Source organism: Coenobita brevimanus, chromosome 64 (assembly GCF_032717465.1).
Source record: "Coenobita brevimanus isolate Jiangsu-jjx chromosome 64, ASM3271746v2, whole genome shotgun sequence".
Classification (NCBI taxonomy): domain Eukaryota; kingdom Metazoa; phylum Arthropoda; class Malacostraca; order Decapoda; family Coenobitidae; genus Coenobita; species Coenobita brevimanus.
The window spans coordinates 635,850-693,349 of record NC_137017.1 but is presented as its reverse complement, the minus strand read 5'-3'; the positions used below and the strand labels follow the sequence as shown (position 1 = coordinate 693,349).

The 57,500-nt window shown below is 42.8% G+C and overlaps 2 protein-coding genes across 2 annotated transcripts; both read right to left on the bottom strand.

Annotated features, from left to right (window-relative positions):
* Positions 1–17,510: 17,510 nt before the first annotated feature.
* LOC145404606 (hepatic lectin-like) lies at positions 17,511–26,532 on the bottom strand. The gene is made up of 7 exons (XM_080276124.1): positions 26,516–26,532; positions 25,930–25,963; positions 24,657–24,756; positions 21,930–21,956; positions 20,537–20,729; positions 20,067–20,129; positions 17,511–17,676 (listed from the first exon to the last, which is right to left on the bottom strand). Exons 1-7 carry the CDS (start codon positions 26,530–26,532, stop codon positions 17,511–17,513), a joined length of 600 nt encoding a protein of 199 aa, XP_080132250.1.
* Positions 26,533–26,703: 171 nt separating this feature from the next.
* LOC145404605 (C-type lectin mosGCTL-7-like) lies at positions 26,704–42,357 on the bottom strand. Its single transcript, XM_080276123.1, has 5 exons — positions 42,315–42,357; positions 41,841–41,867; positions 40,493–40,690; positions 29,298–29,352; positions 26,704–26,869 (listed from the first exon to the last, which is right to left on the bottom strand). The coding sequence occupies exons 1-5, from the start codon at positions 42,355–42,357 to the stop codon at positions 26,704–26,706; spliced, it is 489 nt and encodes a 162-aa protein (XP_080132249.1).
* Between the last annotated feature and the right edge of the window lie 15,143 nt (positions 42,358–57,500).

Here is a 57,500-nt window from a genome sequence, read left to right as displayed (position 1 = left end):
TCAATATTACTAAATTTGTTGTTGTTGTTTATGTGTGTGTGTGTGTGTGTGTGTGTGTGTGTGTGTGTGTGTGTGTGTGTGTGTGTGTGTGTGTGTAAACTTGTCATCGTCCTATTTCTGAGACAGACTACACAGGATGAGGCTGTGGGTTGGGCAGGTGGATAACAGACCCTTGTGGAATAAGGCCATGGGGGGAATAGATCCAGGTGAGGATTCGGTGTTTTCCCATGTAAGGAAAGTACAAGGTCCAAGAGGGAAGATACGGCCAGGGGGAAAACAGGTTCGTGGGGAAAATAGGTACGAGGAAGAAAATCCAGTAAGTTGAGTGAAAAGAGTTCCAAAGGGGAAAATGGGTCCAATAGTAGTTATAATGGGAAAAACTGGTCCATGTGGTAAATATGTCCATGAGTGAAATTATGTACATGAGGATATTTAGTCCATAAGGAAAAAGAGGTCCATAGGGAGAATAGGTCCATTGGGGTGCAGTCCCTTGGAGAAAATAGGCGAGTGAGGGGTTGACACGTAGGGCATGTAGCCGGAGACAGGTTTATGTGCTAGTATAAACAGCACAAATACCTGCAGAACACACAGTAATTATAAACAGTATAGTGTACCTACAGTACTGGTAAATCCCCTTTGTTGGCGAGGTACGAGCTAGGCCATTTAAATCCGAAAGCATTGAAATGTCACCTTACACCCCGAGGATGCCTAAAGTATACTGGTGGCTATCTACCTGCCAAGCTTCATGCCTTTTCGACAAACTGTCTGGCCTCTGGGCCCTCTTTTGAAGTGTTTCGACATGCTGCACTTGGCGCATGTCACGTGCCACGTGCACCGCTGGGGTATGATGAAACCTATCAAAAACAAATCTTAAAGAATTGGGCTATCATATGGTGTAAACCACGCAGTGATTGGCCCTGTGGTTGCTGAGATATAAGCTTCTCAAAAGCGTTACGGTTGGGCCGGGTTGGGCCTCTCGTATGTGAGAAAATGCCGCTACTTGACGAGACTTGCGAGCGCTTCGCCCTCGCTCGTAATAAAGACGTCATCGTACCCAGGGCCGTATTGTAGGTGGCATTGGCCGCTTCGTAGCACTTTTTTCTTGGCTACTTATTTTTGTACACACCTTAACATTCTCTTGTACGTTCTGTTTTTGTTTGTTTGTTTGTCCACATATCTCCAAAATTTCTCAATGAATTTCAATGAAACTTTGTGGAATGGTGGGCCATGGGCCAAGAAATAATTAAATAAATTTTGAGGCGGATCCGGATCCAATAAATCCCGCTTCCAAAAGTTTTCAATGAATTTCAACGAAATTTTGTGGAAGTTTGGGCCATGGGCCAAGGAAGAATTGATTCAGTTTTGGGACGGATCCTAATCCGGATTCTGATCCTGTATATCTCGCACAATATCTCCAAAAGTTCTCAATGAATTTCAATGAAATATTGTGGAAGGTGGGCCTTGGACCAAGAAAGAATTGATTAAATTTTGGGGTGGATCCGGATCCTACGTATTCCACACAATATCTCCACGGATCCTGATACGGATCCTTTTTAAAGGCAATGGCATTGGCGGATGTATGCGCTCTCTGAGTGCTTTCTTGTTTAGATGACTATTTGTTTGGCGTTAGATGGAATAAAATGTTAAGAAAAATGATAAAGGGTTATGAAAGCATAATGCCCTTACCTCGTCACACACAAACACACACACACACACACACACACACACACACACACACACACACACACAGGCCCCTTCCTCGACACACATCGCTCTCCTCAAACGGGTACAGCCAACCAAAGAAGAATCTGTAGGATGACATTACCTGCCAGAATATGAGACAAAACGAGCGCAGCCTTCATGGTCAATGACAACCCGCTTGGTGTTGCTGCCTGACTACTGTGCGTTCCTGTGTGCTGTGCTGCCGCTGTCGATCTACTGTGTGCTGTGCTGAGTGAGGCCCCTTAACCAACCCTTTCTCTCTCCTGATAACAGAATGTGGTATCTATGAACTCGCCTAAGCTTAACACTCTCAGGCTCTTGTAACAAACTCTCAGTACAATAAAATCATATGGTGTTAGCCACTTCACAAGTGTGGAACGTGTCTGAGCGAACTTTTTTTTTGTTACACTTTTTTTATTACTTGTACCACTAGAGGACGCTTCTGGTGAAAGCTTAAAAAAAAGGTACGGCATAGCGTGATTGGCCTGATAACTGAGAAGAAAAGTTTTGGTGTTCTGTTCTTGCCTAGTGGATTTTTTTAGCGTTCTATTCTTGCCTAGTGGATGTTTTGGCGTTCTGCTCTTGCTTAGCGGATGTGTTTTGGCGTTCTGTTCTTGTCTAGAGGATATGTTTTGACGTTCTATTCTTGCCTAGCGGATATGTTTCGGCGTTCTATTCTCTTCTAGCGGATATGTTTTGGCTTTCTATTCTCTCCTAGCGGATATGTTTTGGCTTTCTTCAGCTATATTTGGCTATTTGGGTGGGTAAAGTCTAGTATATACCACAGAAAGGCAATTTTCATGACAGTTTCCAGATTGTATGAAAGGCACCAACCAGTTGGTTCAGTAACTGGGAAAAAGACAAGGTTTTCGTGTTCCTGAGGCAGAGAAATTTTACAAAGCCATATGGGGGAAGAATTCTGCATGCCAAACTTCGGCTGGAAAATGGTGATCTCGACTACTTTTCTCATTCAAACAAATATTAACTCTTCGTCTTCTTTTCTTCTTCTTCTTCTTTTCTTTCTTTCTTTTTCTTTTCTTTTTTTTTCTGTCTGTGCAGTGCTTGGTCGCTGTACGAGTGAGATAAAACAATGAACCAGCAATCCTATACACTACTTACCCCTAAGAAAGTTTACGTATCTTTAAGTGCAAGCAAGGCAAGCAATCATGACGCATATTATTTTTCAGAAGTTGTTTTGCTTTGTCGTAATTTTTCACCTAAATTTTCACTCACGATTTTGCTGTCAAGTCAAACCTCTACAATCCGGTGACGTATTTTTGTATTTCATTCTCTCCCCCTAAGGACGATTTTTTTTCACGCTAGGAGACTCTTTTAGAACTGGAGGGGTTGGGTGTCGCCTCCATTAACCCTCTTCAGTAGGTGCTGGATAGAGACGCCTTCATGTGGTGGCACCGACATAACCAGGCGGCTCAACTGCCTGTTATACTATCGTCCCTCAAGCACTTCCTTCTCCCGTGAAAGTCGGATGGTGGGCTACAGGAGAAGGGGAACTTAGGACTGCAATCCACTGGGTTCACGTTTCAGATAAGCCGGGTACCAAAACAACAACAACTATTACAACAATAACAATAATAACAGCAACAACGAGAAGTCTTCCATTGGCGAATATAATCGTCTGGTGGTAAGATGGTTTTAAAAAATCGTCGAGCTGAAGGGGTTAAATTATAAGAAAAAAAAATCGTATAAACAGCTTAAGCTTAACCCGTTCAGTGCGATGAAGCGCCACATAAATCCATTCATGCTACCTCCAGACGATTTTTTTCAGCTCAGAGGACACTTTCCGAACTGAAGGGGTTGCATACAACCATCAGCAACCCCCCTTCACTACTGGGGAGGGGGGCAAGGGGCTTTGCTGAGTTGAGTCAAATCGTCTGACAGTAGCAAGAACAAAATCTTAAAAGTTGGTCGTTGGACTGAAGGATTAAGTACCTGTAAGTGTCGTATTCTCGCTCTGGCGGCTTCGTAGCACTTCCTCCTTGGCGATTTATTCCGCACATTAAACCTCATCCTTGGCGATTTATTCCGCACATTACACCTCCTCCCTGCCGATTTATTCCGCACATTACACCTCCTCGTTGGCAATTTATTTCGCACATTACACCTCCTCCTCGGCGATTTATTCCGCACTTTACACCTCCTTGGCGATTAATTCCGCACATTACACGTCGGTATTCTCTTGAACGTAATTAGCAACATACAAGAGAATGAAGAATAAGTCGCTGGTGATGTGGTGTTATGCAGCCTCTGATACCACTTGGAATACGGAAATCTTATCAGTCCTGTTCCTTATCTATGGGTTCGAGTTTGGGTACAGGCTAGATAGTTCGTTCCCTGAGGCGCGGCCGTCTTCTTGCACGCATCTGATGGTGGCAATGATAACAGTGGTGGTGGTGATGATGATGATGATGATGATGATGATGATGATAATAATATCAATCATCATCATCATCATCATCATCATCATCAACCGGACCTCCTTTCCCACCCTGGGGTATGGCGAGGAGTAGGAACGTCCAGACAGCCTAAGTTGCCCAATCCAATGGACCACGCATCCATTCACTCATCATTCAAGCCCCCGGAATCCTGGCTCTATCTGATACGCGAAAAACTTTCACTACATTCTGTAGCTTCACATATACGTATTCGACTGAGTCAGTCCCGACGTTGTAACGTTACAAAAGGGGTGCCAATTCCCTGATCATGCACTTCTTCTCACAACATACATCCAACCAGCTCGATCTATTGTCAGTTCCCTAGCCTCACCGACTTCACTACCTCTCTTCCTCACACGCTCATCCACCATATCCCTCCACCTTCATCTTGGCCTACCTCGGCTCCTCCCTCCTTCAAATTTGCTCAGATATGCCTTTTTCATCACTCTATTGTTATCCATTCTTTCCACATGACCATACCATCTCGGTACACTCTCTTCGATTCTGGTGTCCACAGACTTCCTCACTCTGCATCTTTCACGAACCACATTATTTCGTATTCTATCCACTCTCTGTACTCCACATACATTCCTCAGCAGTCCCATCTCCACTGCTCTTACTCCTGACTTTTCATTTTCATGCCACACCATAGTCTCACATCCATATGTTAAAGTTGGCACTAACACTTCATGTATACCTCGTACAGCTCCAACACTCAAGCCGCTGCTACTTATCAGGGCCTTCATAACACCACCTACTTTCCTTCCTTGTGTCACTCTACTGTCCACTTAATAAAACTGATAACTATAACGATAACGAGGACGAAGCTAATTATGATAACGATGATGATGATGATGATGAGGCTGCCGTTGATAATAAAGATGATGAACAATAATGATGACGATGACAGACGCTGATGATGAGATAAAGATGATAATAATGTTGATAAAGGCCTTAGCAACACACACGATCCCTCTTCAATAACCAGCAACAAAACTACAGTACCTGCCTGCCTAAACAAGCTATATATATATATATTTTTTGCCGATACAGCGAATAAAAAGAAGAAAAAGAAAATAAGAGCAGAAGCAAGTGACGCTCTGGATATTGTTTTTTCCTTCTTTTTTATGTCTTATGGGTTTTTCTTGTGTGTGTGTGTGTGTGTGTGTGTGTGTGTGTGTGTGTGTGTGTGTGTGTGTGTGTGGTGAAGGAAATAATAGTGTTTACAAATTCCAGTGAAAATGGAGACAGTGTAGGGCTTACTATTGACTAAGTGTATACGACAGTCGCTATCACAATACGTCTTTCACCCGCTAAGGCCCAGTATCTTGAACAGAGGAGGATGGTGAGCATTTTCCAAACATGATTAACGAGGGAACCCCAAAGCCTGAATCCACTAGCTCCGCGACTATTAGCAGGTAGGCGAAGAGCGGTACGCTGTGCACCCTTCCAGCAAAATCCCCCACACAGTAACCCTGAGCAGTAATGGGTTAATGGCCTCTTCACACGAGCATTTGGGAGGATAATATCGAGTTAATTAGTCAGGATAAAGACCTAATTAAGGGTGCCATAGGAGGCTTCGTGGTAGTTCCTTTGCAATTTATTTTGCATTTTACACCTTAACATTCTCTTGCATGCTTTATATATATTACATGAACATCGACAAATATGTATCAATAACGTACTCGCACAAGAGGATACTGATGTTTAATGTGTAGAGTAAATCGCTAAGGAAAAAGTGTTGCGAAGTCACCAAAGCCACATTGAATACCCCCTTAAGGCCAACGCTCGTCAGTCGTGTGTGTCCACTCAGCCAGGCGGTATCAGCAACTATACTCTTTTTACCTTAACACGGCCAAGATTTTCGTCCTTTTGCAGCTTAATTCACGGTGTTCAGCGTCAGAGTAAGACAATGCTACGGCTCTACATCTTTTCCAGAGCTCTTCTTCGTGACTAGCATAACATTCAAGTGTTACTCTATTGTCACAGCTCAACATTTAAGTTGGAGAGAGGGCAATTTTAGGTCGTCAAATTAAAAACCATATAACAGCTTCCTATTACCCATTAGTGACAGGAGACCGTATTCTCGTCCGTTAAGGTAGCTTCCTAACACCTTTTCCTTATCGATTTATTTTGTTTATTACACCTCGCTGTCCTCTTCTGTGTTAAGTAAATTCTTCTAATATCGCCTCTTTTTACGTACATAACATGCAAAAAGGATAGTAACCAGCCATACCTAAAAATAAATCGCTAAGGAAGCGGTGATAGGGACGGTGTAGATCGCCATGCGGCCCCTCCATTACCCACTGACAATACTGTTTTTACTCTAACTTGGCCTAAATTTGCCGTCTCGCCATCTTCAGTGCTGAGTTGTAAAAACAGAAAAACATGATAATATGACGTCAGTCACGAAGTGCTATGGAAAGGATGTGGAGCCGTAGTATTGTCTTTTCTCTCCACTGCTTTCCGTGAAATAAACTGCTGAGGGATGAAAATCTGAATCAGGTTATGGAAAAATAGAGTTTAGTGTAAGCATGAATCCTTTACGATTCAGACACAAAAATTCAAGTCTTTTCCTGCAGTATTTAAGGACTCACACTCCTTTATATCTGTTACAGCTTGTGAGGCCAGGACCTGATGCGACAGACTAACGGTGTAACAGAATGTCATAGAAATCTCGCTGTCTCGCCACATTGGGCTACGTCGTGCCCTGGTGCGGCTACTTTGGGCAAAAATCGGTCATTTTCAACTCATGTTTGTTTATAATTAGACAAAAAATAAAAGAAAAAGCACATGCATCAGAAATCGACACCTTTCTGCTTACCTATGAGTGTGTTTGTGAAGAGGTTGAGCTGTTTACGGCGTCGTGGGAACAGGTTGAAGAGAGGTCATTTTTGGCCGTTTTTTCGGGTCACTGAGTCCGCGGCTGCTCTGCCACTCACCCCGCTCGGTGGTCGCTCACCACCAGCACCAGCCCGGGGAAGCTGAGTGTCTCAGAAAACCACTGTGTGGCAATCCTGTGCTTGAGAGGACCGATACGTACCGCATTTCCGCCGAAATCAAAGGTGCAAAATTTGAATTCAAAGGGCTCCTTCTGAGAGAGCTGTAGCAGGCTATAGATGGGCCCGCCTCAGGAGCTCTTAGCAGCCCAGGGGTTCATCCATATGGTAGGGAAATAGGAATCGCCCCTAACCGTCCGTTTGTCTGTCCATCTTTCTGTCCGGGGCTGTATCTGGGAAACTACCAGGTGGATTGGCTTCATATCACACAGAAAGATAAAGTATATGTCGTAGCTGATGCCATCTCATAATGTAAAATTGCCATATTGTCTGTACTTTATGAACTATGACCAAATATGGAAAAATCTGTCTTGCGTTATATTTTGGAAACTTCTTGCCGGATTCTATTCATATCTTACAGAAAGACAAAGTATGAATCCTAGTTTAGGTCCTTATAAATGAAACTGCCACATTGTAAGTACTATGCGAGTTATTTCCATATAAGGAAACATATCTGTAAATAGCTGTCTCTTGGAAACTACTTGCTGGTCATCTTCACTTCATAAAGAAGGTGTACGAGTCCTAGTTTATGCCCTTATATATGAAACTGCCATACTTATTAATGCATATCTATGTACTCTTTACCATTGGTGGGAATACGTTTTTGTTAAAGGTTTGGTATTATTATCATTTATACTGTACTCTTTTCACCTCAGTGACATAAAAAGACAGTCCTGCAGTCCTATAGCCTTACCCACAGCACGGCTTTATGACTAGCATCATTTTCTAGTGTTGATTTATTTTTACAACTCAGCAGTTAAAATGGAGAAATGACAATTTTAGGCCAAGTTAGGGTAAAATGAGCATAAGAATTTCAGTTTAGAACCCCAAAGTTAGTCATTTAGCAGGTGATGGCGGGGAGCAAAGGTGACTCAGTGGCAGGGCATTTGTAAATCGATCTGTATGTGTTGGTGGTGTGAGCGAGAGGTAAGGTGGTGGAGATGGTGGTGGTAGACATGACGGTGTGATAGTGGTGACTAGGAGGTGTTAGTGGTGTAACTGGGAGGTAAAATGATGGTGATAGTCGTGATGATTATGGTGGTGGCAATGGTGATGAATGTCGTGGAAATGGTGGTAATGGTGGTGACAGGGAGGTGATAGTGGTCTGCTCGAGAGGTATAGTGATGATGGTGACGATAGTGTTAATGATAATGATGCTAGTCATAGCGGTGATGGTAACGATAGGGAGGTGTGTTGGTGGGGCTAATGAGAGGCAAGGTGGTGATCATCAGTGAAAGTTGTGATGATGATGATAGGGAGGTGATAATGGCGTGAGTATGAGGCAAAGTTGTAATGATGGTGATAGCGATAAAGGGACAGTATTTAGATGATGAAGATGACGATGATGATGATGATGACGATGGTAGTGATGTTACTGATGAGGGTGGTAGTGGTGATTGGGTGGTGTGAGTGAGCGGTATGGCGGTGTTAATACAGGGTGGGGCAAGCATTACGACCGATAACGATGGGAGATGCGACAGACCTTCTTACATAACAAAAAAAGGGCGCTTGTACAGATGCTGGTAGGTGGACATAAGTTGTGCTTGCCCAGCTGTCTCGTGTCACCATGGATACAGCAGCTGCATTACCATAAATCAGCTAAACACACACACACACACACACACTTTACATCAACGCTATCAAAACAAAGATCAGAGAACTAGATCACTTTACGCACACACACAACCACATTCCAACACACACACACACACACACACACACACACACACACACACACACACACACACACACACACACACACACACACACACACACACACACACACACTTAAGAAAATTGTTGCGGACACGAATAATAAAAGACGTCATCGCACCGAAGGGGTTAATGCTAGTTATTCCCTCGTGTGAACCAAGACAGAGGACCGTGATGTATGCGATAACATACACACACACACACACACACACACACACACACACACACACACACACACACACACACACACACACACACACACACACACACACACACACACACACACACACACACACACACACACACACATCGAGCTTGAGTCAATTTTTTCCTGGATTTGTTGATGTAGCTTTTGTTATCAGTTATTGTTGTTGTCATCATCACCATCATCATAATCATCATCATATCGTCATCGCCCTCTTCCCATCTACTAATGATGAAATGATATTTTTTTGTATAAGGATAATATAACGGGAGTTATTTTTATCATTATTATTATTATTATCATTATTATTATTATTATTATTATTATTATTGTTATTATTATTATTATTATTATCATTATTAGTATTAGTATTATTATTATTACTATTATTATTATTATTATTGTTATTATTATTATTATTATTCATACTGTTATCCTTCTCCTTCTTCTTCTTCTTATTATTATTATTATTATTATCCATCCATCCATCATCCAATCCTCCCTTGTCCCATGAAGAGCGTAGGAGCCAGGAGCTAAGCAAGCTTGTTTTGACATTTAAGATGAGGGTGAAGACATTTAAGATTATTATTATTATTATTATTATTATTATTATCAAAAGATACACTGACCATTATCATTGTCGTCTCATCACAGCTCTTCATCTTCGAAGCCGAGTTGTTGACAATAGATAAACCCTAGAGACTGATGCTACTCACGAGGAAGTGCTCTTGGAAGGATACGGAGCCATAGTTGTGTTTTCTTACCAATTAACCTACGTGAAATAAGCTGCAAAAGGACTAACACCAGGGTTGCCAGATCTTTCAGAGCAAAAAGGGGATTTTTTTTTTTTCCCCAAACAAGAGCCAAATTGCTCTGAATGGGGCCAGACTTTTTTTGCTACCGTAATTCCATCTCAGAATTCAGCCTAACCACAAATAATTTACATTTACACATGGAACAACTTACAAATCGGCGGACATCGAAACGAATGAACTACGGTGGATCAACACGCGAGTAATTAGTGCGAAAGCAACACCAACGGTATAACAATTATAACTCTTGACCGACTGTTCTCCTAACACCAGAATCATATATTGAACTCACCAGTGACCACACAGGCTGGCGCAGCAGGATTAGCCGGTATACCGGTTCATGCACAGGTAGTCGTCCCGGAAACTTAGCCACAGCACATCACAAGCGATTCCCGTCAGCTGGATTACAAATATTAATTTTGAAAATTACCAACAGATGGCGACTGGGCTTGGCGGAGAATTTAACTCTCTCTCTCTCTCTCTCTCTCTCTCTCTCGATGGGTATGCCACAAAAAAGAACAGCTGCTGCAACATAAAAAAAAAATAAACGTTTCTATTCAATTAGTCACGGGAGAGTTTCATTTCAGAAAAATGTTTTATAGTTCAGCGAAACAAACAGAGGCCAACAAAGAAGCCAAATACACAAAAGAGCCAAGCTAATTTTCTTAGGGCATAACAGGGGAAAAGAAAAAAAGGGAGGGGGGGGGGAAGATTTCAGGGGTTTGACTTCCAATAGGCCAACCTGGCAACCCTGACTAACACTAGAAATTGCTGCTATAGTCACGAAGAAGTGCTATGGGAAGGATATAGAGCCTTAGTACCATCGTTTTTTGCCACTGACCTTTGTGAAATAAGCTACTAAAAACCTGGGTCAGGTTGAGTTGAAAAGCAGTATATTCTAGTTTATACATCACTAATATTTATGAATGATAAAATACAACTGATATATATAATTTCAAGTTTCTACATTAACTGCAACATATCTAAATAAAACAAATTGCATATTTTATTTTTCTTCTTCGTTTTCTTCTTTTTCTTCTTCTTCTTCTTCTTCTTCTTCTTATTATTATTATTCAGGGATGAGTGAGGCTGGTCAATGGTCACTCTCATCTTAAATGCCAGGACCAACTTGCCTAGCCTCGGGCTCCTACGCTCCTAATGGGGCAACGTAGGATTGGATGATGAATGAATGAATGAATTATTATTATTATTATTATTATTATTATTAGTATTAGTATTAGTAGTAGTAGTAGTAGTAACAGTAGTAGTAGTAAAGCTTCTTACATCCCTGTGGGAAGTTTTAATATTCTTGTCAATATTATTATCATTCATACTTAATTTTAAGTTGCCATATTTCAAAGGCTATTATTTTTGGCCTAGCGCCTTCAAACTCGGTCAACTTAGTCTCACAACTGTCCACTTATTTTGGCCAAATATGGTGGCAATCCGTCAACTGGATCTCCGGATATTATCCGAAACACAGAAGATTAAGTTAGCAACGCTATCTCAAGAACCACTTAAGCTGGGAAGCTGAAATTTTAGTACAATATAGCCATAAGGAGGACACAGTGCGGAAAGGAGTATGGTTCTGCTCAGTTGATTATTCTCTGAGATCACCTGAGGTACAAGTTGGAACTTTTCCGGATATTTCGGATGGCACTTAAGTTTTCAGGAAAGATTAAAGCTAGAGCCACCAGATTTGGTGGCTTTATAGACTGTGATGACCTAAGGCGATAATCACAGGATCAGTGACCTTGACCTCATGGTCCCTTAATAGCCCGGCTTCTAGTGGGGCTACAGGCCTGGGCAATAGCTGTGGGAAGTTTTTCGTCAAAATTGTCCTTGGACAGTTTTTTTTTTTTTTTCCAGTTAATATCATTATTAAGCTTCGCAATATACATGTCGAAGCTTATTGTTTAGGTGAGTATTATTATTATTTTTCTTCGCACGTTTTTTCTTAGATATTGATGATATTATACAGGAAGGTACCCTAAGGTAACCCAAGTACTTCTGCGAAAGATGAATGACCGTGACCTATGTTTGAAGGTCATATACCCTTTTTCGATGCAAAAAAACTGCATATTTGAAATTGATATATCTCAGAAACTAATTGAGATACAACTATTGGGTTGAAAATCCTATGATATAAAAGTCTGCTGAGAATTTTGGCTGAATATTTTGCATTTAGCCAAGTGGAAAGCATCGAATTCAAATCTGTTCTGTGTTTTCTTTGTAACACGTTTTAGAGTAAAACACTAAAGCTGTAAAGCTGTAACTTTACAGAAACACAGCTGTGATCCCTCTCATTATCTGAAAGGAATATGATTACAGTTAAGCAAACAGTTAACCAGTCATTGAGACAACTGTAAAATTTACCCATGCTTACAAAGACAATCAATACCATAAATAGTTACGGCGAAGCTTCCTTATTGTGGCAATGCAGTAAATAGGCAACATTATTATTATTATTATTATTATTATCATCATTATTATTATATGTGTAAGACAAATTGCATATATTCCCTAGTTTATGCAGGTATTAAATGCTACCGGTATGTGAATGATGACGCACTAATGCTTTACATTTTGAAGCTTATACCTTACCAATTTTAAATATATGAATGATGCAACACAGACGGCATATATTCTCTAGTACACTACCTCGTCACCAGTGATAAGATGTTGCTGTTTCGGCAACTTTCATCAGGTTCTACAACTGCATTGGCTATCTTTTGTCACAGTGTTTCAAAACTGCCATTATCGTTCGTAAGTCTTCCTCTCTTTACAAACTTGCTGTTACTATCGAAATGTCAAACTGATTTTTCCATTTATACTAACTACATTTATATTATCGGTATGTGTAAAAAAAAAAAAAAACTACTTCATTCTTTAATTGTTTACACAAAGCTCCATAATTTCAGAACAAGTGATCAGGCCCTCTCTGAATGTCCCATGTGCTGGAGAGGGACCCCTTCACGCAGTGGCACCGATATAACCAGACGGATCCACATATATCTCTCAACTCCCACTGTATCCCAACAGAATGAGGATGGTGGACTGCAGGAAAAGGGGAAGCATCAGCCTGCAGTCCACAGGGTTCACGTTCAAATGTTCCTAACCAATCACATCTATTCTTACATGTGTGGCTGGAGCAGATGGAAAATTCTACGGTCAACCCCCACCCTATTTGACAGTGTTGTGCAAAAATTTATGACCCCGAGTGTACGCATTGGCTGACGCGTCAATCTCTTAAGCAAGATAATGTGTTTGGAATTTTATCCTTCCTATCTCCAGACGATTGCCTTCAGCCTAGGAGAGCATTTTGGCAGGAAAGAGATTGATGGAGGCTGTATGTAACCCTCCAGCTCGAAATGTCAATCATAATTAATAAAATAGTTGGCTAGATAGATGGATAGAGAGAGAGAGAGAGAGAGAGAGAGAGAGAGAGAGAGAGAGAGAGAGAGAGAGAGACCTATTATACAGGAAGGAAAGGACATAAAACTGAAATGTGACTAAATATTACAAGATTAGAATTTATGTAAGTCTGGCTCAAAAGACAGTGCAAAACAGTGAACAGTATTTATGGGAAAGGAGACCAAAATAATCTAAAAAAAAAAAAAGGCATATGTATAAATTACCTTCCAAACATAATAAAGTACATACGATTACACGTGTTGGTGGTCCCCGTGAGGATTAGCCACGTTCTCAGAGATTGACTGAGTAGTAGGTAGGTAGGTAAGTAAGTAGGTAAATAAGAAGGCAGGTAAGTAAGCAAACATGAAATCAAGCAAGTACGTAAGCGAGTATAATAATAATAATAATAATAATAATAATAATTTAAATAAATAATAATAATAATAATAATAGTAATAACCACCACCACCACCACCACCATCACCACCACCGATAATAATAATAATAATGATAATAATAATAATAATAATAATATTAATATCTAGAATTTTGAAACTGTTTAAGCAATAATCAAAGAACTCCACATTCCAGATTAAAACATGTTTGTTTTCATTGTAGACCTAATATAAGGGACTTTTGGCATGACTCAAAGTTATTTTTACGAATTTTGACCTGCGTCCTTGAGGTCACGGTCAATGTCATTCATACTACGCAAATCATGTTCACTCATGACCCACTACATTTCCAGAGTTTGGTCAAAATTGGCCAAATACTTTCCGATTTAGCACTTTCAGGCATAAGGCGGCCATTTTGATTTTCCTCAGTATCTCAAAAAGTATTTGTTGGCTCTCCATAAATACCCAGGTGCACTAGTATATTTCGACGACTACGTACTGGAAACTTTGCAGTGCCATCGACTCTGTGGTTCTTGCTGAGCAGGGTAGAAAAAATTGAAAAATAACATAGACGGCGCTAGTGCGGCGCTAGTGCGGCGCTAATGCTAGGGAAAAAAAATTTGTGCGAGAAGAAGCCTGCAAATAAGATACAAATACATCATTTCTGAAAATGTTAAGTCTCTATCTCGAACGGTCTTGGAATGCCAGCCTTCTAGATCTTCAAAATAATAATAAAAATAATATCAGTAATAATAATAATAATAATAATAATAATAATATCTACAATTTCAATAAGGACTCCACAAATTGTGGAGTTCTTAGTAAAAACAAAATTATAACAAGCATATTCCCTCAACACATTCATTTTCATTTTCACAGCACACCTTTCACTCCTTCAATCCCGTGACTAATTACACACTATCATTAGGCTTTCACTAAATGCTCTTAAGTGCCGCTGGAAGCACCTCTGCAAGTGAAGGGGTTAATGAAGGTTCTATCTAACCCCTCCAGTTCTAAGAATCTCTCCTAGGATGAATAAAATCGTCTGGAGGTAGAGAGAAAGAGCTACCAAAAAGCGTCATTGGATATAGGGTGTTAAAGGGCTCAATAATTTTCGTAAATAATGTATCTTTATTCAGTTATACTCTCTCTCACACACACACACACACACACACACACACACACACACACACACACACACACACTCAGCCGCATGGTATACCAGTGATAGTCTATTTGCCAATGCATTATGCTAATCCATCTCAGTTTTAACTATCTAGATCACCAATCAGGGAGATCGATAGTTCCATTTTTAACTTACTACACTTGAACCATGGATTTTTTCCCCTTTATTTATTTTTTTTTACATTACTCAAAATTCTCTCGCACTCATCATTTTGGGAGATTTTTTTTTTTTCCACTAAGTCTTATTGGATCTTGTTAAGTCCGTGTCCCATATTCAAGTTCATCTTCGAGAATGGCCCCGATCACCACAATCTTACCCTCGAGGTAACACCTTTCTGAAATGCCACGATCATACCTCAAACGGTAGGCCTAAACGATCATTTTACGACACAGTCACGTTAGTGCTAAGACACACAAGAACACTGCTACAACAACCCACGACACTCTACAGAAGCGTCAAGTTATCCTGACGACACACTACGATCATCCATCAGTTAAAAAATAACGATCACTTTGACTCCACGTCACGTTACGACAAGCTACGACACGCCAAGGAACTGCTAAGTCACCACTAAGTCACCGCTAAGATTATCAGGACACATGACGATACACAGTGATGGCCGAGATCTTCGGTGCGACGTGTATCGTAGCGGGTCCTCGGGACCCGATCTCCAAATTATTGCTACGACACGTCGTCACATTTGCGACAAGCTACGAGAACCTACGACAAGCTAAGACACGCTAAGTCACGGCTAAGACGAATGACGTTACCGTCACGACATATCACACTCTCCTCATTGTCGGCACCCACGCCGACAATTTTTTAACATTCCAAAAATTGTCGTAGAGCGCCAAGAACCGCAAAGAATGACCAAATTCTCCAGGTCATCGCTACGTCATCGCTAAGTCACGCCACGTTAAGGCCCTCTCCCACTTCGGCGAAAGTGTGGAAGATAAAATCACGATGTGTCAAAAATCCCTAATCGTGGGTATTCGTCATCAAAATCTTGTCCATTCGTGGCATGGCGCCGATACGTCGCACGAGGTGGAAATTTGTCGTGGGGGACCACGACGTTTTCATGCTGCATGAAAACGTCGTGGCCCTCCACGATTTTGTAAAATTTCGCAGATTAGTTGTAAACAACAAGGCGACGCCTCGGCGACATCGGCGATTACCCTGCGTATAAACCGCGTATGATCGCCGACATCGGCGAGGCATCGGCGGTGAAAAAAAACGTTAAGATGTCATACGGTCATACGCCGAAGCGTCGGCAATGTATCGGCGATGCATCGGTGAGGTTAATAAGACATAGTCTACGTAAACCGTACGATATGTACCGGGTTGTGCGACAGTAATATTTCATCTTATGAATGTCGGTGATATATCGCCGACATTTCGCGGATGAACCGTCGATTAATCGCCTTAAATACGCCGATGACGGCGAGGCACCTGCGATGGCCTCGGCGTTTTGTCTGCGAGGTGCGTGCGATGCATTCGCCGACACATCGACGATACATCGTCGACAGCACGCCGCCGTTGTACCTTTATCGCCATTGAGTCGCCATAAAAAAACGTTAAAATTTGAATTTAGAATAATGCTTGTGCATTACGCCGACATATCAGCGATATGTCGGCTACTAGTCGCCAGTTATATCGTATACTCCGCCGAGGTTTCGGCGTTTTGTCGTACTGGTGTCGCAGGTATTACGCCGACACCACGATTCTTGGTCAGAATCGTCGACACATCACCGACTTCAGCCACGATTTTCATCGAGGCTTCATCGTGCCTATTTACGCCGAAGTGGGAGAGGGCCTTTACACTTGACTCTGAGGCCTTCTATTAACTTATTTATTTATTTATCTTTATTTTTTGGTGGGGGTAAAAACTTGAAAGACGATATTTTGGTGCAAGAACTGCATTTGTATGTCTTATGCTCTACAAGGATTTGACACATGGAGTAGATGTGTTTGTCGTGGTTGATGTTTTTTCTTTATACTTGTAAATCTTCAGATAGATAGATAGATAGATAGATAGATAGAGAGAAAGAGAGAGAGAGAGAGAGAGAGAGAGAGAGAGAGAGATGATTACTTATTCATTTTTTCATCTCTTTGGATAGACAGATGGAGAAAAGTTGCATGTTATCAGTGACTTTTTTCCCTCATGTTGCTTAAAAAAAAAAAAAAAAAAAAAAAAAGGAAAGACAACGAGAACAAGAAGAGGATTTGGTACAGGGAAGACAATTTATTTCATTTTTTTCACTAGATCATGCAGATGGAGTAAATTCCTTCGTTGCTTCTGATTCCTCCCCCCCCCCATATGAGAAGTATTCCATCACCTGAACATTGACGGTGAGGATACTACCTGTGAGAGTGTGGCATTAAATTGTATTTATTCATTTATCTACCATTCTATCTATTTTTACCTCTTAGACCTGGCAGAGGGGGTAAATCTACTATCATTTATTTTAAGTGACTTCTCAACATTTAAGCCCAAACACCACGATTTCTTCTGCTTCTCTTCCTCCACCTCCTCCTCCTCCTTCTTCACCTCTTAGAACTCGCAGATGGCGTAGAGTTGTTTGTCGTTGTTGAGGTCATGGAAGTAGAAATCAGGCGAGTAGAGGGCAACGTAGTTCTGTGCTCTGCCTCCGCTGGGCTCGGTGATGTACCAGGGAGGGGTTCCCATGAGCATGTCCGTGCCGTCCACCCAAACGAAGCTGATGGCGAGAGGTGCAGAGGCTTAGGTTTGGATGGGTTAGGCTGGAGAGGATTATGTTATGTTATGTTAGGTTAGTTTGGAAAGGGTTACGTTATGTTATATTATATTCTGTGTTATGGTATGTTGTCGGAATGCTTGGTGAGCTGATGTGAGGTGAGGTTAGGTTACATTAGGCTAGGTGAATTTAGGTTAGGTTAGGTTGGTGAGGGTTATGGTATGTTGGGTGGGATTTCGTTGCTTGCATGCGTCTGCCTTGGACACCTAATGGTGACTCTCAACGCTACTCGACCTCTGTCAGACACTCTATGCTGTCCCACATCCCCGAGGTCACACTGTATGACCTCGTTCCATGTCTTTTTCGGTCTGCCTCACACAAGTATGCTCTCAGCGTTCATATCTCTAACCCTCCTCATTCGTCATTCTCCAAACTCTCCACATGTCTAAACCATCTCAGTCTAACCCTTCTCATCCTAGCTCTAATAATATTCAATTCCCATCCTTCCTCTAAACTATTAATAGGCATTCCTACCCTCCCCCCCCCCCCGTCTGTCATTCAAAGACGCACTACACGTCCGTCTGATCATCATCATCGATAAGTTTGAGCCTATGAATATCCTTCTCCTTTGATGCCCAAGTCTCACTACCATACAGCATTACATTCTTAACACATGCTGATTACAAAAACCCCTTAGCAGAGAGAGAGCGCCCTGCCAGTGTCATGAGAGGCAACAACTCCCTAAACTTCTTCCATTCACGTCTTATCCTTGCCATCGAACTAGTTCCACCCCCACCTGCAGTGCATACTACGTTCCCTAAATAAAAGAACTCCACACACTCAAAAGACTCTCTAGCAAGTGGGTAATATTTACCTCCGCCAACGAAGTTGGAGGAGGTTATTTATTCACCTGTGTTTGTTGCTTGCCGGAATCGAAGGATTCGGCATGCATGTTGGTCAGTTCCGTATGTTTGTCTGCCCTCTACAGGTCACAATTTTGCGCCAATCGTTCTTGAAAAAAAAAAAAAAAAAAAAACAGAAGGTAGATATCCATAAACCCTGGAAGCCTATTGTTTTTCATCAAAATCGGTCAAAGGCCCTGGGCTGGGTGGGGGGTTGAAACCCGTCAATGGCGGTGGGTCCGGAAATCGTCGGGACTAAGTGGCCGGCCCGGACACCATATTTTCAGATTTCGAAACTAGCATTTCTGTTCTTACCAAATCAAAGAGAAACATTCGGTGCACTTGGCAATGCAATTTTTAGCTTCCTAAACCCTTCCTGTGCTTCGCAATGAATTGCGAAAAATTTCGATAAATGACTACCTACACGCCGGTGAAAACTAAGCAGAGAATCGGATCCATCCGGCAAGCGCTCTGTCTATGGCAGTTTTATGTTTGTTTGTTTGTTTGTTTGCCCAGAAGATATATCCAAAAGTTCTCAATGGACTTAAATGAAACTTGGTGGAAGGGTGGGCCATGGGCCAAGAAAGAATTGATTAAATTTGGAAGCGGATCCGCATCCGAAGCTGGATCATATGTATCCAGCACAATTTCTCCAAAAATTCTCAATGAATTTCAATAAAATTTTGTGGAACAGTGGGCCATGGGTCATGCAACAAGTGATTATATTTTGGAGAGGATCAGCATCCTATGTATTCCACACAATATCTCCACGGATCCGGATCTGGATCCTTTTCTTACGGGAATGGTATTGACGGAGGTATGCGCTCTTTGCGTGCTTCCTGGTATGCTATGCGATGCTATGTTAAATTAAGTAATATTAAGTTCGGTTAGGTTAGGCTGGGCTGGAGAGAAGGTAGGAGCAGAGAAGAGAGTGAGAAATGGGAGGAAGTTTGGAATGGATGGAGAGGGGAGTGCGAAATGGGAGGGGGTGAGAAATGGGAGGAGTGGATGGAGCTGGGGTGGATGAAGCAGGTTGGGAGTAGCAGAGAAACAACGGTAGAAATGGTCTAGGACTTGCGGCTAGACATTGGTTTCAAACAGTTTGCTGTATAAAGTAACTAGCCTTAACAGAGAGACCCACCTTTATTAATGCTGCTGCAAGATGGCGCCACCACAGGTGTCAGCTGACAGCAAATTTGAATTCTTCATGTCAAATAACCTTGTAAGGGACGACTTTTATGTGTCAATAGGCTTAAGTTAAACGCATTTACTAAAGTTGTCGCTAGATGGCGGCACCTGAGGTGTCAGCTGACGGCAGATTTGGATTCTTCATGTCAAATTACCTTCTATGGTGCCACTTTTATGTCTCCAAAGCACTCCTTTAGACAAACCCACTAGAAGCAGAACAACGCCGGCCACTCACTGACATGCTGAGTATCGACGTGAACAGAGAGAGAGAGAGAGAGAGAGAGAGAGAGAGAGAGTACTTACTGTCCTTCTTGAGCTGCATAACATCCTCCAATCCAGAAGGATTCGTCCGCCATGTCTAGATATGGGGGAAAAAACAGACCATGAGTTATCTTTTTTCTTTCATCTATTTTCTCTATATCGGTCAAGCTGTAGAACCTCAGTATCTTTCAAGATGTATGACCCAAATATTTTTCTAGTTTAAGAGGTCGAATTGTCTCGCACAATTTCATTAAGAGCAGTGGAAACTGGGGTGGGTTGTTGACGACGACGACTGCAATAATGATGATGATGATGATGATGATGATGATGACATAAGAAACTAACCTGGATGAGGACTGATGATTATGATGTGATGATGATGATGATGATGATGATGGCATGGGAAACTAACCTGGATGAGGACTGGTGATGATACTGATGATGATGATGATGATGATGATGGTGGTGGTGGTGGTGGTGGTGGTAGTGGTGGTACAAGAAACTAACATTCATGATCATTGATGTACTCGACGACCTGCTCGTATAGATTCCCCTCAAGTATGGCCAGGTCCGCTCCAAAGGCCTGACACATTGCCCTCTGATACTCCCACGTACCCTTCCCATACATGGCGAACATCAGGCACACAGGGGTACTGGGATCCGTAGTGAAGTCCACGAAGCCATCAGGACAAGGGGCTGGGGTGACTGGGGATGAGAGATTGGGAGTGGTTGGTTAGCTGGTAGGGTTGATGAGGTTTGATATGGGATAAGACATGCCACATATCCATATACAGCCTGAGTTGGCGTCTACGTATTATGCAGGTAAGAGGCCTTGGCTAAGTCTCGTGGACTAATTGTTCGTTATGCACTTGGTCGTACCAGTGATATCCCATGATCCTCCAAATTTGTATAGGAAAGACATGAAATAGTTACTCTTCAGACTTCCGTTTAGTGTGTATGTCTCATCTACAGTGTAAGACTCGGACCACCAGCGTCACAAAAATGCGAATGTATCTCCTTCTCCATACATTCTCGTGTCAAGATAGTAGTACAGTATAAGTGTGTGAGTCCATAACACTGCAAGTCAGACCAGCGCGACGGGTACATTGCTATGGACACATTGCCAAGATAAACGAAACTCTCCAAGACTTGTATGTCCTCACCACATACCTCAAAAGTCTGTGCGCTTCATCCCACGAGCCACCAAATGCCTGTATCGTGGGCTTAGCCCAGGAGACCTTTAGTCCCATTGGTTCTACCTCCTTGTCAAGTGCCACGACAGAACTCAGGGGGCCTACAGCGCCTCAGCCGGGATAACTGCATAACCAGCAAATTCATGTCCGAACACGATGAAATTGCCAACTGAAGCTTTACAGCGACTTCGACTTATAGCCCGGCTGATCCCTATGCATTTGTTGAAAAGTGCGGGGGACGCCTTCACGTGACGGCACCAATGTGACCGGGCTGATCCACTACCTGGTCATACAAGCGTCCCCCAGTTCCATCCCTATCCCCCAAAGGAGTATGGTGGACTGCAGGATGAAGGTAGTTTCAGCCTGCACTCCACTGGGTTTACGTCCAGATGAGCCTGTACAACAAGAATAAAAACAATTCCAGAACTTACAGGAATAAATTGGTTGTCCCTTCCCCCCACCCCCCCTTGCACACCTAACAGCGGTGTCACAATCTAAGGACAGGTCAGATTTGGCACATTTAATCCAGATAAACACATCGGCCGCAAAAGTTCCAATAAAGCCTTCCGGTTTTAGTGAATCAAACTCTTTCATGTTTTGATACACACACACACACACACACACACACACACACACACACACACACACACACACACACACACACACACACACACACACACACACACACGGGTAAACAAGAACAATTACTTACCTGCAGCAGCATCAATCCCCACGGCCACTGAAACAAACAAATGATATATATATTAAAACAAATATTTTGCATAGTTGGATACTAATGACTGTAGACTGGTAAAGACTATATTATTATTATTATTATTATTATTATTATTATTATTATGATTATTGTTGATGTTGTTGGTTATAATTATAATTATTATTATTACTATTTAAATTATCATTGTCATCACCATCATCATCATTACTACTACCACAACTAAGGTATTTCCCACTTATTTTTTATAAGTCCGAGTCCGAGCAAAGACTTACACGTTCCCTAAGGTCGAGCAGTCCTCCGGTGCGTCACACACATACACAGGTCACCACTTCTGCACTAATACCCACCGTGCATACTGAATACTAGGACTGTTCATTTATAGCTTGATTTAATGGTATCAGTGAGGGTTGTTGTGTGAAGTGTTGATGATGTTTGTAGATGATCAGTAAAGTCCATTTTTAGCCAAATTCAAATTATCAAACATTTTTTTAAATGCAACTAAGAAGGAACCAAAGGCCAGACGCTGTTCCCTCTCCCACTGCAAGATCGATCTCGCGTCCTATCAGATAGCATAAGACATCTCCAACCACCTAGCTTAATCAGTGCTAACCCCCATTTAAGATACAAGCACGCTGTAAACCCTCTCACCCTCGCCCCTTCTGTTTCCTGCCAGACGATTTTATTCAGTCTAGAGGGAGTCGTAGGAGCTAGAGAGTGGCACTACACCATTCCCCTTCTTATGGTCAGAACAACTCTAGTGGTGTATTCCAGTTCACGGCAGACGATTTCCTTCAGCTGAGAGTGAGTCAAAGAAGCCTTAGTGTTAAATATTCGGAATAAAAATTTCATCTTGATTTGGTTTTATTTCTCACCATTGCAGCTTTCACTACAACCTTCATCATAACTATTTCATCGCCATAGCAATCATCATCAAAGCTACCATCACCACAGCTACCATCATCACAGCTACAATCATCACAGCTACCATCACCATAGCTACCATCACCACAGCTACCATCACCACAGCTACCATCACCACAGCTACCATCACCACAGCTACCATCACCACAGCTACCATCACCACAGCTACCATCATCACAGCTACCATCATCACAGCTACCATCATCACAGCTACCATCACCACAGCTACCCTCACCACAGCTACCCTCACCACAGCTACCAACACCATGGCTACCATCACCACAGCTACCCTCACCACAGCTACCATCACCACAGCTACCAACACCATGGCTACCATCATCACAGCTACCATCACCATAGCTACCCTCACCACAGCTACCCTCACCACAGCTACCCTCACCACAGCTACCCTCACCACAGCTACCCTCACCACAGCTACCCTCACCACAGCTACCCTCATCACAGCTACCCTCATCACAGCTACCATCACCACAGCTACCATCACCACAGATACCAACACCACAGCTACCATCACCACAGCTACCATCATCACAGCTACCATCACCACAGCTACCATCACACACAGCTACCATCACCACAGCTACCATCATCACAGCTACCATCACCACAACAATCATTACAAGTACCATCACCAGAAGTACTGTCACCACAGCTACCATCATCACAGCTACCATCACCACAACAATCATTACAAGTTCCATCACCACAAGTACTATCACCACAGCTACCATCACCATCATTTTTTTCTTTACCACCACAACTACCGTTACCACAACTACAATCACAATATTTACCATCACCACAACAACATCACCACTACTACCATCACCACAGCTGCCATCACCGCAACTACAATCCCTACAACTACCATCACCACAGCTACCGTCACTACAACTGCCATCACTACAACTACCATCACCACAACTACAATCACCACAGCTACACTACCACAACTACAATCACAACAGCTACATCGCCACACATACAATCACCACAACTACCATCACCATAGCTACCAGCACGACAATTGCCATCACCACAACTACCATCACCACAACTACAATCACGAGAACTACGATCACTACAGCTACCATCGGCACACTTTCCACATCTAAGACCATAACTACCATCAACACAACCTCAGTCACCACAGCTACCATCACCACAACTTCAATCACCATAGCTACCATCACCACAACTACCCTTAACAACAACAACTACCATCATAGCAGTTAAGGAAGAATACCGTGAGTTATGCGCGCGCGCACGCGCACGCACACACACACACACACACACACACACACACACACACACACACACACACACACACACACACACATTAAATATTTCTCTCATTGTGCCAGTGTTTCTTATTCTAGTATGCATTTGGAGGGAATGAATAGTCAAGTGGTAAGGAGCCGAGCTGCTGTCCGAAAGGACGAAAGATCGATCCCAGGGAACAGTTTGGAGACTCGGATTTCGTTAAAACAGAAATTATCAGTCTTTAGAAATACCCACAGCTACTTCATTCAGAAGAAAATATTAATACCATCACACCAATCCTGAATGAGACGGTCCTAGCATGTATTTAGAATGGACGGTGAGTATTAGCGCTGAAATGGTGATATGTGAAGGTGCGAGGCACGTAGGAGGATTGTGAGCCTCAGAAAACGGAGTGTCAAGTCTATACTTGTAGTCGAAAACATATAAAAGGTAATAATAATTGTCTGTCTTGAACCAAAATGGTTGCGTGAATTTTACCTGTCAATGCAATCAGGAGTGCAACCAGCTTCATGTCTGCTGCTGTTGTGGTGTCGTGCTGTGCAGTGCTGTGTTCTGCTGAGGCTGCCCACCCCTCCGTCTTTAGGTTATATAGGCGAGAAAATGCATGTGTTATCTACCGTCTGCAATTTTTTTTTACGGTGGGGGGGGGGTAAAGAGATCCGCCACATTCGAGTACCATTTAACCTCCACCCAAAAGACGTCAGCATTTTACCTTATCCTTACTGACACCAGACGGTTTTATTCAGCTCAGGAGACGCTTTTTCCAACTGGAGAGGTTATATAAGATCTTCATGAACCCCACCACTTCTTTTGGGTGCCCTTCTAAGTTGAATAAAATCGTCTGGAAGCAGCAAAAAAAAAAAAACATTTATATAACTACTACTACCCAATAAGGACAACAGCTACTACTACTACTACAGCTACTCAGCAAGAACAACTATTACTATTACTACTACTACAACCAGGAGTCCTCTCCTGGTTCAATATAATCGTCTGGTGGTGGACTGATCAACCCCTTTAGTCTAGTGACATTTTTTATTCTTGCCACCTCCAGACGATTTTATTCATCACAGGAGAATTCCCTAGTAGTGAAGTGGGTAGATCCAAACCGTCCAGTTCGAAAATTCTCTCGTAAGCTAAATAAAATCGTCTGAAAGTTGCAAAATTAACAAAAAAAGAAAATAATAATATAAAAAGTAGGTTACTGGTTTGAAGTGACTAAAACTCAAAATACGTAAGAGGGCTGAAGAGATGCCGTTCACACACACACACACACACACACACACACACACACACACACACACACACACACACACACACACACACACACACACACACACACACACACACACACACACATGACGTTTCCCACGGATCGTGCTTGAGTCAACTTTTTCCTGGATTTGTTGATGTGGCTTTTGTTATCAGTTATTGTTGTTATCCTCCTCCTTCTCCTCATCATCATCATCATCATCATCACCATCATCATCGTCATCGCACTCGTCCCACCTACTGGTGATTGAGTGGTGATATCTTTTTGTAAGAGTAATTATTATTATAATTATTATCATCATCATCATCATTATTATTGTTCTTCTTATTATTCATATTATTATCCTTCTTCTACCTTTTCTTCCTCTTCTTCTTATTCATATGTCTCGGTTAGACCGAGACATATGAAGACCGGTCGTAAACCTCACCAAAACCATCCACGACTTGCAGGTCGCGGGTGGTTTGCGATAAGTCGTACCTGCAGTGTGACTGGAGCCTTAGGGTGTATACAGCTGAAAAATCACGGGTGTTTCAGGGCTCACTAGACCATAAGAAAAATAATCAGAAGAGCGTATACGACCTACTGTTGGATAGAGGAAACCCTGTGAAAAAATGCAGTACTGTTAACTCGGATTTGGGTGGAGTGGCGCTTGTGCCCTTACTATTGCGTGCACCTCATTTGAAAGACGATATTTTGGTGCAACGGCAGAATTTGTATGTCTTATGCTCTACATGGATTTGACACATGGAATAGATGTGTTTGTCGCTGTTGATGATTTTTTTTTTTTTTTTAAAGACTTGTAAATCTTGAGAGAGAGATGATTACTTACTTTAATTTTTCATCTATTTGGACAGACAGACGGAGAAAACTTGCATGTTATCGGTGACTGTTTTTCCCCAAGTTACTTAAAATAAAAAAGTGAGAAAGAAGACGATTGGTACAGGGAAGAATATTTATTTCATTTTCCCTTACACAGATGGAGTAAATTCCTTAGTTGCTTCTGATCATTCACCCATGTGACTTAAGTACTCTTTCACCTAAATACTACCGGTGAGGATATTACCTGTGAGAGTGTGGCATTTTATTTTATTTATTCATTTACCTCTCATTCTATCTATGTTTGCCTCTTAGACCTGGCAGGTGGAGTAACTCTGTTCGTTATTATTTTCTTATGCATGACTTCTCAACATTATGGGTCAAAAACCATGATTTCTTCTTCTCTTTCTCCTTCTCCTTCTTCTGTTTCACCTCTTAGATCTGGCAGATGGAGTAGATTTTCTTGTCGTTGTTGAGGTCATGGAAGTAGAAATCAGGCGTGTAGAGGCCAACGTAGTTCTGTGCTGTGCCTCCGTTGGGCTGGGTGATGTACCAGTGAGGGGTTCCCATGGGCATGTCCGTGCCGTCCACCCAAACGAAGCTGATGGCGAGAGATGCAGAGGCTTAGGATTGGTTGGGTTAGAGTACAGAGGATTATGTTAGGTTACGTTTGGTTAAGTTGGAGGGGATTATGTGAGGTTAGGTTAGGTTAGTTTGGAAAAGGTTATGTTATATTATATTCTGTCTCATGGTATGCTGTCTGAATGCTTGGTGAGTTGAGGTGAGGTTAGGTTACATTAGTCTAGATGAAGTTAGGTTAGGTTAGGTTGGCTTGGTGAGGGTTATGTTATGTTGGGTGGGATTTCGTTCGTTTCATTTATAAAGTCTCCTACATGCTTGCATGCGTCTGCCTTGGACACCTAATGGTGACTCTCAACGCTACTCGACCTCTGTCAGACTCTCTATGCTGTCCCTTATCCTCGAGGTCACACTGTATGACCTCGTTCCATGTCTTTTTCGGTCTGCCCCACACAAGTATGCTCTTAGCGTTCATATTTCTCACCCTCCTCACTCGTCATTCTCCAAACTCTCCACATGTCTAAATCATGTCAATCTAACCCTTCTCCTCCTATCACTAATATATTCAATTCCCATCCTTCCTCTAAACTCTTCATAGACATTCCTACTCCCCCCTCCCCCCGCCTGTCATTCAAAGACGCACTACACATCTATCTGATCATTATCATCGATAAGCCTGAGCCTATGAATATCCTTCTCCTTTGATTTCCAAATCTCACTACCCTAAAGCATTATATTCCTAACATATGCTGATTACAAAAACCCCTTAGGACAGAGAGAGCGCCCTGCCAGTGTCATGAGAGGCAACAACTCCCTAAACTTCTTCCAATCACTTCCTATCCTTGCCATCGAACTAGCTCCACCCCCACCTGCAGTGCATATTACGTTCCCTAAATAAAAGAACTCCACACACTCAAAATGCTCTCTAGCAAGCGGGCAATATTTACCTCCGCCAACGAAGTTGGAGGAGGTTATTTATTCACCTTTGTTTGTTGCTTGCCGGAATCGAAAGATTCGGCATGCATGTTGGTCAGTTCCGTATGTTTGTCTGCCCTCTACAGGTCACAATTTTGCGCCAATCGTTCTTGAAAAATAATCAGAAGGTAGATATCCATGAACCCTGGAAGGCTATTGTTTTTCATCAAAAACGGTCAAAGGCCCTGGGCTGGGTGGGGGGTTGAAACCCGTCAATGGCGGTGGGTCCGGAAATCGTCGGGACCAAGTGGCCGACCCCGACACCAAATTTTGAGATTTCCAAAATCGATTTTTTGTTCTTACCAATCTGAAGAGAAACATCTGGCACACTTGGCAATGCAATTTATAGCTTCCTAAACCCATCCTGTGTTTCGAAATGAAGCGCGAAAATTTTCGACAAATGACTACCTACACGCCGGTGAAAATAAGCAGAAAATCGGATCATCCGGCAAGCGCTCTGCCTAGTGTAGTTTCATGTTTGTTTGTTTGTCCAGACGATATCTCCAAAAATTTCCAACGAATTTCTATGATATTTGGTGGAAGGGTGGGCCATGGGCCCAGAAAGAACTGACTAAATTTGGGGGCGGATCCGGATCCTAAGTATCCAGCACAATTTCTCCAAAAATTCTCAATGAATTTCAATAAAATATTGTGGAAGAGTGGGTCATGGGTTATGCAACAAGTGATTATATTTTGGAGAGGATCCGCATCCTATGTATTCCACACAATATCTCCACGGATCCAGATCTGGATCCTTTATTAATGGCGATGGCAATGACGGAGGTATGCGCTGTCTGAGTGCTTTCTAGTATGCTATGCGATGCTATGTTAAATTACGTAATATCAAGTTCGGTTAGGTTCGGCCGAGCTGGAGAGAAAGGTAGAGAGGGGTGTAAGAAATGGGAGGAAGTTTAGAGTGGATGGAAGGGGGAGTGAGAAATGGGAGTAGTGGGTGGAGTTGAAGTAGGTAAGGAGTAGTTGAGAAACAACGGTAGAACTGCTCTGGGACTTTCGACTTCGCATTTGTCTCAAACAGTTTGCTGTATAAAGTAACTTGCCTTAACAGAGAGACCCACTTTTACTAATGTTGCTGCAAGATGGCGCCATCACAGGTGTCAGATGACAGCAAATTTGGATTCTCCATGTCAAATAACCTTATAAGGGACGACTTTTATGTCTCAATAGGCTTAAGTTAAACGCATTTACTAAAGTCGCTAGATGGAGCCACCTGAGGTGTCAGCTGACGGCAGATTTGGATTCTTCATGTCAAATTACCTTCTATGGTGCCACTTTTATGTCTCCAAAGTACTCCTTTTAAAAAATCCGCCAGAAGCAGATGAAGTTGATAAGAATGCTGGTCACTTATTGATCTGCTGGCTATCACCGTGGGGGGGGGGGAAGAGGGAGAGGGAGAGGGAGAGAGAGAGAGAGAGAGAGAGAGAGAGAGAGAGAGAGAGAGAGAGAGAGATACTTACTGTCCTTCTTGAGCTGCATCACTTCCTCCAATCCAGAAGCCTTCGTCTGTCATGTCTAGACAGAGGGGAAAAAATAGACCATGAGTTATCTTTTTTCTTTCATCTATTTTCTCTATATCGGTCAAGGTGTAGAACCTCAGTATCTTTCAAGATGTATGACCCAAATATTTTTCTAGTTTAAGAGGTCAAATTGTCTCGCACAATCTCATTAAAAGCAGTGGAAACTGGGCTGGGTTGCTGATGATGACGACAGCAATAATGATGACGATGATGATAACGATGATGATGGCATAAGAAACTAACCTGGATGAGGACTAGTGATGATTATGATGTGATGATGATGATGATGGCATGGGAAACTAACCTGGATGAGGACTGGTGATGGTGATGATGATGAATATGATGATGATGATGATGATGATGATGGCATAAGAAACTAACCTGGATGAGGACTAGTGATGATGATGATGATAATGATGTTGATGATGATGATGATGTTTATGTTGATGATGATGATGATGGCATAAGAAACTAACCTGGACGAGGACTTGTGATGATGTCACGACTTGGCGCGAGTAAGTATTTGAATAAACTCATGACATTAACTTTGGTGGGAAACCGTGAATTCTAGTGGAATCCCAGTATTTATCACTTAGTTTAACCGCCACGTATTCACCCGATCGGGAGTGTTTTTCAGGACATTTTTCACTATTTCATAAGTGATCGTCTTTGTGCGCGACATTAACCTCCGGCTGAGTGATATTGCGGGTGTGTATCGCTCACACTCGTTGGCCGTTAACAAGTGCGGCCACGAAACTCGTCTCTCTCCCACATTTGAATCAGTCAGGATTTGAGCGCCGTGAAAGCGGGTTGGGCCCAGTGTGTAGCAGTGCCGCCGTTGTCCAGTTTCTGAATTTCCACCTAGTGTGATTTTGGCGAGAGACTCAGCGTGTGCAGCATCCTTCCTCAGCAACGACGCCCAGTCATCTGCTTTGTCCACTTTTCTGACCAGTATTTCTTTTCGTTTTTCCTAGTTTTAAGAGTTAGCTTTTGAGTGAGCGAGTGAGTGTGATCTCCTTTATTTTGAATTCATTTCGAAATGTAACGTAAATTTATTTCTTTGTAATCAATAAATTTAAGTTCTTTTTCTTGAACTTAATGTAATGTAAACTCATGTTTTATTTCTCCATAAGCTTATTCTAGTTGTAGCTCCTAGCTTGCTGATTGCATCAGCAAGAACTTGTTTATCATTAATAGCATTAGTTGTTGATTGTCAGGGGTGGAGTCACTTTCTCCAGAGGCCAACAGTACTAATAAACAGCACGTGTGAATAATTAGTCTCTGCTGTGTACTGCTGAGAAAGTTTATAAATTCTAGTCCTTAGAGAATCAGCGAAGTAAGCCAGCATAAAGTAATCATTGCTTGATTTTCACAAGACAATTCATTGTCCTGTTCTCAAGATTATTGAATAATATTTTTTAATACTGAATATACATAAAAAAATAACCCTGACATTTGGCGACCTCATTCCAGGATATTAACTCCTAGCTCTAAGCTATTCACGAGATAATACTCACTCACTCATACTTAGGTATTTATCATTAAAGTTTATAAGCACTATCTTACTGGTGATTATTGATTCAGTTCTATTAATTTACGTAATAGTTTTCACAGTCATTTGTTTAATTTTCTTTCTTTACTAGTTTAATTAGATAAAACTGGTCACCACTAACCTGTGCCTATATTCTTTATTCTTGATTATTGGCATCTTTCTTTGCAATTGCAGTCAGTACTGAGTCGCTAGTTTACTTAGATTGACTTAGCATCATGTCTACCAGCGTCTATGTACAGGAAGCTAAAGATATGGGGCTTATGTAGCCGGAGAAAATATAGGACTATGTCCTCTCTCGGTTTAATTACGAGCAGCAACACGAGAATGGTGCTCATGAAGAGCGTCGAATTCAGCGTGAGGAACGCGAAAAAGAGCGCAAACATGAGCGGAAACAACGCGAACTCGAGTCAGAACACGAGCGAAAACATCACGAACTTGAGTTAGAACATGAGCGAGAACAACGAGAACACGAACGTGCCGAGCGAGAAGCACGCGAAAGACATGAAAATGAAATGTTGAAGCTCAAGCGAGATTCCTTGGCTTCAGACACATCTGGTGCAGCTGGCCCAAGCTCCACGAGCGCTATCCCTGCCCATATTATGGCGACCCCACACATCAAGCTTCCCACATACAAGAAAGGCGAGCGAATCGAGCCATACATAGCTCGCTTTGAAGACATGGCTCAACTTTACCAGCTGGATGATGCAGCAAAGCAGCATCAGTTTCTTAGCCTGTTTGAGGGCCCTGCCCTCGATATTCTCCACAGAATTCATGGAGACAATCTCACATATGAGATGATGAAGGCCGCACTCAGCAAAGCATACAGTCTCACAGTTGATGACGCCAAGAGTCAGTTCATGAGGGCGCGTTTACAGGAAAAAGAGACTGCCGTTCAGTTTCTTGACCGGCTTACTGCTTACTTAGGTGAGTGGATGGAGAAAGATGAAACTCCTTCCACGTGTGAGGGGATAATCGACCTTATGCTGCGCACGCAGCTAAAAAAGTCGTGGCCTACTGAACTTATGGCTCAGCTTAAGATCTGCCAGGTAAAGATGACAGCCAAGTGGTAAAGAAGGCTGAAGCATTTTTTACCGCATACGGGTATCAAACTCGCAAGCAGCATACCTGGAACAGGAAACCTGATAAATCTGGGAAACCGTCTCAGACTGAATCCCAGCAACAAGGCCGTTCTCATAATAATGGCCAAGGTCCAAAACCACAAAAGAAGGACCAGGGGCAAAACACTCAGAAACCTGAGTGGAAGCGATACGATAAGCAGAACCCTAACCAGCAGCAGTACCGGTATTTCAAGCAGCAGCAGGGCAAGGACAAACCACGTAACCCTCAGTCAGGACAATCGACTATACTGTATCGGAGGCAGGATGCATATGCAGCCCTTATGCCACAACAAGCATACAGTGGTGCCAACCCCACCAGTACAGGTACTTCCCCGCAGTTCACTAGTTCCCCAGCGACAGTGAGCCCTCCTCCACAGGTGGTCAATGCTCCAGCTCCTCAGATGGTGAGCACGACCCCTCAGGTATCAAGTTCTCAGGGCGCCACATTTGCTGCATCGTTTGTTCCGCAGTCTCACCAATGACTGGCTGCTACCTCCTCAGACCCTTCCACCAGTAACACTGCCTTTTTTGTTCAGCCAGGGTTTGTGGGAGGTGTTTCTGTAAATGTCCTGAGGGATAATGGTTCCTCAGGTTGCTCTGTCAAGCAAAGTTTAGTTCAGGCTGACAAGTACATGGGTAAGCAGATCCAAGTTAGACTTATTGATGGGTCAGTGAGATTGTTCCCTGAGGCACGTATCCAGGTGGCATCTCCTTTCTACACTGGCTTGACAGCTGCTGTTGTCATGCCAGAACCCTTGTTTGACCTCATTATTGGCAACATACCGGGGGTCAAAAACAGTTGCGCCGTAGATGTTGCTACTCAAGACTTCAACTGTTGCAGTAACACGAGCCATGGCCAAGGCTCCGAATTGCGTCACCCCGTTGACTGTTGCAACGCCGCAAGATTTTATTCGTAGTCAAGACGTTGTCCAAGAACAACAGTCTGACCCGACATTTGCCTCAGTGCATAAGAAGCTGGAGGGTAGAGTGATTAAGTATTCACGAGGAGGTTGAGCCAAGTTCCTTCGTAAACAAGGACGGCTCTACCGTGAGTCACGAACACCTCAGGGCGAGGTTCGATTGCAGTTCGTCGTTCCCGCTAAGTACCACCAAGCATTGTTAGAATGGGGTCATTGTTCAGCCTCAGGAGGTCACATGGGCAAAAGGAAGACCCAGGACCACATCCGAGCTGACTTTTTCTGGCCAGGGATGGTACGAGAAATAGATAGTTTTGTGCGTTCCTGCAATGTGCGTCCACGTACCACTAATCAGGGACATGTCCTTCCTGTGCCATTTGAAGCCACACCCGTAATCTCTGAGTCAGTTGAGAGACAGGGCAATGGTGAAGTGGGTGCAGACCTGACGTCTCGCCCGTTGGTCCCACAGGACACAGTATGTCCAGGGCCTGTACATACATATGTACCGTAAGTTAAGGGGGAAGTTTGAGAACCCCGCAGAGACAGTCCGGGGCTGTGTATGAATTACCTTGTGGAACGTCTCGAGCTGTGGGCCTCTCTAAGGATTCCCGGAGAATGCACAATATCCACATGAGTGTTCACACCCACGGTGGGTGTTAAAATGTGAACTGCCCGAGATTGCCTAGGGATTCTCAGCTTCCTGTTATTAGTCGTAAGTGTAGACTTAGGTTAACCAGTAAACTGCCCGTTCTAAGAGATTTGAGCAATTCAAGAACTGATATGTTTCCTGGTTAATAATGTTAAGTTAACCAGTAAACTGCCCGTTCTAAGAGATTTGAGCAATTCAAGAACTGACATGTTTCCTGGTTAATAATGTTAGGTTAACCAGTAAACTGCCCGTTCTAAGAGATTTGAGCAATTCAAGAACTGACATGTTTCCTGGTTAATAATGTTAGGTTAACCAGGAAACTGCCCGTTCTAAGAGATCTGAGCAATTCAAGAAATGACATGTTTCCTGGTTAATAAGTTAGCTTAACCAGTAAACTAAAAGGGTCCTGAGAGATTTGTAAATCCTAAGACTATGTTTCCTGGTTAATAATGACATAAGTACCGTACTGATTGCCAGAGAGAGAGAAATGACACTTTTTGATGCTCCACCTTGATTCCTTTCACAGGTGCAGCTGGCGGGTGCATCATTGCTGTGCAAAACAGCTGATCGTCCCTGTTGCATGCTGCCGCCCCTTCTCTTCTGCCTCGTTGTCATTATTTACTATAAATTTGCGTTATGTAATTTTACACGTAGGTACAGTTACACCACAACTATCACACCTACACCGTGTATTACATACATCACGTACATAACAATTAGTTATTAATGTAAATGTAGCGAACTTTTCGCTCAGTTTGACCTGAGTACAGGATTTTTCACCGTCGTCACGGAGTTTTTCCCTCAAGCTTGCTTCTATTAACGTAAATACGAGTTTTTTTTTCGCTCACTGGCAACTGTGACTTTCTCCTGTAGCACGATAGCACACACACACCACAGTGTGAATCTTGTGTGACTGAGTTAGGATTTGTATGTATGTATATTGAAATTTTTTTCCTGAGAAAAAAAATTCATTTTTAATGGGACATAATGTCACGAGTTGGCACGATTAAGTATTTGAATAAACTCGTGACATTAACTTTGGTGGGAAACCGCGAATTCTAGTGGAATCCCAGTATTTATCACTCAGTTTAACTGCCACGTATTCACCTGATCGAGTGTTTTTCAGGACATTTTTCACTATTTCATAAGTGATTGTCTTTGTGCGCGACATGAACCTCCGCCTGAGTGATATTGCAGGTGTGTATCGCTCACACTCGTTGGCCATTAGCAAGTGCGGCCATGACACTCGCCTCTCTCCCATATTTGAATCAGTCAGGATTTGAGTGCCGTGAAAGCGGGTTGGGCCTAGTGTGTAGCAGTTAGCCGCCATTGTCCAGTTCCTGAATTTCCACCTAGCGTGATTTTGGCGAGAGACTCAGTGTGTGCAGCGTCCTTCCTCAGCAACGACGCCCAGTCATCTGCTTTGTCCACTTTTCTGACCAGTATTTCTTTTCGTTTTTCCTAGGTTTAAGAGTTAGCTTTTGAGTGCGCGAGTAAGCGCCATCTCCTTATTTTGAATTCATTTCGAAATGTAACGTAAATTTATTTCTTTGTAATCAATAAATTTAACACTTCTTTTTCTTGAGCTTAATGTAATGTAAACTCGTGTTTTATTTCTCCATAAGCTCATTCTAGTAGCAGCTCCTGGCTTGCATAAACGCTTTGTATTATTCATAACTGGTACTTAGGCCAGTCCGTTTGTATTAACTCAAATCCGTTGTGCCATCTAGGAGTTGACTGCATCAGCAAGAACTTGTTTATCATTAAAAGCATTAGTTATCGATTGTCAGGTGTGGAGGCACCTTCTCCAGAGGCCAACTGTACTAATAAACAGCACGTGTGAATAATTAGTCTCTGCTGTGTACTGTTGAGAAAGTTTATAAATTCTCGTCCTTAGAGAATCGGCGAAGTAAGCCGGTGTAGCGTTCAGATCTGACTCCCTCACTAATCCAGACTTCTTTGCGTTCATTGCGCATGCGCCGCCGGCTGCCAGACGTACGACTCATTCGCAGCAGAAGCCCTGCAGAGAGAAGAACTAGCGGGATGATTGGTTATTTCGTACTTCAGTGGACTCGGGAATTTTGCCAACTAAATCTGTGCTGATTTCACAGTTCAGTCCCATAATTTTTACCACTTACTCTTACTTGCCATTATCAGGTCTCTTTCTCCTCTGAACCGTGTACAATGAGCCTAATTCGGTGGGCCAAAAATAAGTTAAGGACGAATCCTCAGTAAACAAAAGTAGTTGCGTGTTGAGGAAGACAGATTACCCACTGATATTTTCATTTTGTTTGTAGTTATGCCCCCATTAAAGCTATTACAAGAGATTTACATGGCTTACATGTAGTTTCTTCGAAATTATGTGTGAATATAATCAGTGGTTTCGAGATGGTTAAGCCATTGCCAACGATAACGAAGTTGCATAAGCTGTTGATCATGGTGAAGCATAGTTAGAAATGTCAATATATACGAAATAAACAGGTTACATATACCTGTAGTATATATTTAAATTGAATTCCAAGAGATTTTGTTCAGAAACCATATGACTATCGATTCAGTGACTATAATTGTGGGAAACGTGCAGAAACCACGAGATATTGCACTGTTAATAAAGCATAATAACAGGTGTGTTTTCTTGTCATTGGCTGCCATCCCTTCAACTCACACACCCCATTTCATATATTTCTCTTCATTCCATCCCTCCAGCTCATCCTTGGTCTCCCCTCTCATACTCTCGAAGTCAGACTCTCAAGTAATTTCTTACCTTGGCCAAACATCTCATTATTTGTACTATCATTTTCATTTACATATTTTTTGTTGCAGGTAAAAATAGCAACAGTTATACGTTTGGAAGGCCTCTAAGTTGAATTGAACAGGTAAGAACCATTCTGATTTACCAGAAGTGGGTTAGTTAAACAGATGTGGAGTTTAAGTTGAAATTCATGGTTAAACACTAATACTAGTTAAAGTTTTTTGTGGTGGTTGCATTTTATAAAGGAACTATAAGCCATTCTTTGTTTCACCTAAAACAGTACTCTGCTGGCAGCACTGCCGAACTTCAACCTTTCAGCATAGACTGTTCACTTCTGGCCAACATTTTAACAACACCAAGTAAGTATTGGTGATTTGATATGGTAAGGCACACCACTGCATACCTTTTGATTAAATGAAGGATATGGTAAAGCACACCACTGCATACCTTTTGATTAAATGAAGGTCCAAAGAGTCTAATGAATGACGGCAGGAGCTGCAGGAGACAGGGAAGAACATACAAGTGTGAAAAAAAAATAAGTGGAAAGAAACAGACAAGAGTTTTGAAGTAAATGGAAGTGTTGCTTGATAAATAATGTAATTATTTGCAGATGATACATCTCTTTCCTTGGCGATGGAAAATAAACAGTGCTTGGCATGAGCTTTAGGAGCTGTATCTGAGAATCAAATTTGACATTGTAAGAAAGCATTATTATTATTTTAGAGAAATGAAATTACAGACTGTCCAGTGATTCTGTTTGACCATTCAGAGGAATACACTGAGAAGGGAGAAAAAGTGAACAGATGGAGAGAACACTTTATTGAATTGCTGAACATAGAGAATGAAAGTAATGCGAGTATAAATGGCTGGGAGAAGGAGGGAGGTGAGAAGACAGGAAGAAATCAAGGCTTGGTGGATGAGTTTGGGAGAGTGTGTAAGACTCTCTCTCTCTCTCTCTCTCTCTCATTAGAGTTGGTATCACAATACAGTCATGTAATAACTTTTTCACCTCCATGCTCACTTCCCTGCTTCTTATCACTACCTTCAAGGAATCAGCAACCTTTCTTCCTTGTTGTACCCCTTCAAGCACTTCTATCCATACTCATCACACCACCCAAGTACTTAAACGTATGTACTCACATTTTGCATTTCCTCATCATCCAACCTCACTGTACATTCACCTCTCTCTAAGACAATAACCTTACTCCTCCCTACATTCACCTTTACATCCCGTTTCTTACACTCTCCCAAACTCATCCACCAAGCCTTGCAGCTCTCCTTCGTCTTCACTTTACAACACGGTATCATCTGCAAACAGTACAGGGAGTTTCCAAACACTGCCCTGTCTCATGAGGGCCACTCCAACATCCACTGCCCTACCTTGTATCTCTTTTATAACCCCATCCATATACAAATTGAACAACCATGGAGACATAACACATCCCTGTTTCAACTCAACCTTCAAATAGAAAAACAGTTCATTATCCACACACACTGCAGCCTTAGCACCCTCATATATACTCATCACAGCATTAAACAACTTCCCATCTACTCCATATAAGCTATTCTTAAAACTTTCCACAACCCTTGTCTATCCACCCTGTCATATGCTTTCTCCAAATCCATGTAGGCAACATACAACTTCTTTCCCTTCTCCAGAAACTTTTCCACTAAAGATCTAAGAATGAATATTTGATCTACACAACCTTTTCCCTTCCTGAAGCCTCCCTATTCTTCTCCAACTAATTCCTCTGTTATTTCCCTAACTCTGTCAATAAGTATCCTACCATACACTTTTCCTATTACACTAAGAAGACAAATGCCCCTATGATTACCACACACCTCTTTTTCCCCTTTCCCTTTGTACAAGGGAATAATTATACCTGACTTCCAATCTTCCAGGACTCTACCTTCCTCCCAGGGTAATCTGCACATCTTCCACATCCATTCTACAACTATCTGTCTCCCATGCTTCAGCATTTCACCACACTCCATCAATTCCTGGGGCTTTCCCCATTTTGACTTTCTTCATTGCTTCCACAACTTCCATCTTACTGATTTCTTCCTGTCTTCTCACCTCCCTCCTTCTCCCGCCATTTATACTCGCATTACTTTCATTCTCTATGTTCAGCAATTCATTAAAGTGTTCTCTCCATCTGTTCACTTTTTCTCCCTTCTCAGTGTATTCCTCTGAATGGTCAATCAGAATCACTGGACAGTCTGTAATTTCATTCCTCTAAAATAATAATAATGTTTTCTTACAATGTCAAATTTGATTCTCAGATACAGCTCCTAAAGCTCATGACAAGCACTGTTTATTTTCCATCGCCAAGAGATGTATCATCTGCAAATAATTACATTACCAAGCAACACTTCCATTTACTTCAAAACTCTCGTCTGTTTCCTTCCACTTATTTTTTTTTTTTCACTCTTGTATGTTCTTCCCTGTCTCCTGCAGCTCCTGCCGTCATTCATTAGACTCTTTGGACTTTCATTTAATCAAAAAGTAAGCAGTGGTGTGCCTTACCATATCAAATCACCAATACTTACTTGGTGTTGTTAAAATGTTGGCCAGAAGTGAACAGTCTATGCTGAAAGGTTGAAGTTCGGCAGTGCTACCAGCAAAGTACTGTTTTAGGTGAAACAAAGAATGGCTTATAGTTCCTTTATAAAATGCAACCACCACAAAAAACTTTAACTAGTATTAGTGTTTAACCATGAATTTCAACTTAAACTCCACATCTATTTAACTAACCCACTTCTGGTAAATCAGAATGGTTCTTACCTGTTCAATTCAACTTAAATAAAGAGGCCTTCCAAAAGTAATAACTGTTGCTATTTTTACCTGCAACAAAAAATATGTAAATGAAAATGATAGTACAAATAATGAGATGTTTTGGCCAAGGTAAGAAGTTACTTGAGAGTCTGACTTGGAGAGTATGAGAGGAAAGACCAAGGATGAGCTGGAGGGATGGAATGGAGAGAAATATATGAAATGGGGTGTGTGAGTTGAAGGGATGGCAGCCAATGACAAGAAAACACACTGGTTATTAAGCTTTATTAACAGTGCAATATCTCGTGGTTTCTGCATGTTTCCCGCAATTACAGTCACTGAATCGATAGTCATATGGTTTCTGAACAAAATCTCTTGGAATTCAATTTAAATATATACTACAGGTATATGTAACCTGTTTATTTCGTATATATTGACATTTCTAACTATGCTTCACCATGATCAACAGCTTATGCAACTTCGTTATCGTTGGCAATGGCTTAACCATCTCGAAACCACTGATTACATTCACACATAATTTCGAAGAAACTACATGTAAGCCATGTAAATCTCTTGTAATAGCTTTAATGGGGGCATAACTACAAACAAAATGAAAATATCAGTGGGTAATCTGTCTTCCTCAACACGCAACTACTTTTGTTTACTGAGGATTCGTCCTTAACTTATTTTTGGCCCACCGAATTAGGCTCATTGTACACGGTTCAGAGGAGAAAGAGGCCTGATAATGGCAAGTAAGAGCAAGTGGTAAAAATTATGGGACTGAACTGTGAAATCAGCACGGATTTATTTACCAAATTCCCGAGTCCACTGAAGTACGAAATAACCAATCATCCCGCTATAGTCCTTCTCTCTGCAGGGCTTCTGCTGCGAATGAGTCGTACGTCTGGCAGCCGGCGGCGCATGCGCAATGAACGCAAGGAGTCTGGATTAGTGAGGGAGTCAGATCTGAACGCTACACTGGCATAAAGTATTCACTGCTTGATTTTCACAAGACAATTCATTGTCCTGTTCTTAAGTATTATTGAATATTATCCCTTAATATTGTATATTCTATAAAAACCCCGTGACAGATGATGATATTGATGATGATGATGATGATGATGATGATGACGATGATGATGATGATGATGATGACGATGATGATGATGATGATGACGATGATGATGATGAAGATGAGGACGATGATGAAGATGGCATAAGAAACTAACCTGGATGAGGACTTGTGATGATGATGATGATGATATTGATGATTATGATGATGATGATGATGGCATAAGAAACTAACCTGGATGAGCACTAGTGATGATGATGATGATGATGGTGGTGGTGGTAGTGGTGGTACAAGAAACTAACATTCATGATCATTGATGTACTCGACGACCTGGTCGTGTAGATTCCCCTCAAGTATGACCAGGTCCGCTCCAAGGGTCTTGCAAAATGCCCTCTGATTCTCCCACGTACCCTTCCCATACATGGCGAACTTCAGGCACACGGGGGTAGAGGCATCCATCGAGAAGTTCACGAAGCCATCAGGACAAGGGTTTGGGGTGACTGGGGATGAGAGATTGGGAGTGGTTGGTTAGCTGGTAGGGTTGATGAGGTTTGATATGGGATAAGACATGCCACATATCCATATACAGCCGGAGTTGGTGTCTACGTATTATGCAGGTAAGAGGCCTTGGCTAAGTCTCTTGGACTAATTGCTCGTTATCCACTTGGTCGTACCAGTGATATCCCATGATCCTCCGAACTTATACAGGAAAGGCATGAAATAATGACTCTTCAGACCTCCGTTTAGTGTGTATGTCTCATTTACAGTGTAAGACACGGACCACCAGCGCCACAAAAATGCGAATGTATCTCCTTCTACATACATATCTCGTGTCAAGACAGTAGTACAGTATAAGTGTGTGAGTCCATAACACTGCAGGCCAGACCAGCGCGACGGGTACATTGCTATGGACACATTGCCAAGATAAACGAAACTCTCCAAGACTTGTATGTCCTCACCACATACCTCAAAAGTCTGTACGCTTCATCCCACGAGCCACCAAATGCCTGTATCGTGGGCTTAGCCCAGGAGACCTTTAGTCCCATTGGTTCTGCCTCCTTGTCAAGTGCCACGACAGAACTCAGGGGGCCTACAGCGCCTCAGCCGGGATAACTGCATAACCAGCAAATTCATGTCCGAACACGATAAAATTGTCAACTGAAGCTTTACAGTGACCGACTTACAGCCCGGCTGATCCCTATGCATTTGCTGAAAAGTGAGCGAGATGCCTTCACGTGACAGCACCGGTGTGACCGGGCTGACCCACTACCTGGTCATACAAGCGTCCCTCAGTTCCATCCCTATCCACAAAAGGAGGATGGTGGACTGCAGGATGAAGGCAGTTTCAGCCTGCACTCCACTGGGTTTACGTCCAGATGAGCCTGTACAACAAAAATAAAAACAATTCCAGAACTTACAGGAATAAATTGCCTGCACCCCCCCCCCCCGTCCCTTGCACAGCTAACAGCGGTCTCACAATCTAAGGACAGGTCAGCTTTGGCAGATTTAATCCAGATAAACACATCAGCCTCAAAAGTTCCCATAAAGCCTTCCGGTTTTAGTGAATCAGACTCTTTCATGTTTTGATACACACACACACACACACACACACACACACACACACACAGGTAAACAAGAACAATTACTTACCTGCAGCAGCATCAATCCCCACGGCCACTGAAACAAACAAATGATACATACATTAAAACAACTATATTACACAGTTGGATAATTATGACTGGAGATTGGTAAAGACTATTATTATTATAATTACTATGATTATTATTATGATTATTATGTGAAGCTACAGAACGTGGTGAATGTTTTTGGCGGATCCGATAGAGCCAGGATTCCGGGTGCTTGAATGATGAGTGAATGGAAGCGTGGCCCATTGGATTGGGCAATTTTGGGCTGTTTGGACATTGCCACTCCTCACCCTGCCCTTGGGTGGGAAAGGAGGTCCGGATGATGATGATGATGATGATTGTTGTTGTTGTTATAATATTATAATTATTATTATCTATTATTATTATCATTATCATCACCATCATCATCATTACTACTACTACAACTAATGTATTTCCCACTTATTTTGTATTAGTCCGATACCGAGCATAGACTTACCCGTTCCCAAAGGTCGGGCAGTCTTTCGGAATAAAAATTTCATCTTGATTTGTTTTTATTTCTCACCATTGCAGCTTTCACTACAACCTTCATCATAACTATTTCATCGCCATAGCAATCATCACCATAGCTACCATCATCACAGCTACCATCATCACAGCTACAATCACCATAGCTACCATCATCACAGCTACCATCACCATCTTTTTTTCTTTACCACCACAACTACCGTTACCACAACTACAATCACAATATCTACCATCACCACAACAACATCACCACAACTGCCAGCACCGCAACTACAATCCCTACAACTACTATCACCACAGCTACCGTCACCACAACTGCCATCACCACAGCTACCGTCACCACAACTGCCATCACCACAGCTACCATCACCACGGCTACAAAACCACAACTACAATCACATCAGCTACATCACCACAACTACAATCACAACAGCTACATCGCCACAACTACAATCACCACAGCTACATCACCACAACTACCAGCACGACAATTGCCATCACCACAACTACCATCACCACAGCTACCGTCACCATAACTGCCATCACCACAACTACCGTCACCACAACTGCCATCACCACAACTACCATCACCACAACTACAATCACATCAGCTACATCACCACAACTACAATCACCACAGCTACACCACCACAACTACAATCACAACAGCTACATCGCCACAACTACAATCACCACAGCTACATCACCATAGCTACCAGCACGACAATTGCCATCACCACAACTACCATCACCACAACTACCATCACCACAACTACCATCACCACAACTACCATCACCACAACTACCATCACTACAGCTACCATCGGCACACTTTCCACATCTGAGACCATAACTACCATCAACACAACTTCAGTCCCCACAGCTACCATCACCATAACTTCAATCACCATAGCTACCATCACCACAACTACCCTTAACAACAACAACTACCATCACAGCAGTTAAGGAAGAATACCGTGAGTTATGCGCGCGCGCACGCGCACGCACGCACACGCACACACGCACACAGACACACACATTAAATATTTCTCTCATTGTGCCAGTGTTTCTTATTCTAGTATGCATTTGGAGGGAATGAGTAGTCAAGTGGTAAGGAGCCGAGCTTCTGTCCGAAAGGACGAAAGATCGATCCCAGGGAACAGTTTGGAGACTCGGATTTCATTAAAACAGAAATTATCAGTCTTTAGAAATACACACAGCTACTTAATTCAGAAGAAAATATTAATACCATCACACCAATCCTGAATGAGACGGTCCTAGCATGTATTTAGAATGGACGGTGAGTATTAGCGCTGAAATGGTGATATGTGAGGGTGCGAGGCACGTAGGAGGATTGTGAGTCTCAGAAAACGGAGTGTCAAGTCTATACTTGTAGTCGAAAACATATAAAAGGTAATAATAATTATCTGTCTTGAACCAAAATGGTTGCGTGAATTTTACCTGTCAATGCAATCAAGAGTGCAACCAGCTTCATGTCTGCTGCTGTTGTGGTGTCGTGCTGTGCTGTGCTGTGTTCTGCTGAGGCTGCCCACCCCTCCGTCTTTAGGTTATATAGGCGAGAAAATGCATGTGTTATCTACCGTCTGCATTTTTTTTTTACGGTGGGGGGGGGGGGTAAAGAGATCCGGCACATTAGAGTACCATTTAACCTCCACCCAAAAGACGTCAGCATTTTACCTTATCCATACTGACACCAGACGGTTTTATTCAGCTCAGGAGACGCTTTTTCCAACTGGAGAGGTTACATAAGACCTTCATTAACCCCACCACTTCTTTTGGGTGCCCTTCAAAGTTGAATAAAATCGTTTGGAAGCAGCAAAAAAAAAAACCATTTATATAACTACTACTACCCAATAACAAGAACAACAGCTACTACTACTACTACAGCTACTCAGCAAGAACAACTACTACTATTACTACTACTACAACCAGGAGTCCTCTCCTGGTTCAATATAATCGTCTGGTGGTGGACTGATCAACCCCTTTAGTCTAGTGACATTTTTTATTCTTGCCACCTCCAGACGATTTTATTCATCACAGGAGAGCTCCCTAGTAGTGAAGTGGGTAGATCCAAACCGTCCAGTTCGAAAATTCTCTCGTAAGCTAAATAAAATCGTCTGAAAGTTGCAAAATTAACATAAAAAAAGAAAATAATAATATAAAAAGTAGGTTACTGGTTTGAAGGGACTAAAACTCAAAATGCGTAAGAGGGCTGAAGAGATGCCGTTCACACACACACACACACACACACACACACACACACACACACACACACACACACACACACCACACATGACGTTTCCCACGGATCGTGCTTGAGTCAACTTTTTCCTGGATTTGTTGATGTGGCTTTTGTTATCAGTTATTGTTGTTATCCTCCTCCTCCTCATGATCATCATCACCATCATCATCGTCATCGCACTCGTCCCACCTACTGGTGATTGAGTGGTGATATCTTTTTGTAAGAGGAATTTTTATTATAATTATTATCATCATCATCATCATCATCATTATTATTGTTCTTATTATTATTCATATTATTATCCTTCTTCTACCTTTTCTTCTTCTTCTTCTTCTTATTCATATGTCTCGGCTAGACCGAGACATATGAAGACCGGTCGTAAACCTCACCAAAACCACCCACGACTTGCAGGTCGCGGGTGGTTTGCCATATGTCGTACCTGCAGTGTGACTGGAGCCTTAGGGTGTATACAGCTGAAAAATCACGGGTGTTTCAGGGCTCACTAGACCATAAGAAAAATAATCAGAAGAGCGTAGACGACCTACTGTTGGATAGAGGAAACCCTGTGAAAAAATGCAGTACTGTTAACTCGGATTTGGGTGGAGTGGCGCTTGTGCCCTTACTATTGCGTGCGCCTCAGTTGTAAGACGATATTTTGGTGCAACGGCAGAATTTGTATGTCTTATGCTCTACATGGATTTGACACATGGAGTAGATGTGTTTGTCGCTGTTGATGTTTTATTTTTATTTTTTTTAAAGACTTGTAAATCTTGAGAGAGAGAGAGATGATTACTTACTTTAATTTTTCATCTCTTTGGACAGACAGACGGAGAAAACTTGCATGTTATCGGTGACTATTTTTCCCATGTTACTTAAAAAAAAAAAAGTGAAAAAGAAGACGATTGGTACATGGAAGAATATTTATTTCATTTTCCCTTACATAGTAAATTCCTTCGTTGCTTATCATTCCTCCATGTGACTAATATTCTATCATCTAAATACTACCGGTGAGGATATTACCTGTGAGTGTGGTATTTTATTGTATTTATTCATTTACCTATTATTCTATCTATGTTTGCCTCTTACACCTGGCAGGTGGAGTAAGTCTGTTTGTTATTATTTTCTTATGCATGACTTCTCAACATTATGGGTCAAAAACCACGATTTCTTCTTCTCTTCCTCCTTCTCCTTCTCCTCCTCCTTTTTCACCTCTTAGATCTGGCATATGGAGTAGATTTTCTTGTCGTTGTTGAGGTCATGGAAGAAGAAATCAGGCGTGTAGAGGCCAACGTAGTTCTGTGCTGTGCCTCCGTTGGGCTGGGTGATGTACCAGTGAGGGGTTCCCATGGGCATGTCCGTGCCGTCCACCCAAACGAAGCTGATGGCGAGAGGTGCAGAGGCTTAGGATTGGTTGGGTTAGACTACAGAGGATTATGTTAGGTTACGTTTGGTTATGTTGGAGAGGATTATGTAAGGTTAGGTTAGGTTAGTTTGGAAAAGGTTATGTTATATTATATTCTGTGTCATGGTATATTGTCGGAATGCTTGGTGAGGTGAGGTTAGGTTACATTAGGCTAGATTAAGTTAGGTTAGGTTAGGTTGGCATGGTGAGGGTTATGTTATCTTATGTTGGGTGGGATTTCGTTCGTTTCATTTATAAAGTCTCCTACATGCTTGCATGCGTCTGCCTTGGACACCTAATGGTGACTCTCAACGCTACTCGACCTCTGTCAGACACTCTATGCTGTCCCACATCCCCGAGGTCACACTGTATGACCTCGTTCCATATCTTTTTCGGTCTGCCTCACACAAGTATGCTCTCAGCGTTCATATCTCTAACCCTCCTGACTCGTCATTCTCCAAACTCTCCACATGTTTAAATCATGTCAATCTAACTATTCTCCTCCTATCACTAATATATTCAATTCCCATCCTTCCTCTAAATTCTCCATAGGCATTTCTATTCCCCCCCCCCCGCATGTCATTCAAAGACGCACTACACATCCATCTGATCATTATCATCGATAAGTCTAAGCCAATGAATATCCTCCTCCTTTGATGCCCAAGTCTCACTACCCTACAGAATTATATTCCTAACACATGCTGATTACAAAAACCCCTTAGCACAGAGAGAGCGCCCTGCCAGTGTCATGAGAGGCAACAACTCCCTAAACTTCTTCCATTCACGTCTTATCCTTGCCATCGAACTAGTTCCACCCCCACCTGCAGTGCATACTACGTTCCCTAAATAAAAGAACTCCACACACTCAAAAGACTCTCTAGCAAGTGGGTAATATTTACCTCCGCCAACGAAGTTGGAGGAGGTTATTTATTCACCTGTGTTTGTTGCTTGCCGGAATCGAAGGATTCGGCATGCATGTTGGTCAGTTCCGTATGTTTGTCTGCCCTCTACAGGTCACAATTTTGCGCCAATCGTTCTTGAAAAAATAATCAGAAGGTAGATATCCATAAACCCTGGAAGCCTATTGTTTTTCATCAAAATCGGTCAAAGGCCCTGGGCTGGGTGGGGGGTTGAAACGCGTCAATGGCGGTGGGTCCGGAAATCGTCGGGACCAAATGGCCGGCCCCGACCCCATATTTTGAGATTTCCAAAGTCGATTTTTTGTTCTTACCAATCTGAAGAGAAACATTTGGCACACTCGGCAATGCAATTTTTAGCTTCCTAAACACATCCTGTGCTTCGCAATGAAGAGCGAAATTTTCGACAAATGACTACCTACACGCCGGTGAAAATAAGCAGACACAATCGGATCCATCCGGCAAGCGCTCTGCCTATGGCAGTTTCATTTTTGTTTGTTTGTCCAGACGATATCTCTAAAAATTCCCAACGAATTTCCATGATATTTGGTGGAAGGGTGGGCCATGGGCCCTGAAAGAACTGACTAAATTTGGGGGCGGATCCGGATCCTAGGTATCCAGCACAATTTCGCCAAAAATTCTCAATGAATTTCAATAAAATATTGTGGAAGAGTGGGTCATGGGTTATGCAACAAGTGATTATATTTTGGAGAGGATCCGCATCCTATGTATTCCACACAATATCTCCACGGATCCAGATCTGGATCCTTTATTAATGGCAATGACAATGACGGAGGTATGCGCTGTCTGTGTGATTCCTAGTATGCTATGCGATGCTATGTTTGGTAATATCAAGTTTGGTTAGGTTCGGCTGAGCTGGAGAGAGAGGTAGAGTAGAGAGGGGTGTAAGAAATGGGAGGAAGTTTAGAGTGTATGGAGGGGGGAGTGAGAAATGGGAGTAGTGGATGGAGTTGAAGTAGGTAGGGAGTAGTTGAGAAACAACGGTAGAACTGCTCTGGGACTTTTGACTTCGCATTTGTCTCAAACAGTTTGCTGTATAAAGTAACTAGCCTTAACAGAGAGACCCACTTTTACTAATGTTGCTGCAAGATGGCGCCACCACAGGTGTCAGCTGACAGCAAATTTGGATTCTCCATGTCAAATAACCTTGTAAGGAACGACTTTTATGTGTCAATAGGCTTAAGTTAAACGCATTTACTAAAGTTGTCGCTAGATGGCGGCACCTGAGGTGTCAGCTGACGGCAGATTTGGATTCTCCATGTCAAATTACCTTCTATGGTGCCACTTTTATGTCTCCAAAGCACTCCTTTAGACACACCCACTAGAAGCAGATAAAGTTGATAAGAATGCTGGTCACTTATTGATCTGCTGGCTATCACCGTGGGGGGAGGGGGAAAGAGAGAGAGAGAGAGAGAGAGAGAGAGAGAGAGAGAGAGAGAGAGAGAGAGAGAGAGAGAGAGAGAGAGAGAGAGAGAGAGAGAGAGAGTACTTACTGTCCTTCTTGAGCTGCATCACTTCCTCCAATCCAGAAGCCTTCGTCAGTCATGTCTAGAGAGGGGGGAAAAGCAGTCCATGAATTTTGTTTTTTCTTTCATTTATTTTCTCTATAATTTTCTTTATATCGTTCAAGTTGTATCTTTCAAGCCGTAGGACCCAAATATCTTGCTAGTTAAGAGGTTACATTTTCTCGCACAAACACATATAAAGCAGTGGAAATTGGGCTGGGTTGCTGACGAAGACGACGGTGATGATGATGATGATGATGATGATGGCATAAGAAACTAACCTGGATGAGGACTGGTGATGGTGATGGTGATGATGATGATGATGATGATGATGATGATTATAATAATGATGATGGCATAAGAAACTAACCCGGATGAGCACTGGTGATGATGATGATGATGATGAAGATGATAAAAGAAATTAACCTGGATGGACACTGATGATGATCATGAGGATGATGATGACGATGATGATGACGATGATGATGATGATGATGACGATGATGAAGACGATGATGATGATGATGATGATGATGAAGACGATGATGATGATGATGATGATGATGAAGACGATGATGATGATGATGATGATGATGATGACGATGATGAAGACGATGATGATGATGATGACGATGATGAAGACGATGATGATGATGATGACGATGATGACGATGATGATGACGATGATGACGATGATGAAGACGATGATGATGATGATGATGACGATGATGACGATAAATGGAATTAACCTGGATGGACACTGATGATGGTGGTCGTGGTTGTATAAGAAACTAACCTGGACGACTATTGATGTACTCGACGACCTGCTCGTGTAGATTCCCCTCAAGTATGGCCAGGTCCGCTCCAAAGGCCTGACACATTGCCCTCTGATTCTCCCACGTACCCTTCCCATACATGGCGAACATCAGGCACACGGGGGTAGAGGCATCCAAAGAGAAGTTCTCGAAGCCATCAGGACAAGGGGCTGGGGTGACTGGGGAAGGGAGATTGGGAGTGGTTGGTGGGCCGGTAGGGTTGAAGAGGTTTGGTATGGGTTAGGTCAGGTTGTGTTACGGACGTGACTTTATGAAACATAAGAGTCACATGTCATTCGTTCAGCTGAAGCGGCGGTGCAATGCCGCCCTCACTCGTCCACTCCATCAAAGTATACACTTCTCTCCCTTCATGAATCCTGCAGCCTTTTTCTTGATCTCTGTCACTACTAACCTATGAGCAGGACCGTCCTCAAGGTTCACATGTCACATATCCATAAATAGCCAGAGTTGACCACGTATCATGCAGGTAAGAGGCCTTAACTAAGTCTCGTGGACTAATTGCTCGCTAAGCACGTACCAGTGATATCCCATGATCCTCCAAAGTTGTATAGGAAAGGCATGAAACAGATACTCTTCAGACCTCCGTTTAGTGTGCATATCTCACATCTACAATGCAAGACACGGACCACCAGCATCACAAAAATGCGAATGTATCTCCTTCTCCATACATTCTCGTGTCAAGATAGTAGTACAGTATAAGTGTGTGAGTCCATAACAATGCAAGTCAGACCAGCGCGACGGATACATTGCTATGGACACATTGCCAAGATAAACGAAACTCTCCAAGACTTGTATGTCGTCACCACATACCTCAAAAGTCTGTATGCTTCATCCCACGAGCCACCAAATGCCTGTATCGTGGGCTTAGCCCAGGAGACCTTTAGTCCCAGTGGTTCTGCCTCCTTTTCAAGTGCCACGACAGAACTCAGGGAGCCTACAGCGCCTCAGCCGGGATAACTGCATAACCAGCAAATTCATGTCCGAACACGATGAAATTGCCAACTGAAGCTTTACAGCGACTTCGACTTATAGCCCGGCTGATCCCTATGCATTTGTTGAAAAGTGCGGGGGACGCCTTCACGTGACGGCACCAATGTGCCCAGGCTGCTCCGCTACCTGGTCATACAAGCGTCCCCCAGTTCCCTCCTTATCCACAAAAGGAGGATCGTGAACTGCAGGATGAAGGCAATTTCAGCCCGCACTCCACTGGGTTTATGTTCAGACGAGTCTGGAGCCACAACAAGAATAAAAACAATTCCAGAACTTACAGGAATAAAATGGCTGCCCCTTCCCCTCACCCCGCCCCTTGCACACCTAACAGCGGTCTCACAATCTAAGGACAGGTCAGATTTGGCAGATTTAAACCGGATAAACATATCGGCCGCAAAAGTTCCCATAAAGCCTTCCGGTTTTAGTGAATGAATCAGACTCTTTCATATCTTGAAGCAAAGTTACACACACACACACACACACACACACACACACACACACACACACACACACACACACACACACACACACACACACACGGGTAAACAAGAACAATTACTTACACACACACACACACACACACACACACACACACACACACGGGTAAACAAGAACAATTACTTACACACACACACACACACACACACACACACACACACACGGGTAAACAAGAACAATTACTTACCTGCAGCAGCATCAATCCCCACGGCCACTGAAACAAACAAATTATATCTACATTAAAACAAATATTTTACATAGTTGGATACTTATGACTGTAGACTGGTAAAGACTATATTATTATTATTATTATTATTATTATTGTTGTTGATGTTATAATTATAATTAATATTATTAATATTATTATCACTATCATCACCATCATCATCATCATTGCTAATACAGCTAATATAATTTCCACTTATTTTTTTATAAGTCAGAGTCCGAGGATAGACTTATCCGTTCCCTAAGGTCGGGCAGTCCTCTGGTGCGTCACACACCTACACATGTCATCACTTCAGCACTAATACCCACCGCCCATACCGAATACTAGGACAGTTCATTTATAGCTTGATGTTATGGTGTTGGTGAGGGTCGTTTTTCTTATATGTCAATTGGACTTGTGGATGATCAGTGAAGTCCATTTTTTGCAAAATTCCTATCATCAAACTTTTTTATTTTTTCATGCATGGAAGAAGGAACCAAAGGCCAGACGCTGTTCCCCTTCCCACCGCAGGATCGATCTCGCGTCCTATCAGACAGCATAAGACATCTCCAACCACCTAGCTTAATCAGTGCTGACCCCCAATTAAGATACAAGCACGCTGTAAACCCTCTCACCCTCGCCCCTTCTGTTTCCTGCCAGACGATTTTATTCAGTCTAGAGGGAGTATTAGGAGCTCGAGTGGCAATACTGGTACCATTCCCCCTCTCATGGTCGGGACAATTCGTGGTGTATTCCAGTTCATGGCAAACGATTTCCTTCAGCTGAGAGTGAGTCATAGGAGCCTTAGTGTTAAATATTCGGGACAATAATTTCATCTTGATTTGTTTTTATTTCTCACCATTGCAGCTTTCACTACAACCTTCATCATAACTATTTCATCGCCATAGCAATCATCACCACAGCTACCATCACCACAGCTACCATCACCACAGCTACCATCACCACAGCTACCATCACCACAGCTACCATCACCACAGCTACCATCACCACAGCTACCATCACCACAGCTACCATCACCACAGCTACCAACACCACAGCTACCAACACCACAGCTACCATCACCACAGCTACCCTCATCACAGCTACCCTCATCACAGCTACCCTCATCACAGCTACCCTCATCACAGCTACCCTCATCACTGCTACCATCATCACAGCTACCATCAACAGAGCTGCTATCACCACAACAATCATTACAAGTACCATCACCAGAAGTACTGTCACCACAGCTACCATCACCATCTTTTTTTCTTTATCATAACAACAACCACAACTACAATCACCACATCTACCATCACCACAACATCACCACAACTACCATCACCACAAATGCCATCACCGCAACTACAGTCCCCACAACTACAACCACCACAACTACCATCACCACAGCTACCATCAGCAGAACTGCCATCACCACAACCACCATCACCACGGCTACCTCACCAGAACTACTATCACCACAGCTACAACCACCACAGCTACCGTCACCGCAACTACCATCACGACAGCTATGATCACCACAGCTATCATCGCCACACTTACCACATCTGTCACCATAACTACGATCACTACAACTTCAATCACCAATGCTACCATCACCACAACTACCTATAACAACAGCAACTACCATCACTGCAGTTAGGGAAGAAGACCGTGGAAAAAAGGCGCGCGCACACACACACACACACACACACACACACACACACACACACACACACACACACACACACACACACACACACACAAAATATTTCTCTCACTGTGCCACTGTTTCTTATTCTAGTATGCATTTGGAGGGAGTGGGTGGTCAAGTGGTAAGGAGCCGAGCTGCTGTCCGAAAGAACCGAAGATAGGTTCAAGGGAACAGTTTGGAGACTCGGATTTCGTTAAAACAATAATTATCAGTCTTTCGAAATACACACAGCTACACCATTAAAAAAAATATATTAATATCATCATACCAATCCCGAGTGAGACGGTCCTAGCATGTATTTAGAATGGACGGTGAGTATTAGAGCTGAAGTGGTGATATGTGAAGGTGCGAGGAACGTAGGAGGATTGTGAGCCTCAGGAAACGGAGTGTCAAGTCTATACTTGTAGTCGACAACACATAAAAGATAATAATAATTGTCTGTCTTGGACCAAAATGGTTGCGTGAAATTTACCTGCCAAAGCAATCAGGAGTGCAGCCAGCTTCATGTCTGCTGCTGTTGTGTCGTGTTGTGCTGTGCTGTGTTGTGCTGAGGCTGCCCACCCGTCTGTCCTATGGTTATATACGCAAGGGGACCCATGTGTTATCTATGGGCTGCGTTTTTTTTCTTTTTTTTCGGGGGTGGGGATAAAAGGGTCCGCTATATTCGAGTACCATTTTTAACCTCCACCCAAAAGAAGTCAGCATTTTACCTTATCCTTACTGACACCAGACGGTTTTATTCAGCTCAGGAGACGCTTTTTCCAACTGGAGCGCTTTTATAAGACCTTCATGAACCCCACCACTTCTTTTGGGTGCCCTTCAAAGTTGAATAAAATCGTCTGGAAGCAGCAAAAACAAAATATTCACATAACCTCCTCTCCCTGGTGCGGTGCTGTCTACCACAATGGGACGTCGGATCCCTACAAGGTGTATGAACTGTACTGTTCCTGAAGGACGGTCCCAGGGAAGCATTTCCTGTGGTCGACGGGTGTACTCGGCCGGACCAGGGTTGTGTAACAACAACAACTACTACTACTACTACTACTGCTACTACTACTACTGCGGTTCCTTTCCAGGTTTAATAAAATCGTCTGGTGGTGGACTGATCAACCCCTATAGTCTGACGACATTTTTTATTTTTGCCACCTCCAGACGATTTTACTTATGTTCGGGGAATTCCCTAGTATTGAAATGGGTAATGCAAATCGTCTCGTAAGCTGAATAAAATCGTCTGAAAGTTACAAAAATAACAAAAATGTCACTGATTTCAAGGGGCTAACATTCATAAAACGTCATAGTGCTGGAGACTTAATAAAACACACACACACACACACACACACACACACACACACAACGTCAACGCTTTCCTTGGGGATAAAATGAGAAATAGGTGACAGATGTAAAGTTTCCCGTGGGGGTGGGGGGCGGCCTTGATAAGGGGAAGAGTAGGGGTGACGGGGTAGGGGGTGAGGGTGAGGGATGGGTGAGGGGAATGGGGTTGAGGAGTGGGGGTTGAGGAGTGGGGGGTTGAGAAGTGGGGGTGAGAGTGAGAATGAGGGTGAGTTGATTCGAGAGGGGGGAAGAGGGGGGGAGTAAGTGGGGTTGGGGGTGTTAAGAATGTGGGAGTTATGGACAGGAATGGGAGGGATGAGAGGGTGATGGAGGTAGAGGAGGTGGAGGATAGAGATGAGGAGATGATGTGTGCGGGTGTAGGGGAATGAGGGTGTAGGAGTGGGGGGTTGAGGAGGGAGACTACTGAAGGACGAGGGTGTAGGGGAGTATTGAAAAGGTTGGGGGTTAGGGGCTGGGAAATTTATATGATAGTGCAGAGGATGTTGGGATGAGGTGGAGTTACAGGAGGGGAAGGGGGAGCTGTCGCAACTCGAACTATTCTTACCCCACTACCTGTGTTCTCATGGGGGGGGGGAAGATGGTCACGTGATAGCAAGATTGAAGCGTGTGTGTGTGTGTGTGTGTGTGTGTGTGTGTGTGTGTGTGTGTGTGTGTGTGTGTGTGTGTGTGCATTCACCATCACTCATAGAAACGTATTTTAAGAGGCAAAGCAGGCTTCCTAACACCCCTTACTTCGCGATTTGTTCTGAATATTGCACCCTAACACATTCCTGTATGCTGCTTACATAGCCTTAATAACAACGCAGTTTCTATCACTAGCACACAAGGGGCTATTAAGTTGCAAAACGTAAGGATAAATCGCCAAGGATGAGGTGTTAACGTAATCCAACAAGGGCACTCAGAATACGACCGCGATGGACCCCGTGACTGCAGAATAAATCATTTAGGAAGAGGTGTTACGAAATCCTCCAAAGATATTCAGAATACGACCGCCATGGACCCCGTGGCTCCCTTATCTCACAATATCTTCCCCATCTGTTGCCCAACCCCGCATCCTCTGAGGGGTAGCCTTGTCATATGAGCCTCTAGGAATTTTATTTTATGCCCTAATGCAACGACCCTGCACGACCCCACGACCTCCCCGTCCTCCTGGTATGCTCTACAAACTCCATTTCTCAACCTTCCCCTTGGCATTTCTCCTTTGACGCTTTTTCGCCGGATAAAAGAGGGTTTCACTTTTTTTTTTTAGTTATCTGTTAATATTCCTCGATTTGGTGTTGGTGTTACTGTACTTTGATATATTTTCTTGATCGTTTTTTAAGGCAGATGTTCTTGGTACATCATCATAATCATCATCATCATCATCATCATAAACATCATCATCATCATCATTGTTACTGTCCTCATCTTACGCATCATTATCAACACAAACAGCCTCTGCACCACCATCACCACCACCATCACCATCATCAACATCGACATCGTCATAATCAGCCACGTCGGTCCAATGGTTTCTGAATTCGGGTCTCTGACGCTTTTTCACATCGTTCTGGTCCATCAAGTCGAGTCAGGTCATTTGCAGGTCGTTTCAGGTCATACCCATCTACACGCGTGGCAGTAATCCGTCTCACTGGTGCAATAGTTCAGTAGTAGTAGTAGTAGTAGTAGCAATAGTAGTAGTAGTAGTAGTAGCAGTAGCAGTAGTAGTAGTAATAGTAATAGTAGTAGCAGTAGCAGTAATAGTAGCAGACTCATTTGAAACGTGAACACAGTGGAATCCAGGCTAAATTTTCTCTCATCCTGCAATTCATCCTCCTCTTTCTGGGGGACTGGGAGGGAGCCGAGGGATGCTTATAATTATAAATTTGGCGGTGGAGCCGCCCAGCTATATCAGTGCCACCACGTGAAGGCGACCCTTTCCAGCAACACAGTGCAGATATGCTGATTCAGGGCCCAGATTCACAGACACACGATCAACCTCTTGTCGTAACTGCGATTTTTTTCTCTAGGGATGACAAGGGAGGGAGAACGCAGTTTTTCCAAGTGCCTTGTACTTCCTGGAAAAAGAGCTGTGACCCACGAGAGGGACCTAACAACAAACCTGTTTGTGCATCCGGATCCGGGTTTTTCAGGACTGGGTAGGGTGGCCGGAGATGAATGGGCAGGATGGACTCGGAAAGCAGAAGACTGTAGTTCTGCCATACCTTGCCCTAGGCTCTCGTCCTTCTGCAACTTGCTTCACGCAGGTCAGTGGGGCAATATGACAATATTATGGCTCTACATCCTTTCCACAGCACTTCCTCGTGACTGGCATCAACCTCTAGTCATAATTTAATGTTCCAACTCAGTATTCAAGATAAATGGCAATTTTGGGCCAAGTCAGAATAAAAAGACTATAGCGAAAAATCGTCACCAGTACGTCACTGTCGCTCTGCCTTACCGCCTTTGTCTTTCCACACGGCGCACACCTCAGAGCAACCTTATGTCAACCCTCTCTCTCTCTCTTGAACAGTTTGATTTTCCTATTTCATTATCATCATTCGAGTTGTCATCGTTACCAGTATCACCGCCGTCAACGTCATCATCACAACCGTGATCATCGTTATCATTACTCTCAGCAGTACCACGACCACTATCATCATCATCATCATCATCATCATCATCATTATCCTTTACATCTGTGACATACATCACAATTTATTAAGCATTCTAAGATCAACATAAAGCTTCATTCTTGAACAAACTTGCACACTTCGCTTTTTTAACATTCACCCATGATTCTAGCTACACACACACACACACCCACACCCACACACACACACACACACACACACACACACACACACACACACTTTTCCTAGCCAGAGTATCTTATTGGTGAACCATGAGTGTCTCTTAGCTAATAAAAGTGGCATCCCTTTCAATGCGATGACTTCCTTGCTAAGTTTATTCAAGCTACCCCTGACGATTTAATGTGCTTAATATGGACCTCTCGTAGCTAAGGAGTTTCATGTACTGTGCATTCGGGGACAAAAGTTCGTCTATATTTCACCTCTTGTCCCTTTTACTTTCATCTGCTGAGTAATATTACAAAGTTGTAGGTTTGGGAGTTAGTTGTGTGTGTGTGTGTGTGTGTGTGTGTGTGTGTGTGTGTGTGTGTGTGTGTGTGTGTGTGTGTGTGTGTGTGTGTGTGTGTGTGTGTGTGTGTGTGTGTGTGTGTGTGTGTGTGTGTGTGTGTGTGTGTGTGTGCGCGCTTCTCTGTCCATAGATGTAACAGACATGCCCTTAATGTACAATAGATGCATTGGATAAGCAGATGAATTTTTATCTTTGAAATGACATTATCATTTACAGGAAGATCATGCCCTTTTTCATTTTACTTTTGCTACCTCCAGACATATTTACTAAGCTGGGGGGAGGCACCTCGTAATGATGGGGTTCAATATTCATTCA

Excerpts from the sequence above, each read along its gene's own strand:
- LOC145404606 (XM_080276124.1), bottom strand. Across the intron at positions 24,757-25,929 it reads AGGCTCCAGTCACACTGCAG|ACGGAGGGGTGGGCAGCCTC; the intron begins GTACGACTTATC and ends TATAACCTAAAG. Across the intron at positions 20,730-21,929 it reads GGGGATTGATGCTGCTGCAG|TCACCCCAGCCCCTTGTCCT; the intron begins GTAAGTAATTGT and ends TCTCATCCCCAG.
- LOC145404605 (XM_080276123.1), bottom strand. The coding sequence starts at position 42,357 with ATGAAATTTTTATTCCGAAAGACTGCCCGACCTTTGGGAACGG. Across the intron at positions 41,868-42,314 it reads TGCCCGACCTTTGGGAACGG|TGGCCGTGGGGATTGATGCT; the intron begins GTAAGTCTATGC and ends TGTTTGTTTCAG. Across the intron at positions 40,691-41,840 it reads GGGGATTGATGCTGCTGCAG|TCACCCCAAACCCTTGTCCT; the intron begins GTAAGTAATTGT and ends TCTCATCCCCAG.